A 72089-nucleotide genomic window follows, 5' to 3' on the forward strand; every position below is an offset into this window, starting at 1 on the left:
CATGGTGCAGGATCTCTAGAATTCTGTGGTATTTCAGGGGGAGGTAAACTATGTCAGCATTAGCAAAAGTAAAAGTCATGCATTCCCCAGTTTTTGGAAAATCAAAAAATCTTGTTCTAAAAGCTGTACATTGTGAAGGAATTTATATTTGCCCCTTTGGGAATTAAATAATAATAGGATTGCATAGTAGATATATAGCAATTGCAATAGCAAGTACATTTCTATACCGCTTATCAGTGCACTTAAGCACTTCCTAAGTGGTTTACAAAGTGTAAGCTAATTGTCCCGAACAATCTGGATACTCATTTTAGCGACCTCCTCGGAAGGATGCAAGCCTGACTCGAGCTTGAGCCCTTTCACTGGTATTGAACTTGAAACCTTGTGATTTGTGAATGAGTGGCTGCAGTACAGGCATTTGGCCACTGCGCCACCATTTGTAGAGGATTTGTAGACATACTGCAGATATGCCAAAAGAAGTTTGAATGTAGAGGTCATAACTCTCATTCTTTGTTATTCCAATATAATAATGAAGTCAGTTGAACTGTAAAGCATGCATCCATCTGTCCCATACCCAAACAGCACATTTTCTTTCTCCAGAAATGCTGTCCTTAAGCCAGCAACATGATTCTGCCTATGACAGCACAGACCTTGAGGGAGAATGCAGCTCCAATGATCTCCAGCCTAACAATCTACTAAAAGCCAATTTGACAGCAAGCAGGCCCAGGAGTATGAAGCTACACCTACAACAACCACTAGACCAGACTTGCTCTGTCTCTTCACTGACCCGTTTTAAACTATCTGTAAGCAAACTGGACAGAAGGTTCTCGGAACCAGACATGTTCTCTTCGAAGGGGTCTCAGGAAAGCTCTTCTGTGAGGAACCAGAAGCTAACTAAAAGTGAGGAGAACGTCATTCAACAAGAGGAACTGGGATTGAAGTGTCGAAGTCTGAGAATGCACATGATGGAAGAACCTTCTCTTTCAGGTCTTTATAGAACCAAAAAGCCACCAAACCTAACAATGAAAGCTAGATTGCAGTCAGAATTGTCAAGTGGTTCCTTACCCAGAACATCCTCCAGTAGTTCACTAGACAGCATCACCTCAATCTCAGACAGTTCTGTCTTCACCAGCTCACCACTAGCATCACCTTCACTGTGGAAGGATAATGTCTTGATAAGGCCACAGTCATTTTCTACTAAGATTTCAGAAGAAAGTGACACATACACCAGAGAGCTGAAGAAACATTCATTGTCATTTTCAGCAGCAACTCGCAAGAAAATGGTGACTAAAACACAAAGTTGTAGTCTGAGTGGCTTTCAAAGGGACAGTTTCAAGAAGGAGTCCAAGAAAGAGAGGCATCTTTCTTGCCGAATAGTCCAAGCAACCTATGTTGATAAATGCAAGCCAGTGGTGCCTCTGGGGTGTGAACTGAGGCATCGTTTCATGTCAGCAGAGGAGGTGTTTCAACTTGTGGATCAAAGAAATCCTGGAAAGCCCCCATCCTATGAAGAAGCAACCAAACACTGTGCAGCTGCTAGGCTTCCTTCATACAGTAGCTTACGAGTTCAAGATATGAAAACCATGATAATGTCTCCAGACTCTGAGCCTCAATGTTCAAGGCTTGACAGAGAGGTTACAAGCAAAGTATATAAGGACTTTTTAAGTGACAGGCTTTCTGTGAGCAATAATCCTAAAGACAATCTGCCAGGTGTTGATGTTGTTATTGGAATACATCCTCGGGCAAATTTACCCCTTACTCCACAGGTCTATCGTCTCAGGACCATGTCTGGTTCTTATCAAAAAAGCAAACAAGAATATCTGATGCGACGGTGCAGTCAGCCAGCATTTGATAACATCCAGGGTGCAAAGGAATCCTATGTTTAAGTTTATCTGTCCCCTTTTAACAGAAATGTACATGGTGTACAGATGATGTGAAAGCAAGTCTTTGACTGTCCCTAATATAAGCTGATTTGTGTTTTTAAAATGCTATTTTCTGATGTAATACAGAATCTGCATTGCTCATTTACAAATCTGTAGATTTTGTACATAATGTATATAATTATGTTTATGATTTTCTGTGAATTTTAAAAAGACACTTTTTAAAACTAAGCAAAAAGACTAGACAGATTCTCTATTCTGTTCTTCTAGCCATCCTATAAGATGTGATTTATTGCTTTTCACTTGAAAATCTAGAGAGGACTGTCATACCCATAGAAAGCAGTATCTCTACTGCAGTACTACAGATAAGCTGAAGATATGGAGATACAGTACCATATAACTCACGTTTCCCCAACATGTTGACCTTAGGGATGTGTTGAACTGCAAACCTCATCATCCGTAGCAGGCATAGCTATACTGATGGAAGATGGTGGAAATAGTAATCCATGGCGGGTTACAGACCGCTGAAAAGCGGCGCTCTGCCGCCGCCACCGGTTGCTGCGTCTGGGAACCGCAGCAGCTAAACCGTGCGGTTCCTGGATGCAGCAAAGAAGCGCTAAAATGGTGCTTCTTCTTGCACCCCGGATGGGATGCCGCGAGGCGCTACTTGCGCACTCACGGCATCACATCCAAGGTGCGGCGTGCGGACGCTAAGTGTCCAGCACATAAAGATGGCGGCGCCCGTGTGTATAGGGCGCTGCCATCTTTACGCCCTCATCACATGCTAGGGGTAAGGCTGGTGTGGACGCTAGGTCCTCGGCCAACCCCTAGCACGTGACGGAGTGCCGGAAGGGCCCGTCTGTAACGGGCCCCAAGATACCTGGAAAATGATGAACTGGGGAAAGATGCTTTAGCTCATCTCAGTCCTACAACAAGCAAACTGTTTTTTTAAACTTATCTGATTATCCTGCTTTGTTTGGTTCTGCATTATTCAAGAATCACTGTTTCCACCATTTCCTTTTCAGAAGCTGTTTCCAGCTGAAATAAATCTCAGTCTAACAAAACAGTTTCAGTTGAAAAAATATGGGATCTGTGTTTTTTTTATTTATGTTCCTGCAAAATATGTTAGCACATTAGTTAACATCAACTTTTGGATTAGTGAACTTTTTACTGAACAAATACTTGTTTTGGGGCAGCAGGTGGTAGAATGAAGACAGAAGATTTGTTTTTCTGGATCACATTAGAAGAGAAGGTTGGCTGTATTGTATCGGACTGTGACCAGACAGTTACATAAATCCAATTGATATAATTGTTCTACTTTAGTTGAAACTAACAATAGGATTCAGGCCTTGGATGTTATAGTCTAGCATTTTTGTATCTAAGGTGGGGGTGTGAATCCTGTAGACCTCCAGATGTTGCTAAACTGCAAATCCCGCCCGCCGTCATAGCCAATGATGGTGAATACTGGAAATTGCAATCCTACAACATTTGATGAAGTGCACAATTTCCACTCAGATAACATAAGTCTGTTGCTGCTCTAAAGTGGATACAGTCATGTTGCTGCAGTCAGATAATGGCAGGGACCGTGTTTTCTGTAACCTGACTTTGTAAAGGTTTTGTGTGAATGTGATGAACCATAGTTCTACAAAGTGATCATACTACTCATACTGTTCATTACTGTAGGAACCATAGTTCTACAAAGTGAACTTGGAGCATCTTCTGAACATGTAAGGTGATGAAAAATGCACCATCGTTATTCTACAAGCCTCTATGATTAGCCTTTACTCTATGCCTCACAGTATTTTAATATAGTGAATATAGCATGTGCAAGAAAGTGTAGGAGGGGTTAAGTTCAAAAGTAATCTCACCAGAATAAAGTACCACTTCTGTATTTTTTTTAAAAAAAAGTTGTTTCCATTGAAGTGGCTCCTTTTTTTAGAAATATTCAACAGTCTACAAAAGGCATAACGAAATGGAATTATGTGATCCGTTCTAAATGCACTTTCCTCATTGAAATTAATGACACTTACCAAGTTCTTTATATATTAAAGATGCTGGCTATGATAGTCTGGTTATTGTAAACTGAATGTATGACCTCATAACTGGTGGAGAACTGTTTCCCCACTGGCTGGGATCTTTCATTTTCAGACATAACTACAATAAAGGAACGCCAGCTTTGTAGTTACACCTGATGATACCATCCACCAAAAACTACCATTATAGCCTGGCAACCCCTCAACCAAATGGGGCCCTGTAGATTGGGCTAATGGGAAATGAGATCTGCAGCACTCTTCTGGTTTCACGATACACTGAAAGAAGCAGTTGCAGCAAAGGCCCAAGGCATCTTTCCAGTTGTCGCTTCTTGATGCAGCCCATGACTGGGAGAGTACTGCAGACATCATTTCTCAGTGCCAAATTCTGCAACATGTTGGGAACCCCTTGGCTGAGACACTGCCAAGGTAAAACAGTAGATTTTAGGGGAAGACATCAAGTATAACTACAGTGCTGGACTTCTATCATTGTAGTTCCATCTGACAATGTGTTATCCTGACTAATATCAAGAAAAGTTACTTTTGTAGACTTCAGCTCCCAGAATCTCCCAGCCATTGTGGGAGTCTCCATGGTATTTGCGAAATTCCAGAAACTTTTTTTTAAAAACTTTTCCAAGCTTTTTAAAAAATAAGACATTAAAAAAGAACAATCTCAGAAAAATAACTTGTTCTTTAATGATTTCTTAAAGTTATGCATACAGTATGTGCCAAGACCACCTTGGAAAATATTCAGTACCATTTTATTCATTCATTCAACCAACCAGTCAACCTGTACAGTCAAGAGCAATACTGTGGTCCTCCTCTATTGCCTTGCATCTTCAGCATATCTTTTGCAGAACATTTAAAATCTGTTTACAATAAGTGTAACTGTGACAAAACAGAACCATTTCACACATTGAATTAGATAGGGACAAACTCATGTTTCATAATACACATTTTTATCCAATATGGAACTATAGTCAGTTGTAATTCTCCAATAAAAATTCTGATATTTGCAAAAATGTTGCCTTAAGGTATGTAATTTTTACATATACATTTAAAGCCTCTTACAAGTAGACCTACACATGTAACATGTAGCTTGACCTTTGTGAGAAGCATAGGGTTACAAGGCTATAAAGTTTTTCTAGCTAAAACCTCATTTAGTTTCTTCTCAGCCAACTCAGACATGACACTATGCTGTAGAAATTCACTTCCTCTTATTTTACTATATTTTCATCCTGCCATGCACTATAAAACAGCACTCAAAGGCTCTAGCATTAAAAGCACATTAAAGGCAAATTAGACAATAAACCTAGTCAAACCATTACAATAATCAAAGCCATTAAAATAATAATAATCATCAGTAAACATTATGATTAAACCTGCACTTACAGCATAAATTCTACAGTATAATGCCACCATTACACATAATGTTTACTGATTATTGTGATTGTTGTAATGGTTTTGACTGTGGTTTTGATTCTGACACCCCAGAAGCTCAGTTACTCTGTACTGGTTGTTCTCAGCCCAGTGTTCTCTGGACACATCAAACAATTTAGGATAACTAGCTAGTGATAATGGGATCTATAGTCCACAACATCCTTATTACACTGGTTTGGGAAGGTAGATTCTGCATGCTACAGATTCAGAATAGACAGGATCAGCATCTCTACTTTAGTTCATGCAGTTCTGTAATCTAATCTACAAAAACTGTGCCTCTGAAAACAAAATAAACATGAAACAGAGAATCACAATGGAGTGAGATTCCTGATGGATATGCACACTGCATATTTTCAGATGTGCAGATGCTTTTCAAATGTTGCATGCAGACAGCCCCTGGTGCTAATATGGGGACATACCTTTTGCTATTCATGTGCCAAATTAATTCTCTGCTCCACAAAGTGACTAAAAGGGTCATGCTGCTGCAGGAGTGCCATCCACCCCAGCAGAGAGAAAGGACTGCTAGCAAGACAGAACACCTGCCATCAACAGTCACCCTGGTGCAGCAGCAAGTTCTTCAAGTGGTGTCCCATTGGTGGTATTCCACAAATGTGACAGGAACAGCTTTAAAGAGGCTGTAGATCCATAGGAACCTATGTCCCATCTTCAATTGTTTGTGTGCGTGTGTGTGTGTGTGTGTGTGTGTGTGTGTACTTGCACATGCAGCTTCAGATTCACCATACTACTAGTGGAAAACATCACAGACTTGGAACAATTACTAAGGAAGGTCAAGGAAGAAAGTGTAAAGGCAAGCTTGCTGTTGAACATAAAGAAAACAAAAATAATGATGACAGAGGATCTACATAAATTCAGCCTAGACAATGAATATGTTGTTGTGTGACTCCAAGTCATTTCTGGGGCGAAGCAGACTGGCAGCTTGGAGCAGCATCTGGCTGCTCCAGCCCAATCAGCCCCCAACTGGCCAGGAACTGCAGTGACCGGAGCGCCCATTCTGAAAGCGGGCTGCCTTTGTGGTCCCAAATGAGCTGCCAGCAGGAGCAGTTTTTTACCACTCCTTTTGCTGGTAGTTTCAGGCTGCCTTAGGCAGTCTTGGAGCAGCTTCCAGCTAATCTGAGGGCATGCGTCATCTGCACGCCATTCCTCCAAAGTGGCAGAAGCTGCACTTTTTGGCCTATTTGCTTTGGGCCTCTGACTTTGCAACCCTATCTATCTATCTATCTATCTATCTATCTATCTATCTATCTATCTATTTTATTTTTATTCCGCCTTTCTCCCAGAGTGGGACCCAAGGCGGCTAACATACTTAAACACAACAATTAAAACTGTACAATTAAAATTTTAAAATATAAAAATTACAAATATAACATTTAAAAAATACAAAGTTAAAATTAACACTCCAAGACCAACCCTCTCATCGCCCAATAAAACCAAGCCTGCCAGATATTAAAAAGCCTGTTTATGATTTGCCTATACGAAAGAGAACAACTGTACAAATTCATATAAATGCATTTTGTAGTTTGTATTTTAAAGACTAATAAAAATTCTATTAAAAAAGGCCTGTTTAAACAAAAAAAAAAGCCTAGTCTCCAGTGGAAGGGAGTTCCGCAGGGTGGGAACAAACCTACCACAGAGTTTTCTTGGCAAGATTTGTTTGGGGCTGTTACCTTTGCTGCCTCCTGGGGCTGAAAGAATGTGATATACCCCCAAACTATTCTAGATCAGAAGCTGAATTAGTGGTCTACCAGGTTGGTATAAATAACTGTGAGTTCTTGTGATACCTTAGCTTTTGCTGGCTCTTGCTGGTTGTTGTCCTCTTTGCATCTATAGTGAGCCATTGCAATTGGCTGGAGTTTGGTTCCAGGACCCCCTTATGGATACCAAAATCCATCCAAAATCCAAATCCCATTAAATACAATGGAATAGTAAAATGGTGCCCTTATACAAAATGGCAAAATCAAGATTTGCTTTTTGGAATTTATGTATATCTATTATATTGTTATAGATTATAGATTATTTTAAAACCAGAATTTTAACCAGAAATCAGCAGGGATACCAGGAGCTCAATTGGAAAGGAAACATTTTTATTTTTAGCTGCAGCTGTTGTCCCCAGAAGGAAATATATCCAAATTTTATAGTATTTTGAACAAAGAAAACTACAAATCACATTTTCATTGGTTACACTGAATTAAACATTTACACCCCTGTATATTCATTGGATGTTCAAATATTACACCTAACAACCCATCCATCAAACCATTATCTATATGTTTTGTTTCACTGTCCTCAAACTGCTTATGCAGTACTTCCTTTTATTTGGGTTTGAATCTTAAGTTAGGAGCCATTTCCAAATTGGTTACATTCCAAAACAGAACATTTGACATGACCTAGAATTTCAGCCTTTGCTCTTAGTGCATGTCAGCACTATAATCTTCAGTTCCTGAGCATTAGTAAAATTCTGAATTTTAACCAATCTACTACAATATGTTTTCAAATGTTATATGCAGACAGCCCCGGTTGAATCTGTGGATAAAAAATCCATGAATACAAAGGCCGACTATACTTGTTTCATTCTTTGGTTGTGGGTCCCCTTGTAGCAATTTACTGACTCTGTACAAGGGCCCTTCCAAAGGGGTTTTTGTTAACAAAAAACAAGAGCCTGAGGTGTGGTTTACTGAGATGCCCCTATGGTTTGAAGAACAACTGTTCTCCTCTTCTTTTTTAAAATAAGAATCATAAAGCTACAGTGTAAAAGTGCAATTTCACTGATGCACCATGGGACAGTAATTCTTTAAACAAATAAAGAAACACATCTTCATGTGCCTATTGATGGCTGTATTTTATTCTTTAAAAGAGTTTAATGATTATCTTGTTTTGTCATGATCCCAACATGGTTCAGCCTTTATGATTACTGAATGCTTTCTTTAGGGGCTATACTAGAAGTAAACATACCGCATATATTCGTCTATAACTCTAAAAATTTATGCACTATAGTAATGTGATAGCAGCTCTTTCAGATTTCCACATGTGGTGAAGAGAGGAGTTTATTTCTCTCTGGAGCCAAGCAGAAACAATCCTGGGTGACTGATTGATGCTGCTGTTTGTTTAAGAGTCCCTCTCCCACCCACGCATCTGACTGAAATGAAAGCTGAAACAATGAAGCAAAAAGCCTCAATGAGAGCCTCTCTTGCCATATGCACACATACACACACTGAAGGAGCCTCCAAGTTTTACTCTTGACTTATCCATGCTTCATGGCAAAATCCATAATTTTGGCCCCAAAACCTGACCTCAACTTATACATGAGGTTGACTTATAGTTGAATATATCCAGTAAAAATCAATAATAAATTAAATTTCAAAATGTAGAAAGGACAACCCATAGTTTTAGTGTCATACATATAAAATCCTATTGGTTCACAGTAATTCTATTTAATATTAAAACATCTACATACCATTCAGTCTGGAGCAGGCTGGTGAAAGTATATAGAGATGCACAGCATGCCCACTATAGTGTGGGTCAAGGGAGTGTGACTGGACTATTTCATGTCAGAGTGAATTATGTGTAAGTAACTGAAGGAGACAGAAGTCAGTGCCTGACTTTTCAGCCATACAATGAAAGGCCAGAGAGAGAGAGAGAGCAGCTCCAGCTTCATATGACTTAAAAACAAGTTTGGTCTCAGCTTTCTGGATTTCTCTGAATTTTTTGTCACCATCAGTGTTTATCTTTCACACTACCTCAGAAGCCACAGGCTTTTCTCTGTCAGCAGCTTAACAAGTTACTTTTGAGACTATAGTTCCTATAATGTCCTGTCAAGAATTCTGGGAACTGTAGTCAAAAAGTAAAATTTCCAAAACAAGAAAGCAAGCTTGCTTGTTTTGGAAACCCGGTAGGTATCCAGTTCCAATTTCACATACAAGCTTCCAGTTTCATGAACGCATGGACTTGCTCTTTGCTTGACTGACTCTGTCTTCCTGCCAACAGTGACTGCCCTCTAGGCTAGTGATTGTGCTAGTGATATGTTCTAATCTGCCCATCAGTCTCAACACTTTCTTCTGTGCTTTCAAGACAGAAAATTATGGTTACAATTATATGTTTTCTGATTCATATCTTCAGTTCTGCATGGGTACAATCTGTTCTAGACCATGATTTTTTCTTCCAGAGGCAAATGAAAATGACCTGTTTCCAACATACAGTTGTTGTCCTCTACTTTCTCACAAGCAGTTGCTGAGATACCATCTGAAAGGAATGAGTGTGTGGATAAAGCCAGAAAAGAAAAGAAAAAATCCTGCACACAAAATGGTACTTCCATTCCATACTTAAAACTGATGATGTGAAAGAGACAGAGAAATGTGCAACCTCATTTTTTTCTTTATATTTGGAGACTATTACCTTGGATGGGTGGCTTTATCCTCTGCTGAACTTTGTTCCTATCTTCTGGCTTTCTCCGACCTGCTGCTTTCGCCTTTCATCTAGACTTGTTAATCCTGACATATGGCCTTAACATAAGAAAACCCCTGTTATCTCAGACCAAAAGCTTAAAGTCCATCACTCTGTTCATACAGTGGCCACTTAAGTGCCTGTGGAAAGTCCACCAGCAAAACATGAATGCAGTTGCTTTGTTCACATGTATAAACGCATCACTTGAATTTTTTTTTAGATATTTATTTATTACAGTATTGAGACCTGGTTTCTGCAACTCCCATATAATCATATGCAAATGTGCACAGCCTGAATTGTGAGCTTTGGGCTAGTGCTTGCACAAGCCGCATACATGGACATAACTGGAGGTTTGTTGTTGTGTGCCTTCAAGTTGTTTCCAACTTATGGCAACCCTAAGGTGAACCTATTATGGGGTTTTCTTGGCAAGATTTGTTCAGAGGAGATTTGCCATTGTCTGCCCCTGAGACTGAGGTTAAGAGGGTGTGACTTGCCTAATGGGTTTCCTGGCTGAACTGAGAATTGAACTCTAGTCTCCAGAGTCATAATCCAATGCTCAAATCACTATACTACACTGGCTCCCAACTGTAAGTTACACCCACATTACACCCTCATATATACAGTGCTTTTTCAGATTTTGCTGAAGGAGGTATCTACTTCCTCCTTCTGCAAGGCTCTAACTCTGTCACAGAAAAACAGCTTGAGGGACTACTGGATACAGCTATTTCCCAGCCACTGACTGACTGCAGGGATATACCTGGGCTCCTTATGACTGCTCTTGGGTGATTTTACACTGGGAGTAACACCTGCTCTTTCTCCCTTTCTCAGGAGCAGCCTAAATATGGCCAGTCACACCTCACCACCAAGCAGTGGCCTGTAAGATGGGGCTAGACCAAGCAGTGTGTTGGCTTTTGTTGTGTACTAAAAGAAGCAGCCAGGCTGGGGAGCAGCCCCCCATAAGTACAATGGCACAGATTTACACTCCACAGGCACAATGTACAGCCTCAGCCACTGATTCGTGACTCCTTTCTACTCTATTTCTGCATTAAACACTGATTTTTTTTTAAAAAAACATAATAATAATCTGAACAACAAAACATTTAAATAGGTATTAATCAATGTAGCACCAAATTTCTAAAATTGTTTTCTCCCCAAATATATATATTTTTTAAAAATAATTTTATCATAAAATAAACATTTGAAATACAATGTGTGAGAACATTTAGAGAACTGTGGAGTTCTCAGAATAACTACATTCTGATCCAAATGCTAGTTTGGGTGATTCAATCAGTTTGTATCAGGGAGCATGAATCATATTTTTAGTCCCAACAAAAGTAGATCCATTGAATCTATAGTATTTATGTTGACTGACCATTCTATAGTTGATTCAGCGGATCTGCAGGATTAAGACAAAAACTTGCACACTGTATTCTTGCAACATCCTTACCTATCACCAGTATTCCCCACACACACCATATATGTCTCAGTTTGGCAGAGAGAGTCCCAATTAATCCTATCATCCCAATTTTTAAAATGTCCCAGTGTCAGTCTCCTCCTCCCACCTCCCTCCTTGATTCTGGCTTCCTTCAGTTGCTACAAACTGAATTTAAACTATAATATTAAGTTACACTCGGTTAACTCAGCAGGTTAGAAAGAAGCAGATGGGGACGTAGCCAGGATTTTGGAAAGGGGGGATCCAGACTAAGTGCCACCATTATAATGGGGCTTAGGTGTGGCAGCACAGCGGCACGCACCATTCATTGTATCTAACAGAAGCGGGGATCCCTGAAGCAGACAGGATGGCATCTTACCCTTTCCAATAGATTCAGGTGGAAGCAAACAGTTGCAACCTCTCCTTGCTTATATGTACTTCCTCACTGATAACTTTTGCTATCTTCCCCAAATTCTGATCTTACATGGCCACACGTGTCCTGGTTTTCATCTGTAAAATGTTGAGGGGCATGTAGTCAACCATTTGGCTATGGGCAGCCCATTAGGAGGTCATAAATGCAACTGCATCCCCCCTATTTCAGACAAAGCAAGGTGCGGGTGGCGATACACAGAGATGCTCACAAGGATTGCAGTGACATCTTGTGGTAGAATTCTCAGACATTGCCTTAACAGAAACTGTGATATCTGTGACTATTTCCATCTGCATTTTATTCCATACTGTATGTAGTTGGGAGCAAAAGATTAAAATTGGCACATTCTTATTTTTCTGTCAATTAAGCACAGCCAATTAAAGAATCAAAGCAGTTTTTTTTAAAAAATAGTTTGGGAAAGGAATCTCTACAGAAATGAATATTTTTAAAAGAGACTTCTCTTGTAAACAGTGGACATTTATTGTGAAGAATGCATGCCCACATGTTGCTAGACTACAACTTCCATCATTTCCACACAAACTAAAAGTTTATCTAAGTAAAATAATCTTTGTTTTCCTGTCCTGTGAGCAATTCAGATTTTGCTATTGTACTTTAGCTCTTTGTGCCAGTTCTGCTGAACAGATCTAGAAAATTGATTGACTGGTTGGTTGGTTGGTTGGTTGGTTGGTTGGTTGGTTGGTTGGTTGATCACTCCCAGGAGCTCTCAGTACTGGTGAGGGCTGATGGGAGTTGAAATCCAACAATCTTCATCCCTGATAATCCTAATTAAATTTCTGAAGCTGGGGATGGGGAAGATCATTATGAAATTAATGATTTGGTTTCCTGATGCTCATGATGTTTGCATTTTCTGGCCAGAGTTATGCTCTGAAGTTCTTATAAAAAGAAGGGTACCTGCAGTCTCTTGTATCCTTCAAACATCTAGACTGACCTCTGAAATGTGGGAGGAAGAAGACTTTGTAGGGAAAGGGGAAAATTCATGGGAATTTTGCCTCCTTGCTTCCACTGGTGTGATCCTCCAGTGTTCATGAATGGAACCAGAAAAGAATTTGATGTAATGGTTTGAATGTTTGACTACAACTCTGGAGACCAGGTTTCAAATCCCCATTTGGCCATGGAAATCTACTGGGTAATCTTAGGCAAGTCACACTCTCAGGAGGAGGCAAAGGCAAACCCCTCTGAAGAAATCTTGCCAAGGAAACCCTGTGACAGGGTTGCCATAGCATTGCCATAAGTCAGAAACAGCTTGAAGGCAAACAACAACAACAACAACAACATGAGGCAGCTGCCTCAGGCACCAGCTTTTGGTCTTAGGAAATGGGAGCTATTTGTTATTTACTTTGCAACTGGTATATTTTTGCTGTCAGGGACAGGGAGGGGCACTTTTAGATTTTCTGCATCAGCAGCCCAAATAACTTGGCTGGCTATAGTTAAAACATAATATCTTTCCATGGTTGAGTGATACCATTTGCCACTTTGCCTGAGGCATCAAAATAGCTTGGGCCTGCCTGATATGAAGGCCACCAATTGGTTTGTCTGCCTTAGGCACCAAATGTCTTTTGCTGTCTCTGACCACTATGTTCTGGCATCAATTAAAGCATGTTTGAAAAAGGAACCCTCACCAGCTCTGTCTAAAACTTAGAAAAGAAGCTTGAGACTTAAGAATACGGTCAGAGTTCCATTGGAGCAGGAGAACTGCTCAACCCATGTTCAGTTTATCCTGGCAACAAAGTGGAGTTCCGCAGCAAATAGCAACTGTTGGCAGGGAGGATTGTTCTTCAATGCCACAAAGACTTTGCTATGTCAATTGGAACCCAAAGATCCAACATGACCTCAGTGATTCTCAATCAAGAAGCTCCCACTGCCCCTTCTACAACATATTCCTATAACAGTCGACCTAGAGTTGTGCCTGACAGGAAACGGTATCGGAAATCCAAAATAGACAATGAGCGGTGAGTCATGATTCCAAACTGTAGCAGTCCTGGCCCCAGCCCTTCAGTCCAAGTACAACCTGACAAGGCTTGGTCAGGCACTCACCTCTCTGCATCTTTTGATCTCTCTCTCTCACACACACACACCACAGTTCTATATTTTGGTCTGGTTTCATTTTTCATTTGTGTCCCTTGCATTCACATGAACATTAAATGTGTCTCCCTGCTGGGGTGCATGCTTCAAAGTTACTTCATTTCTTCATATATTACAGTAAAAGGAGACGTGATGAGGCAACACTGTGCACCTTTTATATTCAAGTTCTCAATACAGGCTTATTGGCCTGAATCCTCTTGCTAGTCATAACTAGAATAGACCCAATGAGTCAAAAGGATTTAGTTACATGTTGGTCATCAGTCAACAATTGGTTCAACAGGTTTAGTCTTGGTAGGAGTAACCAATCAGATTTCAAACCATTGTCCCAATTTTTAGCAGAATGTTACCCTGTGAATAGTTGGCTATTTTACATGAGGTGATAAATAGTAGAAAGCAATATTGCATTTCATTGCCTAATCTCTTATTCACTGTGTGCATTATAAACGTGTCCTCTTTGATATAATGAAAACACATAACACCACTTTTCTTGTCATTGGCAGGACTAATTGTTTGTTTGTTTGTTTGTTTGTTTGTTTCAAGGATCTCCTCCAATTAGATGGGTTACAAGTATATACAAGACTAAGGATTCCAAAGGTCTACACATAGTTATAAGTCATACTATCAAATTTTTCAAAGCTTCCCTTTCTTACTCCATTGAGTTACTGTGCTTGTTAAAATAGATTTCTAATTTGTATGGAAAATGTTCAGATGTGGCAATGGTTAACTAAGGTTTAAAATGGTTCCTGTTGCAGGCCAGAAAGCCTAGGCCTGGAAGAACAAGTCTTCAAGGACATGTGCTGAGACATAATATAAACAAATGTATTATTGTTATGCTTCTGTGTAGCATGGTGACTTCATGGGAAAGAGGTGTGTCCACTTGGTGGGAAGGTTGATCTTGTGAGAGAACAAAGACTGATGTCACATTCAAGCTTCTAGCATGGACTCTGAAAGAGTATAGATGTATAGTAGCTTGCTGTAAAGTGTAAATAGCAACAAAGTCAATAAACCCTCATTTGAGTGAAAATCTGTGTGGAAGTTACTTTGATAATGAGTAGCTGAGAAGACTGCATCTGTTCCAGTTGGTACCAGTCCAGAACCACCGGCAGCACGAGACATCAACAATCCCAAAGATCTTTTTCTCTAACAGTGCTGACTTGTGGACAGTGCAGCCCGTTTACCCTTAAGCAAAACAACAGCTGAGACTAATAGTACACAACAGCAGAGTTCCAACAGTAGACAGATACAGTACTGACCATAAAAGCCAAACTAGTGCAAAACTATTGATTCGAAACCCACTCCTTTACAAACTATTGTTATTGTGTGGCTTCAAGTAATTTCCAACTAATGGCAACCCTAAAGTGGCCTTTTCATTGGGTTTTCTTGGCAAGATTTGTTTGGAGGAGGTTTGCCATTGCCTTTCCATGATAGTATGTGACTTGTCCAAGGTTACCATGTAGGTCCCTGTTCTGCAGAGTCATAGTCCAGCACTCAAACCACTAAACCACACTGGCTCAGTACACACAAATGATCTGTGGTTATTTTTCTCTTCTGCACAATAGCCTTGGCTCAGCTTCTAAGATGCCCAGTCACTTCTCCAGATATTCCAGAGGAAAATCTAAATGATTTTTAAACAAAAAGCTTGGAATATTTACTGTTTTTGATAATATTCAAAGTCCCCCAGCCCACATGGCATGTGGCCATACTGGCTGGCATATTCTGGCAATTGTCTCTGTTAGCATACCAGACATACCCAGCACTGTATATGGGACTTCCATACTTTCTTATCTGGAGTTGGGTGTGTTCTTAAGAGGTCATGATGACCTGTGGAATACTAGGAGATCTTCCCATGGGAAGGACATGTAGATCCAAAGACATGTGAAGGACCCAGGTAATAGCAAGGTAAAAGCTGAATGGGTTTGCTGGTTGCTCTGTCCTCTCCCCAGGCTCTCTGCATATCTGCTCACATTGGAAACAAAGGCAAAGGCAAGAAAGCCAACACTTGCTACCTACCTCTGCTGTGTTCCCAGCCAGTCTCCCTATCCATCTATTTTTTGGTTGTCCTAAATCCAATCACTATTTTTGCTGCTCCGAAATTAAAGCAATCAGTCATTCCAGAATCCCATTATCAATTGTCTGGGAAGACAACTAGGTCTTTGTAACACTGTAAGATAGCATGTAGCACCCCTGGAGGCCAGGATCTCAGATATAAGTATCAGTCCCAAACCTAGCCTTCTTGCACACAGTTGCACACAGCTGGCACCCAGGTTGCATTCACAGTCTGCCCTTAACTATGTAAGTACCTAGAGCCTTTCACTGTGTCTGCCTCAGACACCGTCTAAGCCACATTCCACTTTCTGTGGTTTCCAATTCAGGGAGGTAATTATTCCATACCTCTATTTTGGTTAGCTCTGGATAACTTTGTTGTTTGAATTACTATCTTGTGTTTGATTGCAATCTTGCATATTTATAAATAAAAATATTTTTATTCACCAAACTTGGAGTCCTCCAGCAGTTAGTACTGGCAAAAATAGATGAAAACAATCCTCAGGTTACCCAGTTTGTCACAAATCTCCTTGAGCTAAGCAATTCTCCCAATATTTAGAGAAGATACTGGCACAGTTGGTGGGGACTTCCAGTTTCCCTCCCCACATACACACACACCTTTTTGGTAATATCATCCAAAAAGATAAATTTGTCATCCCATGCTCTGTTAAAAATGCTGGTTCCCAAAGGTTTTCTCTCCATCTTGCAAAGCTTGGGAAAGTTCCTTTTTTGGACAACTACTTCATTTGCCAACTGTTAAGACCTTGCTTTGAGGAAAGAATTATCAGCCAACCTTTTACCTTGGAAGGAGCCTAGTTGTTAACAAAGTCTAAATCTTATTGGTAGTCTCAATGGTAGTCTCAACTAGAGGTGAATCAATTGTTGAATGGTAAATTAGTGTTTGTGTGTAAATCCCATTGGTTCAATGAGTCCAGTGTAACTGGCATTAGCAACTGGATTCAGGATAATTAATGTAACCATCTTTTATATTCCCAGTGAGTGAAGGGTGATGAAATATCATAACTGCAAAGGAGGTCAAGACACCGCAATGTAGGGTATTCGATAAAAATGTAATATAGTACCAAAAAAAAGCTAAATACACAAATAAAAATCTAAATTAATTGCATATTGTTTATTTACAGTTATGTTACATATACTGTATTTTATTATGTACTCAACCATATTGTTCTGATGATCTTACCTTCATTAAAATGCCTTGTTGGCTTACAGTATACTTATAGAACTCTGATCACAACAAAGATTTAAAATTGTACTTTACTAGCAATGAATCCTTGGCTGAATTCAACAACCCAGATTCTCCTTTTGTTTCCAAACCTCCATCAAAAGAAAAAAAGAAAGAAAGAAAACCACCATATGGTCAGCAACAGTCTTCTCCACAGCCCTTTGCAGCAGGCTGGGCAGTAATAAATCTGCTGAGCTAGAGAGACTGGATGACACAAGGACATATTTTATGGCTCAAAATAGAGGACATTTTGCAATTCCTCCCAGACCCCCAGACATAAGGCTGAAAGGTAGGATTTGTCAAAGAAAAAGTGGATGTCTGGTGTGGAGTGAGTACAACCATTACGAAATATCTTGACTAGAGGTGTCTGAGAGCAGTTCATTCTCTAAGAGACAAGTGCAATAGTGATTGTAGGCAGGAAGGACACCCCTGCTGTGAAAATTTTCCTCTGGAGAGAGGAGGAAACCAAGGATCAGCCATATCAGCCCCAATGTAAATCCTGCTCTGGTAAACAGACTGCCAGAAGTGGCGATCAATACAGGTTTGGAGTGGGGTATGTGTAGATGGAACAGCATGTCCAGCTATCAAAAGTCAAGCCATTTTTCAAACAGACTTTAAGATTGTCTAAGTCCTATACCTTACAATTTTATTTTAATGAAATTTGGACTAACTGCAAGAAGCTAGCTCAGCAGGGATGAAATAAAGTGCCCAGTAAATCCCCTAAATCTATAAATAAGATTGAGTATGCTGGAGAAGGGAGAGAATGACTGAAATATGTCAGAACTTAAGTGAAATATATTTAAAATCAACAAGGTAAAACATGTTTATTCAAGAATTATATCTGGGCTATATTTTAAATTGGAAGAAGAATTGAAAGCTAACTGAAGTGAAATAAATGAGAGAAAATTTACTAATTGTGGGAAAATTTGTCTGTGAGAAAACTGTTGGGGATGTTCATAGACTAAACAAACTTGTTTATGAACTGAGTGAAACTGGAATATTGCTGCCTCCATCTATTGGTTATTTGGGGGGGAGGGAAAAGGGGGGATTGGAGGAATGGAGGAAAATCCAATCATTTAGGTAACTTGGCTGGAGATATATGCTAAGATGGAACAGTTGAGAACTGGGATTAATCAAAGAATTGAATGTTATTGCAAAATTCAGACATTTTGCACAGAAATACTAGGTGTGAATTTTGCTCAGAACGAGTCCTTAGTGCAAAGATTCTCATCGGTCCAGGTTTCTCCTTGATAGGGTTTCCCTGTACACAGAAAACATGTTTTTCCACAATTTTTTCAAATATTTTCCCCACAATTTTTCAAATATTTGTCATCCTCTGCATTACAGCAGAGATACTTTACAACAATATTTTGTTGCTGGAACTTTCCACTCATGCACCCCAGGTAATGTGAGAAGTGCAACAGAGGGTACAGAAGATCCAAGGGAGTGGAAGATGCGGTAATTTTTCCTGTCAAACAGAATCTCCCATGCTTGGAACCTGCAAGGCCTGGCTCCATTACACCACTGATGTTTATCATGCAGAAGATCTCAGCTTCAGTTTTTGACATCTTCAAAACAAAAGATTAGTTATGGAACAAATTTTTCCCTGACATCTTGGAGTGACGAAGCCAAAAAAGATAATGTCTTGACAATGGATGGGGAAAGTAAAACCCGCAAACTGTACCTGTTCTTCCAGACCCATTTTGGTGGCTTCCAAGGCCCCCATAGGGCTTCCCATGTTCTTTTCTTTATATTTGTAAGAGCTGTTTTCTCTACCATACAGCCTGATAATAGTCTAGGCATTCAGTCATGATGTTTTGTTCTTTGTTGGGTCTCTCCAATAAAACATGATTAACAGCATTTTAAATTCCACTGATCTGTTTCCCTTAATCTTATGTATTCTAGTGAAGAAGGCTCTGTTCGCTATGGAAACCTCATGTATGACCGGAGAGTGGTTCGAGGCAACACATACGCTATTCCTATGCCACCTTGGGTAAGTCTTTCCCCCCCTTAAATTTATGTATCTTTCTCAAACAGAAAGACAAGAAAATAACTTCTGGCAATGTATATGTGTACCTTCAGATAAATAGTGTGGGGGATACTTGAAATATGCTTCCATGTATTAAAAAAAAATTCTCATAAACGTACTAGTGGAAACAGAAATGTCCTTTTGCCTTACATAGCATCAAATATAATGTCTTCCAAGCAATTTAATTGTGTGTATTCAAATAATCTATCACTCATTTCCTGCATGGCAGGGGGTTGGACTGGATGGCCTTTGTGGTCTCTTGCAACTCAACGATTCTATGATTCTCTGATTCATGATGATGGAGGCAATAGCCCACAGGATGGAGATCTAGTTATGTACTTAGTAAATCTATCTAGTTTCCTGTATTCAGTGATGCATTTGTTGCTGTTACAGGCCTTCAAATCAATTCTAGCTTATGGCAGACCTCTCATAGGGTTTTCTTAAAAGCAGATTTCCTTCTTCCACAGGTGAGAGAGTGTGACTTAAAAGATTGTATATACAGTGCTGTGTAAATTTACAGCGCTATATAAAGAAAGCTTAATAATAATAATAACAACAACAACATCCAGTGGGTTTCTTTGGCTGAGCATGGATTTAAACCCTGGTCTCCTAGAGTTCTAGCTGAACACTGAAACCACTACATCCTTTTTTTAAAGTATATGGGGCTATGCAGACAGCCCCTAAGGGACGGTGTGATGCCACCTCTTTCCTAGCCAGATCGGGACCATGGCAACCGCATGCCACTGCCCTGCAGCTATATGGTGCTCCTTCGGCACTGTGTCGTCCAGACACAGCACCAGAGGAGCACCGTGACGCTATGCACTGTGTGAAATGGCGTGCGGCATCACAACACCGTGGGGAGAATAGTCGGGGTGTGCATCATTTGGACACAACGCCCAACTCCACCCCCAGGCAGGCCTTAATGGCCGGTCTGAAGAACCCCATAGTGTACTTTTTTAAAAAGAGCTCAGTTGCAACCCTCTGATTATTTTTTTAAATGTTTTTTATTCATTTCCATACAATTAAAAAAACAAATAAACATCACATCACAGACATTTTTGACATAACCATTAACAAACCTCTCTTATTCCCACATTCAACTCACCACCCTTTTTGCATTAAACAATATTTTACACAACATAAAACAATATCCTTCCTGATTTATTTAGTTCTTCTATTATTAAAGAAATATCAATCTTACTTCAAATATGTTAAATATTTAGTGATTCCATATTTATGACCTTATTTAACTTTAGGTTCTGTGATTACATTCTTGTTTCTTTATACTTTCACTCTAGGCTTATTACAAAGTTCAGTCCCCATTCTCTTTTAAAATAGAGTATCAAGGGTTCCCATTCCTTCCTATATCTATCTAAGGAATTATCTTTAAGCAGATGAGTCAGTTTATCAATCTCCATGTAGACATACAATTTCAATAACCAGGTCTTTATATTTGGGCATTTTTTATTTTTCCAATTAGCTGCGTAAACTTTTCTAGCTGCTGTGGTCATACAAAATAACAATTTACCAAATTTTCAATCTAGATTCTTGTTAGTAACCATATTCAATAAGTACAGTTTTGGATCAGGGTATTCTTGGAGATTAAAGATGAATCAAACTGCAAAATTATTTTGCACATTTACACACCCACCAGATATGATAAAAGGTGCCTTTTTCCTTCTCACAAATCCAACATAATTTTTTTGTGATTTTGTTCATTTTCACTATTTTATAAGGAGAGAGGTAATAGTGTTATTGTATCTTATAAAAGTTTTTTTTAAAGTTGTAATTCAAAGTATACTTGATTCTTTTGGAGCAGGTCTTTTCTCATTGTTCTAAATTTATGCTTTGTCCAATATCTTGGACCCACTTTACCATACATGTTTTTAGTACTTCATCTTCCATTTCTAAATTCAAAAGCAATTTATAAAACTTTAAGATTTGATGATTGCTCTCTGATTTTAGTATTTTCTCAAAATCTGAATCTTGTTCCTCAATCCCATGTAGTTTCATATCCAAACTAAATCTTTCTTTCATTTGACGATATGCAAATCAATTGTAATTATAATCCTCTAGTATCAGGTGTTCTTGTATTTTCATTCTCATTTTATAATTATCAGTTTTTGTTAAATCTGTATATGTTATCGATCTGTTCTTACATACTTCTTCTCTTTTAAAAAAAGCTTCATTAATTGATGCCCACATTGGAATAGTTTTACACCAATTTATTTTTATCTTTGTCCACATCCTTAATAAGGATCAGCTAATAAAATGTTTGAGAAATTGCACTAAAATATAAATAAATAAAAATAAACACAGACTGAAATGCCTGCTTGGAAGGGCATAGGGTGGGGAGGTGATGGGCCTATGGAGGCAGGCATGCAGAAGACAAAGGCTGGGACAAAAGCAGCACCATGGTTACTTGGAAGAGATGTGAAATAATGGCTATCCCCAACCCAGTAGGATTGTATTTGTGGTGCCTTATGAGCCTGGTAAGATAAAGTCCCCAGATAATCTGCTTCAATTTACTCTTTACAGCCAAATCCCATAATTTCATATGCCATTCTCATTGTTTGCAAATGTAGTTTTCATTCAGTTAATGCAACAGGGTGTGGAAGAAGAGGAGATGGCAGACTCTTGTTTTTCCCAGTAGGTGCAAGTAAAAGCAAACTGCTGAAGCCTCTCCTGGCTTGTGTGTACTTCCTGTTTAATAACTTTTGCCATCTTAATCATACTCTAATGATGCTTGGCCACACATGTCCCAGTTTTCTTCTGTCAAATGCTGGGAAATATGAGATATTGTATGGAAGCATGGAAGACCAAGGATGAGGATAAGAGGTGCTGCCTGAATTATTCTGGTGTCATATGAATTACCATAGTCGTCGTCGTCTTCTTCTTCTTCTTCTTCATAATACACTTAAGTATTTTTGTCTAGTGGGAATATTTTAATAATAATAATTTGTTTTATTTATATACCGCTATTCCAAAGATCATAGCGGTGAACAGCAAGTAAGCTAATTAGCAAGTAAGCTAATTTGCCCCCAACAGTCTGGGTACTCATTTTAGCGACCTCGGAAGGATGCAAGCCTGAGTCGAGCTTGGGCCCTTTTGCTGGTCTTGAACTCGCAACCTTGTGGTCTTGAGTGAATGGCTGCAGTACAGGCATTTAACCACTGCGCCACCAGGGCTCCTTAAAACTGTTTAGAGAGCCCCTAAGACTTATAAAGTAGGACATATGTGTTCCAAAAAAACCCAACATAGTGTTTCATATCTTTACATATAGGTTGGAACAGCACTTTAAAATAACACAAGATTTTTTTCTCCCACTTTCCAGAGTCCTGAACCAGATCCTGCTGAGATTCAGAGGCGACGAGAAGCCTACAGGAAAATGCTTGCTAGAAGGCGAGCAAAAGAAGAGAGTGAGATACATGCTCCAGAGGTTGATGACAGTGGAAAGAAAGTTGTTGTGCAAACAGGTAGAACACCCATAACTTCTTTGATGGTTTTATGTCAAAATAAATTAATTAATAAATATCTGTCGCATGGTCAATGCAGATTAAACAGAGAGATTTCTATAGCTAAGAGACAATGTAAACATGATGACATGTCAAGAAGAACAAATAAAAAGGATAGTACATGGACAGAAAATTGTGGCTTAGATTTTACTTTTTCAGATAAAATATGATTTTTAAATTATAAGGACAGAATCCTATTGGAGACTTAGGGATGCATAAGCACTATACTTACGGAACTATATAGCGAATCCTGTCCCAATCTCCGCAGTTCTCATTTACCAAGAAGCAGTTGCTGCAGTCAAGAGGGGTTGGTTCACCTGTTGTTTGGGTAGCAGCTAACTGATGTTCCCACCCACTTCCATGAGTGATCTCTGGTGCAACAGACAGAAACAGTATTACTGTCGTAATTCGCCTTTGTGCTGCAAGGAGGGTGGGACCATCAGCCAGCTGCTTCCCAATCTACAAGGAAGCTGATCCCCATTGATCGCACTGGCAGCTACCCATTAAGTGGATATTAGGGCACTTGCATGGTTCCTATGAATCCTCTAAACTAGAGACTACATCGGGATCGTGAATATGAAACAGTCATGAGTATGCAACTCTTATAATTGCCTAACAAGATTCCAGCCATCACTTTTAATTTTTTTCAATATTTTAAATGAAATAGATCAGGATTCATGTTTATTTTTCCACTGACAGACTATTTCAATCAGTCAAACAGGAAGGACATCCCTGAGCCACTCACCTCCAGACCCCTAGATGCCCTCAGAATCTGTGATCCCTCTGGGCACAGTTTTTCAGGTAGATACAGAGAGCTGCAGTGGATGGAGGATAGGAAATAGGGGAAGGGAAGGAAGTCCCATTATAGTACTAGCAGTCCATTATCACAATGTTGGATTCAGGCCATAGGTAAATTATCTCATTATCCTTCCCCTTTCAACAGCTCCAGGTCAGTTTGTGATGTTTTTGAAGAGTTCACCTTTCAGATTGAAATTATTAAACATAGTTACCAAGAAATAAAGTCCTACTGACTGAACTCAGTCTGTACTCTGGTATGTGATTGAAGTCAAGCTAGTTAATTTATATAAACCTATTTAAGAGCTCCTTAAGGTTTTCAGTGTTTGAGATGCAGTGATAAAGAAATAAAGCTCACTGGTGCTGGAGTACCTTGTTTTTAATAAATATGAGTTTAGCTGAAGTACCCCAAAGCAGGTATCCTTTTCTTTAGCCACCATCTTGGGGGAGAGAGGCAGGCAAGCTCCAACTGCCTATCTGAAAGAAGAAAAAGCCCTCCTTCTGACCACCATCTTGAGGGGGAGAGAGGCCTGTTATGTTTTGTTTTTGGGTTTTTTGTTTTTGTTTTTTTGACTTTGTATTGTACTTCCTGTTGTACACCGCTTTGATCTAATTTGGAAAAGCGGTATATAAATAAACATTATTATTATTATTATTATTATTATTATTATTATTATTATTATTTAGTGTTTCTCCTACACCTTAAGTTAGGGAATTATAGTATTCTAGTAGTGTGCCATAGGCCAATTCTATACATATATATTGATTTAGAATTAAGTCATACAGGTTGAGTCTCTCTTATCCAAAATGCTTGGAATCAGAAATATTTTGGATTTTTTTAAAAATTTCAGAATACTTATATTTGCTTATACATACACAATTAGATTCTTGGATATGGGACCCAAGTTTTAAAAATTAATAATTTATTTTTCATATATACCTTATACATATAGCCTGAAGGTGATTTTATACAATATTTTTAATAATTTTGTGCATAAAACAATAATTTTGTATATGCTGAACCATCAGAAAGCAAAGGTGTCACTATTGCAGCCAATATTCATATTGGAATATTTCAGATTTCAGAATTCTGAATAAGGGATATGCAACATGAACTTCATTCAGTGGGGCCTAATCCACTGTACAAATGCAGCTTTACCAAGTTTAAAGCCTTTAAAGTATTGTATCTTCTTGTGATCTGGAGGTGAAGAAAGTGTGGGCTGTCAACCATATGTACCCCCCCCCTCAAAACACACACACATTTCTTGGCCACCCAAGCCCTCAATTATGCAAAGTCCCTGTATCTTTTCCCCAAAAAAAAAATTCAGGTGAAAAATCATTCCCTTCCAAAAAGCAAAACCTCCTACAGGCCTCCAGGAGTAGCAGGATAGCCAGAAGACCACCTCCAAACCCCTTAAATAATCCACTGGTTGAAAAATCAGCCAGTTGCTTGTCATATTGCTGCAAATTGGCCTCTGCTGGAGTTGCACACCCCATTGCAATCTTTCAACCAACCAGCTCTCTTTTGCTTTTAGGAGCGAGGCTAGGCAAACAATGTTTTATGTTGTGAGAATATGCAGGGATTCACATGTTAATTTAGTTTCTTCTCCACATGCTCCTCTTTTAAAAGAACAAAAGAAAAGAAGAACTGATAAAAGAAACTGTAGGCAGATGTGCCATTACATCAGCTATGTCTGTTGTTGTTTCAGTAGTCAATGGCTACATTTCATATATCAAGTATTTCAGCAACTATAGTAATAACAGTTGCTCTGGAGATAGGGTTTGTGCTTCACAGTTCTTGTTTCATTGTATCCACCATCCATCCTTGGCTTGGTGCCCTCCAGAAAGGCTAGCCTATTCCTCCCATTGATTTCAGCCATGCCATGTCTGGAGGACATTAGATTGAAGAAGGTTGTACACTATGGGCACTGTCTTGTGTGCCAATGAAGGAAGGTGGAGTAAATTGGTGAAATAAATAATTAAAAAAAGAATGGGTTCAGTTGTTTTTGTTGTTATTGTTGTGTACCTTTAAGTTAATGCCATCTTATGGCATCTCTTCAAAGGATCTGCCTGGCAAGATCTATTCAAGGAGACTTGCCTCTTCCTTCCTTTCGATATGGTTTACGGCACTTGATATTCCCTGGTGAAATATCTTCCAAATACTAATCAGGCTTCACCTTGCTTAAGTTCCAGGATCAGACAAGATCTGGGGCCCATTCATACTAAACAGCTATAGTGCTATATTCCACTTTAACTGATCCATTGGCAGCGCATAGTCCTTAGAGCCACTAGAGTGCTTCAGCTGAGAATTCTAAGTCCACTCCTAAACTGCAAATCCCAGGATTCCACAGGATGGAATCATGACAGATAACATGGAATAATAGCAGTAAAACTGTGTGTTGTGACTGGGCCCCTGCTGTCATATTTCATTAAATGTTCTATGGAAGACATGTTGAGTAATGGAGGATAACCCAACCCCACTAAAACCATTCCTCATTGTGTTATTATTTCAGAATTATACCTGGAAGAAATTGCAGAACGCATTATAGAAATGGACACAGAGTGTCAAACAGATGCTTTTCTGGCCAGATCAGCCAGCCCACTTTTCATCCCAGAGAAGACTGGAGCTGATGTATCTACACAAATTGAAGAAGGAGAGGTATTAAAGATATCAAAGGCTACAGTTTCCCTCTTTGCCATTAACATAGGATAGGGCCATTCCTATCATTAGGCAAAATGATGCAGTCACATCAGGCAGCAGATGTTGGAGGACAACATGGCAAGTTCTGATTCTGCCTGCCACCTTAGGTGCAGTGAAGACAAATCAGGTATATAAGATTCATCAGGCATTCCAATCAGCTTCTGAACATGGAATGAGCAAAAGGCATCATCTTGTTTACTTCATTCATAAATGGATTGAGCCCTCTGAGGGAGGGCCATCCTATCTGATTCCAACCCCACTGCTTTCCCATAGTAGATTTTGTTGCTAGCACTGGGTTTCTTTCTCACCAGACTTTGCTTCATGTTCAAGAAACAAATGAATAATTTATTTTATATTTTATATTTGAAAGATGTCTATGGAAGGAGCATTACACTGTTAAAAATATAAAATAATCATAGAACAAAAAGTCCCTAAAACTGCAAGGATAAAACTAACACCATAAAATATGAAAGCAGAGCAACAGAAGCTTGCTACAAAAAACCCCTATAAAATAATAATCAATATAACATTGATTATCTTTAGTGATGGCATTTACCTACACTTCTACATGCTTCCAAACATTGTTCCAGCTACCCTCATAACAAGATTGTAACCTGGGTACAGAACTTGTAAGTAATATGTTACAATTAACTGTGTTAACTGGGATGATAATGTTTCCAGGGGTGTTTCTAACAGTTCTGAAGCTACTAGTAAAAATGTTACTTTGAGTGTAACAAATAATTGTATTAATTATTCCTAAACCTTTGCCTTTAGAAATGTTGTTTGTTGTTTTTTTTTAAAAATAAAATTAGAAAGTAACCATGAGGTAACTTGCTGGTAAAGAATAACATTACATGACAAGCTTTTAATAATGTGTAGGGCCAACAAGTTCCTTTTGAAAATAATATCTCAAGCTCTGACTTTGTAAGTATTATAATCCCAATTTCACCAGCAAAACGCTTCCCATCCCCTGTTCCAAAATGGAAAAGAGTGCTGCTTTTCTTCAGACAACAAGATATTGATTGGAAAGAGTGAACAGCGTTTTTTTCTCTCTCTCTTCAGCTCTTTGATTTTGACATTGAAGTCAAACCAGTACTTGAAGTTTTGGTTGGGAAAACCATAGAGCAAGCTTTGATAGAAGTCATAGAAGAGGAGGAACTGGCCACTCTTCATGCCCACCAATATTACTATCATGAATTGCGCAATGCAGAGATAGCAGAACTGCATCGCCTCGAAGAACAAGAGAAAAGACGAAAGGAAGAAAAGGTATGTCCGTACAATGAATGCTGCTGATGGCCAAATATGATGCAGTTGCTTGTTTATTTATGTGGGTGATAATTTAAATTTCTAATTTCTTGTCTACAGGGCTCAACCTTGATTTTAAAAAGTTAATTATAATAATTGCAGAACCATTATTTGCTATGTCCAGATAGAGGGAAAATCTGGAGTTTCCTACTATCTGACCAAGTCTCAGTAGGCCTCATGCTCATGTGTTCAACCTTCCACTTACATCTTTAGTAAACCAGAAAAAGTAACTGGAAGTATTCACTTCTGATTTTCAAGAAAGAGATTACAACAAAATCCAAAACCATTGAGTCATTATTTCAGAATTATACCTGGAAAAAAGAGTGATACCTTTACTGGCCAGCCAAAATGCACAAAATACTGTATATGTTGCAGGCTTTCAAAGCTCTACTTGCTCTTTCATCAGGAAAAAGATTTTTTAAAAATCATTTGTAGTTGTTGTATGCTTCCAAGTCATTTTTGACCATGGCAACCCTAAGGTGACTTTATCATAGGGTTTTCATGACATGTTTCTTCAGAGAGGGTTTGCCAATGCCATCATCTGAGGCTGAGAGACTGTGACTTAGCCAAGGTCACCCAGTGGGCTTTTACGCTTGAGCTGGGATTTGAACTGGTGGAGTCCAGAAGGAAATTGATCACACACCAAAACAGGACTTCTTGTTAATCATAGCCCACTGGAATGCAGAAACAGGAAAAAGAGCAGAATTAAAGATTGTAAGAAATTTTGGCCTAGGAGTAAGGCTGAATTTTGCAAGACCAACAGTTTGTTTTTCGCAGACACCTTCTTCAAGCAACTCAAGAAGGGATTGTATACATGAACATCATCTGATGGAACATATAAAAATCAGACTACAAAACTGGAAGCAGAAGATGGATGCTCTATTGTCTCTGTAAAGACATGACCAGGAGCAGAAGGTGCCGAGGACAATTAACAACCAGTGTCAAAATTTAGAATAAAGCTAAAAAAGAACACTAAATCAACAATCATGCTTAAATACACCCTGAAGAACATCCTCGTAGAATTTAAAATAATGTGAAAAATAGATTTGCACTTAAACCTCATTGACTGGGAGACAGAAGAACTCTGGACTGAAGACAGAGGCACTGTCAGAGAGGAATGCAAAAAACACTGTCTGCAGCCAAAAAGAAAGGGAAACTTCAATGGATGATAGATGAGACTCTTCAAGCAGTTAAGGACAGATGAAAAGAGTTCAGAAATAGAGTCAGAACCCTGACTGCAAATATTCAACAACTTGTGTGCAGAGACAAAGAGACTTACTATAGTAATCAATGCAGAAAATAAGACATGACTCACAAGAAAAGACAGTGATGCTTGGTAAGGTAGAAGGCAGTAGGAAAGAGGAAGACTACATTCCAGATGGATAGACTCAATTAAGGAAGCCACTGCCATAAGTCAGCAAGACCTGAGCAGGGCTGTTGAGGATAGGGTGACTTAGGACTGAAACAGATGGGCCAAAAAAACTGCAGCAGGGCTGTGCTGGCACCATTCCCCCCAGGGCCATGGAGACAGCATGCATGTGGCCCCAATCCAGGCCGCCACTGCAGTTTTGAACTGGGCCAGCAAAAGGAGCAGTATTTTACCGCTCCTTTTTGGCCCGGCTCTTTTCCGATGACATGGGCCCAGTGCAGTTTCTTGTCACATTCAGGGCGTGCATTATCTAAACGCTATGCCCCAAATGTGGCAGGAAACTGCGCCATTTAACCCATCTGTTTTGAGCCTTAGAGGTCTCTCATTTATAAGGTCGCCATAAGTCGAAGTCAACAATAACAGTTTAATAACAATAAGACACTGCCTGTCTGTGGTTTTAAGCTCCTCCCCCCATCTCAAACAAGTGGATTGTAACATTTAAGCTATATCTAGTTCATCCATTTTGAGAATGCAGAGCTGCACTTTAACAAAGGTGACAACAGGGAAAGCATGGGTGGAAGGACAGAAAGAGGAATTATTAGAGGTGATGATATATCTCTCTCCTTGTCATCCAGTAACAATTGTTACTCACCACAGGTAACCAAGCTACCACTCCATGACAATTGTCCCCTGTCACACTCACTACAAGAAGATACAGCTTTGGCATTAGCAGGGGTAGGATTCTTGACAAAACATGGCAGAGTCAGATATAAAGTCATTGGCCAGCCATAGTTTCTAAAAAATAGTTTTTGCTTAATCAAAGAAAATAAAAAATTGGTTTGAAGATGCCATCACTGAAGATACCATGTTCTCAGAAGCTTTCATTTTTGGTAGGTATATATTTTTCAAACTATTTGATCACGCACCCAAATATTGTAGTTTCTTTACATAACACTTAAATTAATAATGCAATCTGTTGTTATAACTAATTTTATTATTAGTGTTACATTACTATTGCTTTCTCTTGAGTCAGAATAACATTTTGACCAGACAAGTTGGGAAGCCCTGTTTTTAAGTCTTCCTGTCTATTTTGTGGGAAATGGGAAAATGTCTATCTTACTCAATAGATAACTTTCATTATTATTTAAAGAAACGTCGTATGCAGCAGCGGCTGGATGAGCAAGAAAAGGAGTCAAAAGTCTCTGAGAGAATCGCAGCTCGAGCATTTGCTCAGCAGTACTTGAGAAACCTCATTCCCTCAGTCTTAACTAGCCTTCAGAATAAGGGATTCTTCTACAATGATATACAAAAAGGTATGGAATACACTATTGGCCATAAACATTTAAGTTAGATTAAGTATAAGTAATCATCCTAAACCAAGGGTTGGCAACTGTGGGAGGCTGGGGGCTGCAATGGAGTCTATGGAAGGTTGCACCCACTGTACCTCTCTGTTTAATAATTATTAAAAGCTGTGAAATCCTGAAACAGGAAGCCTCAACATTTATCGGATCTACTGCATAGTCGAAACCTAAAGGAACCCTGAGATTCCACTTTAACTTCCATGGTTCCATCCTATGGAATCCTGGGTTTTGTCATTTGGTGCAGCACTTGCGTTCCCTCACTGAGAACTCTGACTATCCCTCCCTAAATTGCCAGGTCCAGGATTCCATAGGATGTTGCCATTGCAATTAAAATGGAATGGTAGTGATACAAATTGTGCAGTGTAAAAGGGCTCAGATATCTGTTGGATGATCCAGATGAGGTACAGGAACTAAAAAAATGCTGGGTGGAATGATGTGCAACCTGTTCCTTTTCCATGATTACTAGGATAAGCAGTCACTTCAATAGGATTTACTTCATTGGTGCTTACGACTCTTTATTACTTATTAACATTCCTACAGTCCTGACAGGATATTTTATTGGAAATGGGACTCACTTTTCCATATAGTGTTACAACATGAATAAAAATATCATGCTTGTTTTGCTTTCTTGTATCATTACAGAGATTGAGGAAGATTTCCTTCCATACCTAATGCAGAATGTAGAACAGAGAATTGACAAGCGGCTTCTTGGAAGAATAATGACAGACTGTAAGTTAGTAGGGATGAGATAGCAAAGAGTGTCATATTTTCTTTTTGAGATTATTCCTTTTTTAAGCCTACCTCCAACAAGAGTTTGGAAAAGTTACTTTTTTAGACTACAGTCTCCACAATCCCCCAAACACCATAGTGACTGGTCGTGCCTGCTGGGAGATTCTGAGAGTTGTAATCCACAGAAGTAACTTTCTTAAGCTTTGACTTTAACATACAAAGTTGTTGATAAGCACCATTCCTTTTAAGTGCATTCAGAATCAATCACATAATAATTCCTGTGCTATCATTTAGCTGCACCTCTTGTGTAGAGATTGGTTGAATATTTTTAAAGAATGAGCAACTTCAATGGAACAATCTTTTTTAAAATGAGGAAGTTTGTGCTTTATTCTGATGAAATTAGTTTTGAACTAAATCGTCATCCCTTCTTGCCAATTCAGTCTTCTAGATTACTCTAAAACACAGAGGGAGGAGTGTTGAGAGAGGCTTTTACAGTGACAACAGTGTATTTTTCTAGTTACCTTACAAGTTCAGAAGATGGTGGAAAATATGGACCAAACTGTCTTTATATAGTTCATTTCTGCAGCCTCCTCAAAGCTCTGGCTGTTAAGGAGTTCAAGGAGCAAAAGATACTGGTGGCTTTGAAGAGTTAGTAGAGATTTATTGCTTTTCTCACCTATATTCTTGCACATATAAATATCACCTTCATTCAACTGTCATTCTTGTGGCATTTATTTTGTTGCCCAAGCCCATTCTATCAATTAAAAGTCCCTAGTGTGCTTAAAGATGAGGCAGATTATGTGCCAAAATGTAATCAATGCAATTTGCCTTGCTGGGTGTATTTTAAAAGAGACTAACACAAAGTACTAACTTTTTCAGGCTTAATAAATGAGGTTGTTGGAAACAGGTTTTACAGCTTCGCCAGAACTAGATTGCATGGTCAACAGTCACAGAAAGGGAAAACCTCGCGACAGAAACAATATTCTGGGTCTAACAGATACGGTCGCAGAGGAGTCTCTGATGATAGATAAACCAGGGTGTCTCAAGAACAATCCTCACCCAGAGAATCAGGTAATGTGCAAAACAGTTTTCCCTCTCAAAAATATGTGTTTTCAGTAACATATTACCATAGATCCACTGAAAGCATTAAATTAAATTGTTGAAGCTGCAATCCTAACGTGCTTGCCTGAAAGTAAATGTAAAACTGGTGTCATAACCTTTGCAGAACAATGAGGCTGCTTACTTTTCTTTGGACTTGTGCCTTTGCAAATGAGTTCTTCAAATCTTGCAGCATAAAATCAAAATGTGCATGGAAGTGGATGCTGTTGAAAATAGACTCCTCTAGATGAGGTATGCATGTAGACAGGCTCTTGTATTTATTTATTGATGTAGGGCTTCTATGCATAGGTTAAAAGGCTTGGCTTCTTCCTAGCCTCATGATGTCTAGTTCAGATGATGCAGGCCAAAACCCCATGGGCAGGATCAGGCCCAATCCTGCCTGTCCAGACACAGATCCAGAAGATCTGACCTGACCCCTGAGTAACATCCACCTGTCCCTGCGTCGACCCAGGGATCAACCCAAGTGAGCACCAGGGCCAGGAAAGCACAAGCATGCACACGCACACACACGCCCGGGGTGGACAACAGATGTGAAGCGTCAGGCTTCAGGCATGAAAGAAAAGAATAAGGCTATCAGCTGAACCACCATTTAATTTTCTGTCATGCCTCTTTGTCTTGCAAATTGTTTGGCTCACAGTAAAGGTTAAGGATTTGCAATGACATTTCTTTCAGGCCTTCCTATTTCTCACTGGCTCCCAGATCTGACTGAATTCAGTGGGTCCCACAGTTTCTGGCTCAAAGGTTTGCTATCTGAAACAGAACCCAAATGTTGCCTCCTTTTCATCCCAACCCCTGCTAGGGCCATTCCAACCACTGCTAGGCATGTTGTTTTTGTTCTTGTTGTAAATATCTTGTTCATGATACAAATATTTATTTATATCATGATATATTTATTTATATTATGCCTTCCCCCCCAGATTGTGACTCAAAGCTGTTTACAATTTAAAAATATTGTTAAAATCCACAAAATACAAAAGTACAAAATACAAAAATTAAAAAAACAATTACTGTGTATACTCCTGTATACACCTGGAAATTTTAGTCAAAAAACTGAACCAAAAAAACTGAGTTGACTCATCCACAGGTCAATGTAAGTACTATATATATATATATATAAAACCTTCCCTGGTGTAAGGCAAGAGTATAGCTTTTCCTGAACGTATTGATCCCTTCCCCTCTAGATGTACCTGTGAGGGTACTATATTTCTCCAGTTTTGTCTTGAAGCAAGAGCTGATCAGTGTCTTGGATTTTTATTAAGCATGCTAATGGTCCATGGTCAGCTGATAGTCTTTACGGCAAGAATGGGTAGCTGAACATCCTACCATACCACTAGCAAAAAAAAAAAAACTGTGCGTGCTTTCTTTCTTTCTTTCTTTAAGGAAATTCTGTTGTTGGGCTTTTTTTCCCCTGCCAACAATGAAGTGGCAAATTTGGTCATAGAAGCACAAAAACTGTTAGGGCCACATATAGGCCATGGACATGCATTGTCTACCCCTGGTTTGTCACAGGGGTGTCACTAAAGGGATGCAATGGTGCAGGATGCAGCTCCCTGGGGGAGTGACACCACTGCTCCTCAAATATATGCATTTTGGTAGAAATAAGCTGTGGCATTCACCTGTGTCCCTTTAAAATGCTGGAGTTCAGTGGAAGAAATGGTGTCAGTAGGAGGAGAAAGGATATACAGTCCTCCCTCTGTTCTCACCGACTTGGGATCTGTGTCCCTGGACTATCCGTGGGTGGCAAATGAAGGAGGTTAAAATGGGGGGGCACCTCCATTCAAGCCAATAGGGCTTGAATATCCACAATTTTCCGTTTTCGCAGGGGGGTCCAGAACGGACCATCTGAGAAAATGGAGGGAGGACTTATAAGCAAAAAGGCATTCACAAACAGCTGCATAATTTTTGCTTCTAGTGGCATCATTGACATCTAGTGGTAAAACACCTTAAACATCTGTGTATTTTAAAGAACACACTTTTTTAAAAAAAATTATTTATTTTATTTTATTTTTATTTATTATCCTTTTAAAATGTTTACATCTTACCAAATTTTCTTACCAAAAACAAAGTACACGTAAATCCATTTAGGTTGTGTATATGATATTGTAATTTAAAAGCATACTTTTAGTTTTCTTAGTTGTTTATGTCACAAGTGTTGCTGCTACATTCAGTAAACTTCAATTTATGAGTAACATTGGTACAAAAAATATTACTAAGGATTCTGGATGGAGTGGTATGGGGGTAATAGCATGAACTACTGCATTAGGTGACAACAACCATAGTGATGCCACCAGTTTGTCAGATCCCATGGCAGCTGCACCCCTCTATTGCGCTATCACCAAAATTCCATGGCAGGCAGCAACGAGGATCACAGGAGGAGGGGATATTTCCAGCACGCTACAAATGGTCTCTTTTCCCACCAAAACAAGAAGATTGAGGAGTGGGCTACTTGTTGTAGAGTAGAGCTGCATTCCCTAGAGGCTTGGGACAAATGTAATTTTACTTTAAAACAAGAATTCTTCTTTTAGTAGGAAATGTAGTTTGTTCTAGTGGTGCGCTGCTGCTGACATTCAGCCCTGCCTGCCAAATTTGGGTCTAATCTGCACTGCAGAAATAATGCAGTTTGACATTATTTTAACTGCCATGGCTGTGGAATTCTAGGATTTGTAATTCTGTGAGCTATTTCGTCTTCTGTGCCAGAGAGCTTCAGTGCCACAACAAAGTACAAATCCCAGGATTCCATAACACTGAGCCATGGCAGTTAAAGCAGTGTCGAACTGCATTATTTCTGCAGTGCTGATTAGACCTGTAGAAGGTGTGGCAGGGAGCAGTTGCAAAAATAGTCTGTCCACCCCCTCTTTAATATGGAAGTCATGGGCTCCCCTAGAGGGGCAAATGTGTCAGGAGGTTGCTGGCATCTGTGACTGCAGTTGGGGGGGGGGGGGTGTTAAGCAGTCAAACAATATTTCTGTTGTCCCAGACTTTTCACTGGCAATTTCTGGCACCACCTACATCATTTTATTCCCATCCCTGAACAGGTTTCTTTTTAACTCCAAAACATTAGGATAAAAAGTATTCTTCACTCCCCCCCCCCCCAATACTTTTTCAAAAGTTATAGTGCATCAGTGACTCAATGAAATTCCACTTCTACACTACAGCACTAAGAAATTTTAAAAAAAATTAGAGAGAAGAAAAATTGTCCTTTATAGAATGGGATCACCTCAGTACAATGCAAAATCCAAGGCACTATATTGCAAGAAGCTGCACTTCTTTAGGAAAAACCTGCAAGTTACAATTCATTAAAATAAACTTTAATTACTCCACACAGGTTCAATATGTTTTACCACTAGATGTCAGTGATGCCACTAGAAGCAAAAATTATGCAGCTGCTTGTGAATGCCTTTTTGCTTGTGTACATCCCTTCTGGCTGGCTGACTTACCCCCTTTCTTCAAGAATAGCAGAGTCTTATGAATATCTATTTGGGGTGGCTGGAAACCCCAGTGACAATGAGACAGGGAATCTGCTCCAGGTTTTAATCAAAATATTTAAGGAAGCTTTCAATTGTTCAATTAAATTTCATATTAAAATCTGCAATGGGTTCACCATCCTACCAACTTCTGAGCCGCCAGACTCTAGTGCATAGATGCATGACCCATTGAATGCAATGGTGTGTATCATATTACAAATTTATCTAATAGTAAGTTATGTTCAAATGTCCTTCCAGCTAAGTGGTGATGCTCAGGATTGCACTTTTAGCTTTAGTTATATTCCACATTACACTTACTTACATTACATTTTAGGGGATGTATGTTTCTTTCAAAATAATTCTAAGCAACTTTTATAATCAAAACAAATCAGATTCCATCCTGGAGTGTAATTTTTGTTGTACTTATTCCCCAAAATCCTGTATCTGGCCTTCCCGTTTGGTGTTTCAAACCACTCTGTCCTTTCTTTGTCCTACAGTTAATTCTAAGGACTGTTTTAGAGGGTCATTAAAAGTTCTCTGGATTGTTTTAAATGCTTTTACTGGTTGTGCATTGCTCAAGGGCCCTTGTAGACTGGGAAGTGATATAAATTCTCAACTGCACACACCCCCTTAGCAGAACGAGGCAGCTTATTCAGCAGCTGATTTTGAACACTGTGAAAGGACAGCAAATTGTTTATTCCTTGCTTTCTAGTGGATCTGCATGTTCCCACTATTGTGTTTGTTACTACTATATTTGTAGTCACAGGGAAGAGGAGAGGTACTTGTGGGATTGCATGCCTCACTGAGGAATTAACATGTTGGCTTTATCAACTATGTACTTTGACTGGATGGCCACTTATGTCAGCAAAATCTCTTGGGCTTGCCCTGGTGGACTGGTAGTAGGACTTCCTATCAATCCAGTAAAAAGGCAAAAGAAAAGCTGTTGTTCTTTACGCAGAATTGGTTTTTTTTCCCATTCAGGTAGAGGTCCAGATAACCCTCTATACTATCTCAAAAGAGTAATAGGTAAACCTTCATCTTGTAGCAGTCAGAGTTGAATGGTGAATCATATGCTTCGCGTGTCAAAGAGTTCTTAGGAACAATCCCAAGCATTTCCAATTATAAATCCTTAAGCAACCAGCCTAGGAAAGATTCTCACCTGAAATCCTGGCAAACTAGTAGCACTCAAGTTAGCCAGTAACAGGCATCACAAAACTAGTGGCTTTACTCAGGACAAGTGAAGTGGAACATTTCTTCACCACAGTGTTTTAAGGTAGCATTCATCTTGTTCAGAGACACAGGACCACAATGTGTCAAAACCAATAGTGGCTGATGAGTCAGCTTTATCAACAAATGTACAATGGAAAACTGAATCACACTAATAAATCTCATTAGGTGTGGTTATAAGATATGAATAAATGAATTTTTCCAGTTCACTACAGCTTCTTAAAACTAGAGGTCTTGTCCAATTAAAATAGGGCAGAGCTGAATTGTGGAAGATACAAATCAAATATCTATATTATGAAGTGTTTCCAAGTATTTCTATCTGGTAAAAATTGACGTACTTGATCACAAAATCACCAGGGTCGGTATGTTATCCAACCAAACTAAAACAAAAATCATAGAAAGGGTTTTGCACTTAATCTGTCAACTGCATCAGGTAACACACACACACACACACACACACACCCCAGATAAATTATTTGAATGTCTTCATTTAGAATATGTACTTACCAGCTAATGTTAATTTGATATTTAGACAGACTGACATCTTTAGCATTTTCATGTAAGTTTGGGATCAATCAGCAAACTTTGACTTTTTAAAAATCAAATTTGCATGTAAAAAAGTGTTAAGGTTATAGGTACTGCCAGTCAACTGGAGGCAGCTAGATGATTGCTTTCTCTATCCTGGAGACATCAGTGTTGCTAAAATACTCTACATCCCCATGCTGAATATGGGGTTTCATATTTCTATATTTTGATAACTAGAGTCAGGCATATTTTGAAGAGGTCATGGTGACCTTTGGAATATAGTGGGTCCTTGTTATCCACTGGGGTTTGGTTCCAGGACCCCTCATGAATATCTAAATCCATGGATGCTCAAGTCCCATTAAATACAATGGCATAGCAAAATGGTGTCCCTTATATAAAATAGAAAATCAAGGTTTGCTATTTGGAATATATATATATATATATTCAAGCCATGGATAAAAAATTCATGGATAAGGAAGGCTGACTGTACTAGAAAGTTTCATATGGGAAAGGCACACTGACCCAAATATGTGGAGGACCTAGGCAGCACTAAATAAAGATTAAATGGGTTTGCTAATCACTCCATCCTTCTCCAGGCTTTTCACATATCCTCTCACAACAGGGATTGAGTAAGTCCCAATTCAAAGCAGGTAAAGACCATATTTCCTTCTCATCCTGGGCCTATTCTTCTTTCTTATCCAGAGGTTGTCTCAAATCTCATCAATTTTTTGTTACTCCAAAGTTAAAACCATCAGATGCTCCAGAATCCCATTGTTGATTCCCTGGGGAAACCATCGGGTCTTTGTTACACTGCTGCAGCATAGTACCAAGAACCCCTTGGGGCTAGGAAATCAGATATAAATATCAGCCCCAACTCTAGCCTTGCGTGTGCACTGTGTCTCTCTCAGATGTGATGTGAGCCCCCCTACATCTTCCACAGAGCCCCCTCTTCAGGATCGATCATTATCACCCTAACTCCCAATGTCTCACTATTCAAACTTTCACGCCTTTCTGTCTGTTAGCTCTGTATGGTTTTTAAGGTTGCATTGGTTTTGTGTGTTTGCAAGGACCTTTGCATATTTCTAAATTGCATATTTCTAAATAAAACTATTTTAGTCATCAAAACTGCCATTAATAGTTTTATACATATGTGTAAAAGATCTGTTAAACTTACTCAACCTTTTGCAGGCCTCCTGGTGAGTGAATAAATTCCCCCCAAATATTAAGGAGACACTGTCACTGTTGGAGGGGACCCCAAGTCCCATCCCCACTTTTTTGGGTAACAGTGGCCTGTTGCAGACTGCCAAAATAAAGCTGCTTTGGGTCTCTTTGGAGGTATGCTGTTTAAATGATGCATGCATCCTGAGAATCCGGAAGCTGCACCAAAACTGCACTCCAGTGCTTAGGAATGGAGTGTGGCTTTGGTGCAACCTCCGGACTCGTAGGATGCATGAATCGTTTAAACAGCATACCTCCAAAGAGACCCAAAGCAGCTTTATTTTGGCAGTCTGTAACAGGCCAGTGTGACTTTAGTTTGACAATTACACATTCTCTAACAATGTATGATTAATGTAGAAACAGAATTCATGGCAAATTTTGGTTTTTCTCATTTCTGTGATAAATGCACAGAATCTCTGTGCTAAATGCACTTGGTGGATTTTACAGAATGCATTCACTTTACTGTCTCAGTTATCTATTGCTATGCCAACAGTTCAAGTAGAACATTGCCACTTAGAAGAAAGCCACTGCATTCCACTGGAGCAAATCAGCTTAATAATTAACTGCAAATGAAAACAGCCCCACCTTATCAAAGCCAGTCACCTATTCTGCCTGCTTTCAGCCAAACAATCCGTAATTGTCAGTTAAGCTCTAACTCTAACACAAGGGGTCTCAAAAGGAAATAGTATGGAAAAAATAGTTAATACATATTCTCAGTAATCTGAATTAGTAATCTCACATCTTCCACCATCCCTCATGACTGGGTTATCCTGGCTAGGGCTGATGGAGGTTGCATTCTCACAAATACAGTGGTACCCCGGGTTACGAAATTAATTCGTTCCGCGGTTAATTTCGTAACCCGAAATACCTTCGTAAGCCGAATTCCCATAGGCGCTAATGGAAAAATAGCTCTCTGCTGCCCTCCGGTGGCGGAAAATAGCGCCGCGGTTTTTTCGTAACCCGAAGAAACCTTCGTAAGCCGAAGCAATAAATCCCTATGGGATTTTTTCGTATCCCGAAAAATTCGTAACCCGGCGCATTCGTATCCCGGGGTACCACTGTATCTGGAAGGCTCCAGTCAAAGACAGAGGTGGGCAACTGTGGAAGCAGCAAAGACCATTTTTCATCCACACACCCATCCCAGGGTCTATACCACTGCTCCAGATGTAACCACAAGTGGTATCACATCACTTCCAGATTGATTTTCATTGGAGGGAAGGGATGAAACACCTGTACAACTCTGCTTACACAACTATAACCTGAATGCAATAGCTGCACTACATCCAAAGAAAGTATAACCACACCTGTAAGAAAACATAGATGTGTTTATAACACCAATAGGATTTTGGCCACAATGTTATTAAGAATGTTGGTTTTCAATTTTAAAAGGGAGAGGGGGGGCACTTTGCTATGGAATCCTGGGATTTGTAGTTTTGTTATGGCACCAGAGCTCTCTGACAGAGAAGGCTAAATATTTCACAAAACTACAAATCCTAGAATCCTATAGCATTGAGCCATGCCCATTACAGTGGTGACAATCTGCATTATGTCTGCAATGACTGAGTCCAAACTCTCTCTGGAAGCCAAGATGATCAAATTGGGGCTGTCATACTTTGGCCATATCAAGAGAAGACATGACACATTAGAAAAGACAATATTGCTATGAAAGGTAGAAGGCAGTAGAAAGAGATGAAGATGCTAAATGGATAGACTCAATTAGAGAAGAAAAGGCCTGAATATACAGGACCTGAGCAGAGCAATGGAGGATAGTGTGGCTTGGCGATGTCTCAATCACAGGGTTGCCATGAGTTGAGGTTGACTTGAGGGCAGTTAACAACACGAAGATGTAGCCAAGATAAAATTTTGAGTCCTTCAGGACTCTTAGCCAACCTGGACATTACAGAACTTGAGATGAGAGGGAAAACAGAGAGATCCCAAAATCATTCTGGTGAGATAGTAAAGCCACAAAATCTGAAATCCCAAGCCAAGATCCTCTTTGAAAAGTGACAGAGTATAAACCTCTGCCAGTATATTTCCACTGGGCTTCTGTTCCACCAGCTGCACAGTGCAGCTTGGCAGTTCCGGTGTTCAGTTCCATGGACAAGCAATGGCCAGCAAGGCAAAGAGATCCTGATTACCATCCAGTTGCACTTGTACACCTGGGGAAAAGGGACAGCCATATGCACAGACATCCAGCAAATGCCTTGCAAGTATGCCAGAGTACCAGCAGTCTGTTTTCCCCAGCTGTGTCACTGCAACTAGATGGTGCTTAGGAGCCTCCTGACTGGTCAGAAGGATGCACTCTGCTACTGCAAAACTAAGGTTGCATGTTGGAGGGAGATTGTTGTGCAAGGAGGTACTGGATACTTCCTTCTACAACAATTGAAAAGTATGTGCACTGTCATAACAGGAGGTTATGCCATTGTACGTAACCAAAAGGACTCTTGTCGGAGAGTGTTGACTTGAAGAATCAACTTGAAGTCTGTGGTATGAGTTTTCACCTTAGAGAATTAGGAGATAGTCAATTGTTTGTATTTCCCTAGACTTGGGGTAGGCAACTGTCCTCCAGGAGAAGTTCTTACACCCCTGTAAGAAAGTCAGGCGGGTTACAAACCGCCAAAAAATACGTATTCAATACGTATTAGGGTTAGGAAGGGGCGGTGCTTCCGCACCCCCCTAACCCTAATACGTAGTCAATGCGTACAAGATGGCGGCGCCCTTTCTACATGGGCGCCGCCATCTTTGCGTATCGGACGCACAGCGTCCAGACGCGTCGCGCCGCTGCTGACGTAGCGAGCGCGCCCCTGGCGCCTCGCTACGTCGCAAACGCGACGCAAAAAGAAGCTCCATTTTGGAGCTTCTTTTTTCGGTCCGCGCGGGAGTTGGGCCGTCTGAAGGCTCCGGCTCCCCCGCGGACCTTCTGGCGGCGGCGCCAGACCGCTGCAAAGCGGCGGTCTGTACCCCGCCTCAGTCTTGGCCCCCAGATGCCCTCTAATGGAGTATGGGGATCATTTTGCCACATTTTCAGCCCTTTGCACCTTTTTAGGCCTAGCAGAAATCTTTTTTTTTTTCTTTACAATAAGTGACCTAAGGGCCACTAAAACAGCCCTGGGGGCCTCATGCAGCATGTGGACTATGTTTTGCCCACTCTTGGTCTAGAGGTCTAAGACTGCTAGTCACTCAGTCTATCTATTGACTTTAGTCAAACAATATGGCTCCTGTGCCACCTTGGAGCAGAAGCACCAACCAACATGTCCTTCTCCCTCCTCATTTTAAATTTAGGTGGGACACAAAGCAAGTGGGGGAAGGAAGGAAGAGGTCACTAATCCTCTTAATAATGAATTATCACTGATCACCCAATAGCAGTACTAATATGTTTAACAACCTCTCAAACATATTAATTTGTTTAATAACAAAAGCTGGGATCCATATCAAATGACAGTTATTTCATAAAACCTTGTAATATCTGGGATGATGGGGCCAAAGTCAATACATTTGTGAAATTGTTTTCAATAATAATGTTATAAATATGTGTTTCACTGAAATTTCTTTTTAAAAATGGATTATACCATACCTTGGTGTAATTTGCTTTCAATGATTTGTTCTCATCTGTGCAATTGTGTGAATTTGGATTTTCAATAATTACTAGACAGAGGGTTTGTTAAAGAATGACAGAGATCCAGGTTTTCACAATGTCTTTCAAGTCAGTCCTTGTAGTATGAGACTGACAGAACTAAATGCCTTATTTAGAATGAGATCTCTCCGGTCCAAATCTTATACACATTCTTAAGTCTTCAAGTGAAGGAAACTATATACAGCTGTTCATTTATCTATTTCTAAATTTCCACAGGGAATTGAATATATACAAAAAGGCTTACATCTGGGAATATCTACTGAAAACTGAATTTCTTCCGGTGCAAATTGTTCCTACAGCAAGTAATAAACTGAACACTCCACATTTTCAAATGTTTGCAACCACTGGGATTTTATTAACTATTAACCTGATTTTGTTGTAATATTAGTTAAAAATATTTCCCTCTTTGTTAAATATAATTTTAAAAATGTAATTAATATGATAAAACATATAAGAGATATGTTACATATAACTATTCATCATTACACAGCTTTTATCATAGCTATATTATAATGATGTTTTATCTGTTAAAAATGTTAATTTTGTTGCCATTTTATTAGTAAGAGTTTCTTTAATTCCCTAGGGAATTTAAAGAAAAAAAGATAGGTGTATACATCCTATAATAAACAACCAAATACATTAATATAAGTATCAGTGCTACTCTTATTGGTCTGTTGTTTATACTGTATAATAAGAATGTAAATGTATTAAAGACAATGAAATATTCTACCTTTTAACACTATTGTCTTATTTAGTAATATCCTCACAGTTGTTTCTGGGCTATAATAAATTACTTTCAAATAAGTAGAACCCTTCTATTATTTGTCTTCTATTGATTTATTGAATTTATGAATGTGAATATTTGTAGAACATTGAAGGACAGATTCTATCTCCACTCTGTACTGAACTTTCCTCAGTGAGAAAGAGGGGGAAATATGAAGTCTTTTTTCTCTCTCAAGATAAAATTATTCTTGAGAGAAATGTTATAAAAAACATGTGTCTGCTTCCAGGTTCTTCCTCTTCCTCCTCCTCCTCCTCCTCTTATGTTCAGTATTTCCAAACTCCTTCCAACCAGTAACCAATGATGGGAACATACAGAGCAAACTGACATAATGCTACCTGTAACTTATTAGCTATTACCAGCAAGAGATGAGAGACAGTGAGGGGGCATCTAGACTGAATGAAAAGCCAGATTTTGTTCCTGCCCCCCCCCCCCCCCAAATTCATAGAGGGTTAAAATAAACCAAATGTGGGAGCTCGTATAAAAAGGCTCTGCTCATACCAGGAACTGACAGAAAATATTCTGGGCTAAACAAAACATGTATGGATCTCCCAAATAAAATTGGAAAGAACAGGAACAAAACTTGGGGGGGGGGTGTCTTTTTAATCAGGCTGGATATACTCAAAGTTTGGCATCACTTACGTGTTCTATTTGACATTTAATCAGGAACCTAAAGGCAGCCCTTTGCTGTGTCAAGTCAAATACTAGCCAGACATGGTATGGTAACTGCTATGTATTTTTCTTTGAAAACTGTAGACCATTTCTGTTTCCCAGAAGGTCACTTATTTGATACTGGGACATTTCCGCTGCATTTGTATTTACAAATCTAATGTAAGTCTATAATCATATCTTTATTTTTTTTAGATTAGTTTGGTAAAAACAAATACAATGTGACGATAGTTCTAGGACATAAGCTTGATTAAAAAACAACAACCCTGTTATAGTTTTCCAATCTGGTTTTATGGAGAGCAATTGCTTTATGGTATTCTAATCAATCTAGTTGGTGAGGAATGCAGTGGTAAAAGGGTTTAAACCATTGTTTCCATTCTTCTCAATATAATTTACTCACTAATTCACTTCTTTCAAATACAGTTTTGGGACTTACCCAAAATAGTATAATGCATTTCTTCATAGATATAGTATCACCAAAAAAAAAATCATGTGTTTTTTTAATTACTTGTGTTTTTATCCCTGAAATACCTTACACAAACATTCAAACCTTAACATGCAGTAAGGTTCAAGCCCACCGTCTAAAACAAACTATTACAAGGAAAGATGACAATCAATCTTCACCCCAGCACCAACTGATGTCAGCATCAACAGCAGTACAATCTAGACAACAAAAGCCTTCTGGAAAATCTTGGATCTTGTTCCCCATATCTTAAGACCTTATAAGCAACTGCAAACAACTCTCTTTAAGTTCCACACGGAGGGTGCTGCCTCACAGAGGTCATTTTGTTAACCATCTCTGGTGAACTTCTGATGGTGGGAAAACTCACAATCTAGATGTTTCCAAACATTATTTAAATGGAGTGGTGATTGCTCCTGAGGACATTACTACATGAGTCCCACTCTCACAGCAATTGTGCCAGTTTTTTTAAAAATATACCAAACATACCATTTCAGAGCAGCCATCACCACACGTCTTCTCAATTGTGACTGGGGCTGCTCTTCCCATCATGTTCTCTTCCTGACTCTCCCTTATCTCCACCTCCCTGCCCTATGCCCTACCATGTCTTTCTATTATTATTTTTTATTTTCATTTTTCATGCAATTCTAGAGCTTTGCTACTGTGAATTATGTTTTTTAAAAAACAGAATAAATTAAATAAAGGAAATCAAGCTGCTTCGGAATAGTAAGGTGGAAGTGTATTACGTATTATGCACAGTGTAATAAAAAAAAATTTAAATTTAAAAAAAAAAGTAAGGTGGCAGTGGGCCAGAAGTGAGGAGGGGACATTGACAGAATGTGAACGCCAATCTCACAACTACCCCAGCAGGAGCATTTCACCCCTGGGGACTTGTGTGACTGGGAAATCATTGACAGGTTTCCTCCATCAATTAAAAGGGATATAGCAACTATAGGTTATGGACACAGCTATGAATCAGTGGTGGCAGTGTGCAATAAATATTACCGATGCCACTTTTCCCTGGTCTAATGGCAGTTTAAAAGCCATGTGTAGTAATCTCCTGAATTTCCACTTCAAATTGGAATAGTATAATGCAGAAACAATGGTTTTTCAGGACACTGGCATTTCCTCCCCTTGCTTATGTGTTTGACTTCTTTATGCCATCCTGAAGGCACCAGATCCCATCTGATCTTAGAAGCTAAGCAAGGTCAGATCTGGTTAGTATATGGATAGTGTATGGATGGGGAATCATGTAAGAGTATCAGATGCTGTAGGCTATAGTTCAGAGGAAGGCAATGGTAAGCCACCTCTGAGTATTCCTTGCTTAAGAAAACTCTGTGGGATTCACGAGGTTGCCCTTAGTCAGCAAGTGGCTTGAAGGCATGCACACACATGCACATTAAAAAGCTATAGCTCAGTGGTAGAGGATTTACTTTGCACTCCAATGTCCTAAATTCAATCCTTGGCTTCTTTAGGTAGAGCTGACAAAGAATCCTACCTGAAAGCCTAGAGAACTACTGCCAATCATTGTCTTCATTACTGGTCTAGATGAATCACACGGTCTCAGTCAGAGCAGTTCATCCCACTGTCCTCTCTCATTCACCAAATTTTATGGGGACCTGAAGTGCTTTGGTCTTCCTCCCTCATTTTTCCAGTGCATCTTCCTCCACTTTTCTTACCTGTTCAAGAGAAAAGGAGGGATCAATTGCAAAGAGCCCTCCATCTAGAAATAGCCTCAGTAAAAGCTTTGTGTCAAGATTCCCCCTAAGCCTGGGAATGTTACTTTTGGACTGCAACTCCCAGAAGTTCTAAGAACACATGGGTCAATCAATCAGGATTCTGGGAGCAATTGTTCAAAAATTGCCTTCCCATGCTCTGCATTTTTGCTAACTAGGCAATTTGTGGGCTGGGGAAGGAGTAGTCAGGCAAACAGTGCTGGAGAAAGGGTTGTTTTTTTTTTTTTTTTTGTGTTTTGTTTTTTAAAGGTATTTTCCAGTGTCACAGCCCGCACCCACCTCCCAGGCTGCCACTTGCCAAATTTGAAAAAGGTAGACAATTGATCACATATTCCCACTGCTTTACCCAGATTCAATCTAAGCAAGAGTGAAGGAAAGACTTCTGTTCCATACTTGGCACAGCAAGATTCTCAAAACATTAATCTCCTGAATTTGCTACTGGGCAGGATACACATTTCAATAAAAGAAAGGGGAAATGCCACATAGGTAGAGGGTGTGTTTCTGTATTTAGAATGGTATGAGAACAGTGCATCCTTGTGAAACTGTAACTCGTATAACACTGCCAATATAATTGTTTGTCTGGGATCATCAAAAGAAGTGGCAGCTGTATAGAGCAAATTTACCTTCATGGATGGATTGGTTGATGTCTGGAAATTATTATATGATGTGTTATGTGAATCTGCTCCAGGTTTATCCTGAATTTTAAGGATGCTGCTTGTGGAACAGAACATACTTTTGGGCTTAGGGTTCCACAACTTGGATATTCCTTTCAAGTTGGACTAAATCTAGCATGGATTTGTTACCCCTCACTGACTGTATTGTCTTTTTTTCCTGAACAGATTTTCTCTGGCAAGAAAAAAGATGGAAGAAACAATGGGAAAACACAAGAGGGTTGAAAATCGAAGACAATATTGTCTGGATCTCCCATAAATTTCTGTATATCAGGCAGAACAGCTGTGCAGTAAAAGTTGCATCAAGAAGCATCCTAGCTGGGTGGGGACAGAGAGAACAGATACAGGTTGAGTCCCCCTTATCCAGAATTCTGAAATGCTCCAAAATCCAAAACTTTTTATGGGTGGCTGAGATAGTGACACCTTTGCTTTCTGTACGCAAACGTTCTGTATGTTCAATGTACGCAAACTTTGTTTCATGAACAAATTATTAATAATAATATGTATTATGTGTATAACAGTGTTTGATGCAGTCATGCTGGGCACATGACCACCAGAATAGTCCTTGGATAACGCTGGATCTTTGGGTTAGTAACAGAGATGAGCACCACCCACTACAGTCAGTTATGACTAGACATTTATGTCAAGGACTACCTTTACCTTTTATGTGTATAAGGTATATACATAACATAAATGAATGTTGTATTTAGACTTGAGTCCGATCTTCAAAATATCTCATTAAGTATATGCAAAATCCAAAAAAAAAATCCAAAATCCCAAACATGCCGTGTCCTAAGCATTTTAGATAAGGGAGACTCAACCTGTATATTTGATTTTGTGAGGAAAGTGTTAGGAGAAATTTCTATATGAAACTTTCATTCCACCACCACCCTGCCTCATTCACTGAATTTTACAGGGGCTTCGCATAGCATCATCTTCCATTCATAATCCTCCCTGCTCCCCACTTCCCCATTTTTTTTTCTTACCATGCAAAAACACAGGAATAAGTGGCACAATGACTTCTTTTCACCAACTTGAACAACTCCCAATCTGGAAAGAATGTAAAATGAGAACAAAAATGGGGAAAAAAATCCACAGGGCAAGATCACATGTTTGCTGATCATGATGATTATGGCAACATCAAGGGGTTACATGCATTTCTGAATTATCACACTTCTCCCATCATTCCAAAACTTTTCCAATGCCTTCCAAAGAAATCAGCTGTGGGTCATCAAATGCTGAGGAATCAAATAGTGTGCCTGCATTGTATGAATCAGGCCTTAGTTTTTTTAGGGGTTTTTAAATTTGGGGGGGGGGGGATGGATAGCATTAAATTATTACAAATTTTATGTTTGCCAATATTGTTTTATAGTTATAATTTTGTTGTTGTTTTTAATCTTTTTTCCCCCAAACTTTTTGTGAGCCACCTAAAGTAGTATCTATACAGTGGAAAGATGAGACATTGATTTTTCTGAAGTAAGCATGAGTTTCTTATTTATAAACTGACCTGACAATAATTCACTCTGTTAACTTAAAACCAACAATTGGCTGGAGTTTGATAAAGTACGTGGATGTTTACTAATCCTGCAATTTTTAAGGCTACCAACTATTCAGAAATCACCTTAGTTGACTACTTTAGAAATGGGGTGTTTCAAAGAAGTCAAAGAGGTGTGGGCAACTCTGACCTTCCAGGTGATGCTAGACTGCATTTCCCATCATCTCTTGCCAGTCAGAGATACTGGGAGTTGCCCAGCATCTGAAGGGTAATAATGACCTAAAGAACCAGCCTACTGTAGTTGTTTGAGTGTTGAACTAGAATTTTGGAGACAAGGGTTTTGGAGACCAGGGTTCAAATCCCTGCTTGGCCACAGAAACCCACCGCATGACCTTGGGCAAGACAACTTTTAGCTGCAAAGAAAAGCAATGCCCCCCCCCCCAAAAAAAACCACACACACACAACCCTATGGTAGCTTTGCTTTAGGGTTGCCATAAGTCTGAAATGACCTGAAGGCAAAAAACAACAACAAATCATTGCCACCCTGGTAGAAACACACTACTGTGAGGGGGGGAAAACCATAGCTACAGTATTTACTGATCAGAAAAGGTGGGGAGGGACCCCAACGTCATCTGAAAATGATCGCACTTTTGTGGGATTTTCCCAGATTTAAATCCTTTTTCTGCATGGGATTTGGCTGATTCTCTCCTGTGTGATAAAGCCCATAGGGTTTTGTTTTTTTTTTGGCAAGTTTCTTCAGAGGGGGTTTGGCATTGCCGTCCCATGAGACTGAGAGTGTGTGGCTTGCCCAAGGTCACCCAGTGGGCTCCCATGGCTGAGTGGGCACTTGAACCCTGGCCTCCCAGTGTCCTCAGGGTGACCAGGCATCCTCCTTTTCCAAGACATATCCAACATTTCAACCTTCTGTCCAAGAGGAATTCCAAAAGGTCCTCCATTTTGAGCATGACTAGCACAAATTGACATTTCTGTGAGTGCTTTTAGCTTTAACTGGGTCATGCCCTCCATTTTTCTTGAATGCCCTCCATTTTGCAGTGCCTTGTCCTCCTTTGCGGTTATGACATCTGGCCACTCTGAATATCCAACATTCAAACCCATGATTGCCCATACACACACACACACACACACACACACATATATATATATATACACCATATATACTGGACTATTAATCAACCTCATGTATAAGTCGAGGGCAGGTTTTGGGACAAAAATTATGAATTTTGATATGACCCATGAATGTTGAGGGCAAAATTTCGGGACATGTAACAAAGGATGTAAAGGATGATGAAAAGGAAAATGATGCCAAAGAACTTACAAAATTCTGGCAGACATAACTGTTTGTGCTCATCCTAAAGGCTGGATGGATGAGAGAGAAGAGGGGATCCATCCATGCTTCTTTCCAGGATGGACTAAGCTCTTGCCTTTTACCACTCTATTGGGAGAAAGGAAATGGTATATATATAGATATAGATATATAGATGATATATAGATATGTATATGTGGTGTGTATATGTTTGTGTGTGTGTGTATGTATGTGTGTGTGTGTATATATATATATATATATATATTCTCTGAATAGAGTGGTAAAAATCAAGAGCTTAGCCCAGCATGTATGTGTGTGTGTGTGTGTGTGTGTGTGTGTTAAAGTACAGTACTTACATTAACCTGCGGATAAGTCAACCCAGGTTTTTTGGGGTCAATTTTTTGACTAAAATTTCTAGGCTAGTACATGAATATATATAGCATACATATTCAACTAGCTAGAAACAGTATAAAACAATGTGTATGTGTGTGTGTACACACAACAAACATATAAACATGAACATATGTTGTTTGATGTTGTGTGCCTTCAAGTTGTTTCCAACTTATGGCAACCCTAAGGCAAACCTATCATGGGGTTTTCTTGGCAAGTTTCTTCAGAGGGGGTTTAGCCATCACCATCCTCTGACATAAATGACATGTGTGTGGGTGTATATATATATATATATATATATATACACACACACACACACACACACACACCAAACAATACACACATATGTGTGCTATTTTATCCTGTTTTTAGCTAGCTTATTTTAATAGTTCATAAACTTTTACTGTAAAATTATTTAAATGAACTGTATCCATGAACTTTCCTGGGTCCCTTTCTGGGAGGCAGCTGGCACAGGCGTGAAATTATGTAAGCTTCAAAACACACTGCAGAAATCATCCAGTTTGAAACCGCTTTAACTGGTAGGGAATCTTGGGAAGTGTAGTCTATTGTGGCCCCAGAGCTCTCTGACAAGAGAAAGCTAATTGTCTCACAAACATTACAGCCCCCAGGTTTCCCTAGCACTGAACCAGGGCAGTTAAAGTGGTCTCAAACTGGATTATTTTCTGCAGTGTGGATGCAGCAAAGCCAACAAGGGACAAACCCTGACCTGCAAGACTCCAGAGAGGAGTAACTGTGAGAGAGGGCTGGCACCCTGAAGAGGGCAAAGCCCAGCGCCTGAAGGGCAAAGGCTGCCCTCCCTGGCTCCGCTGCTCTCTCCTTTGCTTCCTGGGGCTCAGCGCTGGCTATTTATAAGGCGCTATTTTAACCTCTCCCTCTCATTGGCTGCCCGGCCTTTGTGACGACACAATCGCACCCAGAGCAAAGTTCCACCTGGAGAGCGAAACCAGGCGGGGAGCCAGGCTCAAGGAGATGCTCCGCTGACAACGCCAGCCCAGCCCTCCTCCTCCTCTTGGCCACGCAGCACTAGCATCAGCACCTGCAGCGCCCTTTCCGGGGATGCCAGGCCCCTTTGGCCTCGCCTGGCTGGCACTTTGCGCCTCTGCCCCAGAGCCACAGCTTCCAAGGAAGCGAGGGACAGGCAGGGCTTCAAAGCAACAGCCCCGCTAGTCTGGAAAATCAGCATGGAAAGAGGTCTTGCAGCACCTTTGGGACTGACTGAAAGAAAGGAGTTGGCAACAGCAGGAGCTTTCCTAGATTTCAGCCTACTTCCTTAGATGTTTTTCCCCCTCAGGAAGTGGGCTGAAGTCTAGGGGAGCTCATGCAGCTGCCAACTTTTTTCTTTCATCTCAAAGGTGCTGCAAGACCTCTTTCCATACTTGCTTCGTGGGGGGCAGAGAGCAAAATCACCTTCCTTCCTTCCTTCCTTTATCCATCCTTCCACCTTTTCTTTCTTCCCTCCTTCCTTCATTGCTGGACAATGAAGAAGAATGGAGGGATGCGACCAAAGAAAACTTCAAAACACTCATAGAAATATAAATTCATGCTTCGTTGTCATGCTGAAAATTTTGGGAGGACATTTGGAATTCCTCCCAGACAGAAGGCTGAAATGTAGGACATGGCCTGGAAAAGGAGGACATATCTGGTCACCCTGGTCATCACCACCTCAGGGAATGACATAGGAATCAGAGGGCCCAACCTTGTTCTCACTGAGGATGAGGATAAGCTAAAACAGCACAGTTGCCAAAATTGGAACATGCAGTTGGTGTTGTGTGTGTTGCGTGCCTTCAAGTCGTGTCTGACTTATGGCAGGCCTAAGGCAAATCTATCATGGGGTTTTCTCAGCAAAATTTGTTCAGAGGAGGTTTACCATTGCCTTCCCCTGAGGCTGAGAGTATGTGACTTGCTCAAGTGGGTTTCATGCTGGGAGTCGAACCCTAGTCTCCAGAGTCAGAGTCCAGCATTCAAACCACTGTACCACTCTGGCTCTCTGCAAGTGGTTTTATACTGGAAAACTCCCTGATACTTGTAGATGCACATGTTCTCAGTCATATCCCTGACACATGGGATGTAAGTTAAAATATACATCGAGTGATATATAAGTTGTTTGTATATTGTAATATATAATACAGTAAATGTAAGTGAAGTCATTTTACTAATGGTCAGCGTAGTTGGATCCTGCTTGCTCTCACTGCTGCCAAAAGACTTGTACTCCCAAGAATGGAAAGATAAACATTCTCCATTTATTGTTCAGTGCTCAGAAGAGCTCACTGCTTTAGTTGCGTATGAACAACAACAGGAAAATGTGAATTTGGCTGGCTTATATAAATATAAATATATAAAAAAGATAGAAATTTGTTCACATTCATAGCCTAGGTATTCCCTCTTTCCCCTTCTTTTTTTAACACAAGTTACTAATTCCTAGATTCTTGGGTATTCCCGAATCCAAAATTCAAATCAGTAAAACCTGGTGAACTGTAAAACAATTATATAGGCATTTCTAGGTCCTCTAGCATGATTCTATGATCTATTTTTGACAGATGTTGACCATAGAGTTGTGCTGGAGGAGCTAGAGATTCCTAGAGAGGTGGTGTCTCAGGTAGTATTTTCTTATTTGTGTTTTTTCCACTTTCACGAGGATCCTGTGCCCCTAACCCCAGCAAATGTGAAAGGCCCATTATATATATCACAGACACTTGCACATAGTATGATCCTGATACTAATCTAGTCAGAATTTCAGTGATTTAGATCCAAAACATACTGCAGAAATTATCCAGTTTCAAACCGCTTTAACTTCCCTGGCTCCATGCTAGGCAATTCTGGGAACTGTAGTTTTGTGCAGCATTTAGCCTCCTCTGTCAGAGACATCTGGTGCCACAATAAACTACATATTTTGGACCTTACTTTTAGGTATATAACCTAGAACAACAATGTGACCTGGGTTAAAGGTTTATTTTTGCTGGCAAAAACACAGGGAGGAGAATGGAACAACAGCAGCAACATCACACAAAAAGACTCCTTGCACACCAGTGCTAAACCACCTCCTTTCCCCAGCCATATTGGAACTTCAAACAGTCCTTCTGAAGTAATGCATGGCCTGCTTCATTCTTGCGCATGTTTACAGAAGTAAGTCCTGTTATTTTCAAAGGGAGTTGACTCCCATGTTCCGCTGTCAGTGAAACAAGTCTGTTGTTTTTGTATATATTCAATTCCCTGGCCACAAGATGTTGCCATGGATGTTAAAGGAGAATCATTCTACAGGCTGAGTCTCACTTAACTGGATCCAAAATATTCCAAAACCCAAAACTTTTTTTCATGGGTGGCTGAGGTAGTGAAGCCTTTGCTTTCTGATGGTTCAGTGTACACAAACTTTTCATCATGCACAAAATTATTAAAAATATTATATGAAATTTCTGAAAGGCTATGTCTATAAGATGAACCGATATATGAAACATATATTAATTTTGTGTTTAGACTTGGGCCCCATCTCAAAGATATCCCATAATGTACCTGTGTGCAAATACAGGTATCCCAAAATCCAAAAGATTTCTAGTCCCAAGCATTTTGGATAAGGAGACTGAACCTGTACTATAACTGGGTCATGCGAAGAGGCTCTCATAACCTCATAATAGCTTGGCATCTGGCTGCTGGAAGTTAATGTTTCACACCATCATCAAAGACTATGTGCTGCATTCGTTTTATTCAAAATGCTCCACTTTCTTATTTCCTCAGGGCACAGTCAAGCTGAAGACAGTGGAAAGAAGCAGACTTTGCATCATGCACAAGATTATTAAAAATATTGTATGAGTACAGATTATTAGTGCCTCTTCTGCAAAAAGGAAAAGCCAAACCCTGGAATAGAAATTGCATTTACAATGAAGAAATAATCCAGTTTGACACTACTATAACTACCGTGGTTCAGTGCTATGGAATTCTGGGATTTGTCATTTTGTGAGCTATTTTGCCTTCTCTGTCAGAGAACTCTGGTGCCACAACAAACTACAAACCCCAGAATTCCATACGATGGAGTCATGACAGTTAAAGCAGCATTAAACTGCATTAATTCTGCAGTGTGGTAAAAGCTTGAGGAGGCCCTAGAAGTATACTTCAGATCCAATGATTAGTTACAACTTTCACCTTTGTTCCTCCGTTTGTCTTAACATATTTGCTCCTCTCAGTTCTTTACTACCTAGCTGCCTAAAGGTATTCAAACAAGGTTGCCAAGTGGCAAGAAAAATACCAGCTTGGCCTATGTGCATTTCTTTTAACAAGAGCATTTTGCTATACAGAAGTCTGCCAATGAAGTGTTTATGAGTGACACCATGCTTAAACAGACATCTGTTAAAGAGGCACTTAGAGGGACTGTTCCAAAGACTAGAAATTCTATGTTCAAGACAACATAGCCAACAGAATTATATAAGGATCCAAAATCCTTTAAAATACAAGACACACAGAAAGAGATAGCAGAAATAGGAACAGTGGATGCAAGCTACAGAAAGAGAGATTCCACCTAAACATTAGGAAGAACCTCCTGACAATAAGAGCAGTTTGGCAGTGGAGTATGCAGCCTCCGAATGTGGTGGAGTCTCCTTTGGAGGTTTTCAGAGGCTTGATGGCCACCTGTCAGAAATGCTTGTATTATTAATTCCTGCATGTCAAGGGGTTGTACTGAATGGCCCTTGTGGTCTCTTCTGACTCTATGTGAGAAGTGACTGAATAAATTGATGAGATAGTTTAATAAAATGTTTAGACAGGCGTTGCTAACCAACACTGTGCAGAACTTTTTGTTTACCTTTTTTATCATGAATCATAGCTCATTCCTCCACAACTGTACATCTCATTCTGGGTGTGTCTTAAGGAGGCAGTGGATTAACCATCTGTTTTAGATTACATCATTGCTTTCTGTTGTCAGGTGAGGAGGAACCTTCAACCTGCCTCTTCCTCTGTCTTCCTGCCCTCTCCCTGTACGGCAATGTGATTCTAAAAACCCTAGTTGATTAGATAAGGAGCTGCAGTGCATATAGAATTACCTGCCCCCGCATCCCTTCAAGTACAGGACATGCTGGAGCTGGGCCGTTCATAAATTTGTTGCCGCAATTAAAGCTGACAGCTTTTTACCTCTTCCTGTTCCATTAGCTGCAGCCTGACACACTAAAAATATGCAGGAAGGGTTTCATCTCAATCAGGAAGAAATTAAGCGGCTTATATTACTGCACGTCAGGCTGATTAAAAAGTTACTTTTTTGCACTCTATCTCATATGTAGAATCCCCTAACAAGCCTGACCAAAGGCCACTCTGGCTGGAGGAGCCTGACAACTGCAATGTTAAAAGGTAACTTTTTTTCAAGCAGCATCTAAAAGTCATGAGAATATTTCCCTCTTTTCATGCCCCTCTTGCTCAAACACCCAGACTTGCACTGGTGTTGTGTAAACTCTCCTAATGAAATTCAGGGTGACTGGAGTCTCATTGACAAAGCAGTAAGTGAGCTTAGTTGTGGAGATGGAAAGCCACTTTGTACCCCTTTCTCTCTTTAAAAAAAACTTCTGCTATGTGCTCAAATGCACATTCTGCAAGTTAAAATAAAGCCAAAATGAGTTCACATGACATGGTCTTGCATTAAACGTAGCAGGCTATCCTTGTTTTCTCCATTTTTAGGATGACCAGGTTTCCTGATATACCCCCATATTTTTATTTGCCCCAGCTGTAGTACCTCTATTCCAGGGATGGCCATTCTTCAAAACCCAGAAGGCCAGGCTAACTGATTTGGGGATCCTCCATTGTTTTTTGATTTTGCCTGTTTAGGGGAAACAGTCAAATAGCATGCAGCTCCACAAAGGTTTGGTGTTGGGTTTTTTTGGGCGGGGGGATTCGTTTTTGCCAAAATGGTTTTTTTAATTGAAAAATTGCAAGGAGGGGCACCAGAATTTTTGTGTTTCAATGAGGTACAAAGGGCCCCACTGAGCCTCACCAACTGGTTGTGCAGAACCTGAAAGCCACACAATGCCCACTCCTTCTTAAAGTTCATCACATTCAGCAAAATATCTTGAAGAGGCCATCTAGATTGATAAAAAATTGCAAAAGGAAGGGTTAAATCTGCCTTCCCCAGTATTGTGGCATTATTGGTGTCAACTCCAACTTATCCAGCAACCCTATTGCTGGGTTTTCTTGGCAAGATTTATTCAGAGGTGATCTGCCAATGCCATCCTCTAAAGCTGAGCAGGTGGGAGCTGGCTATGGTCACTAAGTGGTTTCCATGGATAAAAAGAGGTCTGAACCCGTATCTCCCAAAGTCCCACTTCATCGTTCAAGGCACAACACTATACTGGTTTTTCTAATGCTGTGATCTCAGTCCGATTCTAACTTATGAAGACTGAAGGAGAACTTAAGGATTTATTACACAGACTGATGTACAGTTCCCTGCAGATCTCCAAAGTATTGATCTATAGTAGGATTTCTCACAGACCTAAGAAATTAGGCAAAAAAGGTTTTGCATGCCAAACTCCTCTCAAGCCTCACACCCATTTTCAGTGCAACATAAAAGAAGTCTAAAGTGACACAATAAAGTATTTTTCTTTGGAGACTGGGAGTTTTTCAGAGCTGCCATCTGTCATGCTCTACTTCAGGGTTTGTGAGTAATTACCTATTTTTCTTTTAATATCCAAACTAAGTTCTACTACCTACATTTCCCCCAACTCCTTGTCTACTTCTTTTCATTCCTGAATAAATCCAATAATTTTAGTTAGAGTGGGATTTCGTGGATCCTCTTGATAGCTTTGGTTCATAATAGTGAAATGTTCTCCGTCATTATTTCCTGCTCACTTTTCAGATGGATTTCCAGCTGCTTATCCTCAGCTTCCCTCTCTTCTTCCCATAGGGGTATAATGTGTTATAGTAAAGGAACTGCAAAGGAGAAAATGATAAAGGAATTAAGAGCAGTCTGCACATTCAGAATAATATTCTGTGCCCCAAACCATTCTACATTTCACAGATGAAAGTCAGGACACATGTGGCCAAGCAACATACGGTCAAAATGGCACAAGTTATTAATGAGGAAGAACATTTAACAATCTATGAGAGGACACAGCAGTTTGCTTTTGCCTGAGCCTGCTGGGATGGCCAAGACTCTGCCTTTTCTCTTCCCTGTTGAGTTAACTGAGGACATTATCACATTGCATTTAAAGTGACTTATCCCTGATGGGATGTCAGGTTTAATTTTAAAAGTGAGTGTTATCACACACAGTCATGACCAGGCGAGTGCAACCTGTTTGCAGCCCAGATCTGGCAAGCTCTCATTTTTGAAAAGCTGCTGGATAAGCGTGGCTGGGATCCAGGCTGCATATGAGTTGCACTCACCTGGCCATGGCTGTATGCGATAACACCCGGTTTTAAAATTAAATGTGACTGTATCCCGTTGGGCATAAGTCACTTTAAATACAATGCAATAATCTTCTGAGTACAAATTATTTTTGCACTTTGAATTCTGTCTGCAGTGACTGAAGTAAGCTGTGGATGAAAGTAAAGTGGGAAGAGAAAGAAATTGGGTCATTTTAAAAGCATCTGAAGAAGTGGGATGACACAGGATTAATTGGGGCTGTCCTTGCAAAATCAGGATTACTGGAGAGTATGGCGTCCACATTGTCTTTATACACACATTCTCAAGGAACAAATGTGGCTTCTCAAATCTTGGCCTTTTATGGTTAATTTGTTCCAAAGTCTTTACAACTTTTGGGAAGTCTAGTGTTGACACACAGCTAGAACATGTTCAGGGAAATGGGTCACATTGGCTTCTGTGCTCTTTCCCAGGTTCAGGAAAGAGGTGGACAAAACTGTACATTGCAACTCCTCTGTTTCGGTTGTACCGCCCTTGCTTGCACCAGGTCTAAATTTAGCAACCCTACAGTATCACACAACAAACAGGATCTCTTTGTGGTGGGTGAATTTTTGGACTTGTGTCTCTCATCTAATACTTGGTGTGCAAAGGTTAATTATCTCCAAAAAGGAACTCTCATTGAGAAACAAATGAGGAACTGCCAAAGTCAGAATAAAATGTGCATCTCTAGATCATATTATTCATAACAATCTATTAGAGTTCCCTGGTTTGCCAAAAGGTAATCCTGTAAAATGCTGAGTGGGAGATGATGAAAAGATATCATCTGGCCATCATTTTGTGTATTACCACATTTCCCTTTTCTTTTGCTATCCTTCAAATCCATGAAATAGTTTGAAGTGGGAACTAAAATTAAGTGGAAATCTGTAAAATTCTTTCTAATTTTGACATCTCCCTTGCTGCCACTCTGAAGATTTGCTAACATTGCCTTTGGTCTAGTAAATTTATTTTGCAGTATTTTATTTTTAAACATTTTCTTTTTCTTTCTTCTGAAGAGCTGAATAAGTAAGATAAGTTTGCTAAATCTATGAAGTGTTTTGAATAGTTTAGAATAGTTTAGAATACTTTAGGACAATTCAATTTTTCCCCCCCTGTGGCACTGTTCTCCTCTCTCCCCAAATCACATTGTATGGCTTATGATTATTTTAAATTGCCTTTTTGTACACAATGTGGTACACAGCTTGTCTGAACTGTGTATTAAATATCTCTCCAAATCCCCAGAAAGATGTGTTATGTACATGTGAATTTCCACTATGATACAACCAACCTATTAAAAACTACCTGACTCCCAAGTCAAGCAATGAAGAACAGCATGCATGACCTACCTAAGAATGTAAGGTTTTTTTCTTCCTTAACATGGTTATAGTGCTTTACATTGCATAACTTAATCCAGTTCCTCACTGAAGTAATTACTCATACAAAGTATTCTCTGTATTATTATCATGGGTGATTCCCCCCCCCCTAATTACTCTTATTGCAAAATGCAACTCTTCCTTGGAGTCTGGGCTTCAGAAGTTTGCAGTTATTTATAATGTGTCAAGAGGTCATTGCCTAGTATCAATGTTAAATGCATTTAAAACAATAGCCATTGATTCTATTTTAATCTAAGCTTTTCTGTGGTTAAAGATTTCTCTTTTTTCAAAGCCAATAAATTATGTTTAACTAAGGCAGATATGGAAGCAAATGCATTCTTCCTAATGGCGTTCTCCTTTGTGCAACATCACACCTGTTCCACTTTACATACTTGCTTAATTATTTTTTTCTCCAAGCATATACAATGCAAATCCACAGACAACAGGACTGCACTGCTACCTTTAATAAAACCATCCCTCTGGCAGTGGTGAAAAATGAAAAGGCAACCTCGAGATGGTAAGAGGTTGCTGATATTTGTGTTCATCCTGTCTTTGCCATACCCAATAGCAAAACATTAAACAATCCCATAGAAAGAAACCCTACCCCATAATAGGGCAGAGAGGTAGGGTAGATGTTGGGCCCCTAGGATTGAAAAATTCAATAACTCAATAACTATGGTTTGAAACCATAGTTATGTGTACACCTCTTCAAACTGCAGTGTGGGCTCACACTGAGACCACCTCCAACACAGAGGAACCTCTCTTAATGAGTGGCAGTGGAACTTTTCTGGCAATGACAGCATGAACACAAATATCAGCAGCCTCTTCCCATCTCGAGGTTGCCTTTTCATTTTTTTTTATCACCACTCCAGAGAGATTTTAGCACAGCAAGAGTTCCCAGGGGTCTCTTGCTCCCATTTTGGTTTCCCTATAATGCCCCTAGCCCCAATTATAAATTTAAAACGGCAGAGGAGGATGCAGATACCTCCTGACGTACCATCACCAGTGGGAGTAACAAAAAGGTGAAAGATAACTCTGGTGTAGGTGGCTGCTGCTTATTCTTCTTTTTCTGTCACTAGATTATTATTTTTTAATTAATCCTCTGGGCTATGGAAGAGAACCAGAAAAAAGAAACTAAGGCAACTGTCATCAATGGCCCCTTCCCGGAATGCCAAGTCCCTGTCATCTGGCCAAGATTACTTGGTCCTCACCCTGGCACATGTGACTGAATGCTCCTCTGTATCAGGAGCACTTAACATTTGGCCTCCCAGATGTTTTAGACTTGAAGTTCCAGAAGCCCCAGGCAGCACAGCTAATAAAGGATTCTGTGAGCTGATGTTCATATTATCTAGAGGGCCAAAGGTAGATCCAGTGCTCTATAGAACCAATTATCAGTATGTAGAAACCTAGATTTCAGAACTCTTCTTCATTGCATACTAATTTTCTGTGTGCAGGGACTTCCTCTTCCACCACTCCACGTTTTGAAATAGTAGAGCCTAGCTGCAGGTTTGCTACTTCAGTGAGAATAAACCACATGCTGATATTAAAATGCATAGTACAGTCATCCCTCCATATTTGCGGATTTGATATTTGTGGATTTGATTTTTCACGGATTTGATTAATATGTTTTCTCTAGAAATATCTAGGTCCTCTAGCGCAACTCTATGGTCAACCTTAATTAAAAGTTAAAGAGAGACTGCTCTACTAGGCCTTTGTAGCTCCTCCAGGGCAGTTCTATGGTCAGTGTCTGTTGGACATCAACCACAGAGTTGCACTGGAGGACCCAGAGATACCTAGAGAGGTGTCCTCTCAGTAAAAATAGGGTGTTTTTGTTATTTGTGGTTTTTCCATATTCACAGGGGTCTTGTTCCCCTAAACCTAGCGACTACGGAGGGACAACTGTATTTCAAAGTTCAGAGGTGTAACAATATAAGCAAACATTTCCACCTCCCTTTTTACAGCAGGACTCCAATAAGCCAGCTAGTTCCAAATACAGACTTTCAAAATATTCCAGGACTAGAACATGCCAGGAAATCACATTTTACTCCTATTTATTTCCATGACAGACTTAGGCATGTGATAAACTTCATGAGGTTACTATCTCAATCCATTAGTCTCCAAATCCTCACCTAGGCTCGAAGGATGGGACACAAAATTACTATGTAGTTTATGAATGGAGTAAATTACACTTCCTTTCCCCAAAGGATCTTTGAGACTACAAAAATAATAATTATGTCAGAAGGAAATTCCTCTCTTTTTATAGAGCTGGCTGAAAGAAGTGAGGTTTTGGTTTTACATGGAGCTTTAGCAGTTTCTTGTTTCTTGCTGCTCTGATAGCCTTGGCGGAAGTGTGGGGTATAAATAAATAAGTATTATTATTATTATATTATTTATAATTTTATGATGATTTGTTGCATTAAAATCCCATTCTTCCTCACATGTGCTCAAGCAATATACTCTAACTTTCGCATTTTACCTTCACAACAACACTGTGAGGTAGATTAAGTTGAGAGTGGCAACTCACCCAAAGTTACCCATTGAGTGTTGCTGATTGTGGATTTATTTGGTTTTTCAGAAGTATTTCTGAATTATTTCCCAGCTCACAAGAGCTCCTGAGGAAATGAACAAATAAAAAAAATGAAATTTCACTCCATGTCTACCAGACTGACAATATATATGCTGTATACTACACCAGCTTTTTCTAATGAACAAGAGCAATCCAACTTAACTAACACAAAAACTAATTCATTAATTTTTTTTTTGAAAGTTATTTCCATGGGAAAAAAATCCTTCCATTGCTCAGAGTGGCTTAAAACTTCCAAGAAATTTTAAAAAAGGAAATGAGAACAATATAAAAATGTACTACCCAAAAAATAAGGGATTCTATCACATAGGACACCACTTACCCAGCAATACAAAAGCCTGCTAGAACAGAAAGGTATTCAAAAGACAGTGGAAGCAAAAGGCCAATTGAAGCTCATAAAGCAAGATGTAGCCTGGTCAATCATGCCTCTGCTACAGAACAATAGCTTCCAGAGTCCCTGGCTAGTATAGTCAACTACCTCTCGACTAGATCTTGGACTAAGACAAACTGGTACTAGAGGAGGTGTTTACTTAGATATCCTGGACATTAATCCACTGAAAACTTGGAAGCTAATCATGAACACTTTGAAGCTTTGCTGCCATTCTCTTGCAGTAACCTAACATGGGGTAAACAAAGGATGTGTCGCTATTGCCAGGTCTTAAATTCTCACAGATGAGCACTTTCGTTGCTTTTAGGAGTCTGTGTTAAGACTTTGTTTGTTTGCTTGTTTGTTTGTTTAGATTCATCTCTAGCCTTTCTCCCAATAAGGCATCTTAGAATGTAAGTTAAAACAAAATTATGTGATTCAAAAAAATTAAAAAGCACTAAATAAATCCAGTGAAAAGATTAATATAAAACAATTAAAAACACATCAAATACTTATTACGTATTCAAAACAACAGACCAATTGTACATCCTTCTTCATAACAAGTTAAAATGCCAAAGGCCTGCTTGAACAAGGTCTTTGCCTGCCGACAAGGAGAGCAAAGAAGGGATCAAATGAGGTTGCTGGGGACTGGGAGTTCCATAACCTAAGAGCAGCTACCAAGATGGCTCTCCCCCATGTTCTCACCAGGTAAGTCCATGAGGTTGGTGGGGTGCAGAGAACCATTAGCAAGGCTAAGATCATCACCAGTTCTACTTCCCCAGCAGAAATTAATACAGCATTTTTGTCTATGTACAAAATGGCCTTGGCTACTGGGGGGGGGGGGGGCGGGAATGATGAACCAGATGGACCTTTGATCTGAGGATACACTTATACTACTGGTTCCCAAACTTTGGCCCTCCAGATATTTTGGACATCAGCATCATTGTTACTGTGTAAATGTACCTTGATGTACTCCAGCTTTGTTCTTCTTAAGCTCTTATACCCCTTGGTTGTTCTTTAATGAAATATAACCTAGGAACAGTCAGGTTAAGCTCCTGCCTTCTTATTTCTGCCTAAAAGAAAACTCCTTGGGGTGGAGAGACCCAAAACAATAGCAATAAGCAACAAATGACACCAACACCAACCCCCCTCCCGTATGTGTGTGTGTAGAGGAATAAAAGAATGAAGTATTTCCAGAGTTTCTTTTCTGTTTCTTATAGTGTGGTCAGCTCAATCAAAGCTATTACATTGTGTTATCAACATATACTCACCATGTTGAGGCATGTATTGATCTAAAATTGAACTTGGCAAGGCCCTATTTTCAGGAATGCTTTGCTGTGGATAGAAAACAAAATTAGAGCATAATGAAGCAGTGCTCCGTGTTAGAGCACAATGCCTTGATCAGCTAATCCACTTGAGGAGACCTTAATCCACTACCACACGTGATCTCAAGTAAGCAACAACAGAAACAGACAGGGCACACTCACTAGGGGCTTATGTTCTCTGCAAGGATCCTCTGGCCTCAGCTCTGTTTAAGCACAGCAGAGAGGCATCAGCTCTCAGTTATCTCAGCTCTTACAGCCCCTTTAAAAACTATTCATGTATATCAATAACAATACTACAAATTGAACAGAAGGATTTTAATACCTTTGTTTCTAGTGAATGAGATCAGCGCATGGAAAAGCTACTCATTTGAACTGCCATTCCCAGAATACACATACCCAGTCAGAGTGGCTGCTTGCCAAGCTAGTTGAGGAAGAGTTTGTGGGCAGTTCAAAAATGTAGATTTTCCAAGCTCTGAATGAGATAAAAACATGAGTTGCATGTTTTCCAAAGAACTGTCTGATGGTTTTGAAAGAATTGTTTTAAGGGCACTACATATGCTTGTTAAACTGGGCAGATTTGCAAAGATACATCAAGCTTTCTAATTTCTGTAGCAAAAAAAAAGGACTTTTGTTTGTGTATTTTTCAACCAACAAGTTAGTCAAGTGAAAGATAACATCTAACCTGTTCTGATTTTCCATGACCAATATATCACAATAATTGTGCATGCATGCCAAAGAAACCAGACCTATTATTGTTGCTGTGTGCAATAGTTACTGTGTATCATTTTTCTTTGCTGCCTTTTCCACCCATAGCCCACAGAAATCACTTCCTACTCTTTCCTCTGTGAAGGAAGTCTTAATAATTATTTACAACCTATGCTGAGAACTATCTTTTATTTCCAGCTGTCATCATTCTCACCTGAGGTATTTTTCTGACAATGCTTAGAGCTAAGCTAGTCACAATGGTGATACTTGTTTAATCACATATTTGCCCTGTTCCCATATACAATTCTCTCTCTCTCTCTCTCCTTCTGTGATAATGAGAGAGAGAAAGATTTTAGCAGCAACAAGACTATATGGGAAAGGAGAATTGAACCCTCTATACCACTTTACCTCTGCACATTTCCTCATTCAGACACATCTCAGTCTTGATGTATGGCTGCATGTACAATGCAGAAATAATCCATCTTGACATCACGTTAACTGCTATGGCTCAATGCTATGGGATTTTGGGAATTGTAGTTTGTTGTGGCACCAGAGCTCTCGGACAGAGACAGCTAAATGTCTCCCAAAACTTACCATTCAAGAATTCCATATCCATAGCATTGCCATAGCATAGCCATGGCATTTAAAGTGGCATCAACCTGGATTATTTTTGCAATTCAGATGCAGCCTGTGAGAGGGAGAAGAGGGCTTGGGCAACAGCCACATTAAGATCAGAGCTCAAATAACTGGCTACTTCTTTGACAGTCTGGTACAATAATTAAAGAGTTGGGTTTATTTGTAGGAGACCCAGGTTCAATTACTTGCCCAGCTCACCTTGGGCAAGTCAATAACTCTCTATCTAAAGCACCAAACTGAGGAAGGCTGCGGGTTGAATGAGTGAGTTATGCAGACCTGTTATCTACATAACAGGGGCCACACTTATCTACCACACTTTCAAGCTGCATGTACAACTGATGGTTATAATTGCATATCCCACCAAATAAATGGCTCATCCTTGTAAAATGAATAGCATAAACACAAGGTTGGGCTAAGTATACACACTGGGCCACATGTAGTCCCCAAGACTGATTTTCCAGCTCATGATCTATTCAGACTACCCAGATTGCCATTTCCCTAGTCAAAATAGGCTAAATTTTCTCTCCCACTGAACTGTTCAATATTTTAAAAATACTGTTTTCCAAAATCAGAAGTGAGTTTCTAGCCATTTTGCTTATTTTATTTGATATTTTTGGCAGTGCATACATGCCTGGAAGGTCATGCGTGGACTACCAGATCAATTGAAGTCACCCATTCCTAACATAAATCTTTGCATTTGAATGTATAACTTAGTAAATATCAGATTCTGGGAAAAGTAGGGATACAAAGTGAACGTATTTTTGATTGTACAGAACAAAAGGGTGGTTGTTTTTGTTTTGTTTTAAGTCAGTTTTTAAATCTTATGCTATCAAAAATGTGTTTGGGGATGCCAGCCACCAAATTCAGGTTTAAATGTATGTCTCCAGCAATTTCTACCATAATGGGGGGATAGTGAAAGCTAAAGGAGTTTCATTTTACAGGCCTAATTGCTAAACACTTATGGGAATGAATGCATTCATTCTTAGATAACAAGAGTTTCCAAATGCACAGAGAGTGAAACAATAGAATAACTGTACCTGCCCAGGCACAGTCCATGAAAGACTGGACATTTAAGATTTCATGGTAATGTCTGAAAACGCAGGTAGACAGGTAAGTGGAAAATGTAGTGCAATGAACAGAAAGTAAATTTCCAGAGGGGTCACTATGTCTCTTTCACCACAAACAATAAAAGAGTCTTGTAGCACTTTGATTGTTAATTGTTCAGGAATAGTAATGAACAAAAAGCTTTCTTCTTCTCATGGACCCAAAATTAGGCTGTTGAAAAAAAACACTATGGGGAAATAGATTTTTGTTTACAAGGACATAATTGGTTCTTGCACTGACAACAAATTCCTGCCTGATCACATGCTAAGAGCAAGGATGTAATTCTTCACTATGTTTCTTCCGGAAGGTAGCAATTTTCTTCCTGCTGCAAGAAAGTCTTTGAAAAGTCTTAGAACTACACAATTTTCAAGGGCTATTTGCAATTCAAGACTTATTCTGCACACAAAAATTGCATGTAGTTGTTTTGCACAGGAAACAAAATTTTCTGCAGCACGTATATTAATTGTATTAATATTAATTACAATTCAGAAATATTAATTGCTGCACATAAAATGCTGTTTTTGGAGCATAAAATCCTGTTTTCTATTCAAACCAACCAGTAGGAATTTTACACAGAACAAATCCCAAATTGCAGCAGGTTTTTGTACAAAAAAAATCCAACATTTTTTGTATAGGAATTAATAAGTTTGCATCAAAATATTATTCTCCATGCAGAAATTGCTGTTTCCTGTGCAGCAAGTGATGTTTTCTGAGCAAAATAACCACATGCAAATTTTGTGCAGAATTAGTTCCGAAGTGCAAAGATTCTCATCAGTCCAGTACTCTTCTCATCATTGTTTTGCAACACTTTAAAAACAAACATTTCCTACCACCTTTCCAATATTTTCAAATATTCTTTCTATCCTTAGCTCAGACACCTGATTCCTGAATTCTCAGCATATATCCAATTTCCTGAGCCATCATTTTGTCTACCTGTTGATAATGGACTGCTTCTAATAAAACAAAACAAAACAGGTCCCTTATGCCTGCAACTAGTATCCATGAAATGGATCCATGAATTTTTATGTCATAATAAACATGTTTAAAAACTCTCTCTCTAACGCACACACACTCAAACACACACACTTACTTTTGCTTTTACAGTGAGCACTTCCGTAGCGAGGGAGAAGCAGGGTCACTTCGAATCCAAGGCCATTGACGTGATGAACTAATCACACGTAAAGAACTTAATTGTGGTGATTCCTGAGTCAAAGCGGAGTGAGAGCACTTTGAATTACCACACCAGTACATACCATGCGGATTCAACAATTCGAATTGGCACCCTTGCGCATGTTCAGTGGGGGTCTGAACGCATCGAGACCTTTTACACTTCCAGGGTGAAGAAGGGGGCCACTTCCTGGTTCCACTTTCACGTGAATGCTAGCCTCACGTGAATTGTTCCTGTCATCTCTCCCCCTAACCTCCGATGGCCCCCTCCTTTGCTCCCATTTCTCCCTCCAGCCTCCTGTTTCATTCCCCCAACCCTGTCATCTACATCTAAATCTACCCTCTGTTTCATTCCCCCACCCTGTCATCTACATCTAAATCTACCCTCTGTTTCATTCCCCCAACCCTGTCATCTACATCTAAAACTACCCTTCATTTCATTCCCTCCATCCCTTTCCAGTTTCACATGAGTGCTAGCCTCACATGAATAACAGGGAATGTCCCCTATGCCTACATGCCCTCTGCTTCATCCGAATGTGTCACCTATCTCTAAATGCCCTCTGCTTCATCTGAATGTATCACTGGCAAAATTATTATTATTATATTATTATTTTGCAGTGAAAGAATTTTTAAATAATAATAATAATTCCTTAATAATAATAATAATAATAATAATAATAAAGCATTTCTTTCACTGCAAAATAATCAGTATAGAAGCTGCAGGGCTACTTGGAAGTAAATCCTTTGGATCTGAAGGAGGTTGCATCTGCACTGGGAAATAATCCGGTTTGACTCCATTTAACTGTCCTGGCTCACTGCTATGGAATTCTGGGAACTGTAGTGTTGTGAGACATTGAACTCTCTCTGCCAGAGAGCTCTGGTGCCTCAGCAAATTAATAACTTATTATTATTATTTTAAAAATTAATTATTATTATCATTATTATTTTAAAATAATAATTATTAATATTAATATTATAACTTCATTGCTTTGATAGATGGGATTTGGAGTTTGTTGTGGGGTCCTTGGCTTGAGGCTGTGGAATTCTGGGAGCTGGAGTTGTTGTGGGGTCTTTGGCTTGAGGCTATGGAATTCTGGGAGTTGGAGCCTCTGTCCCAGCCTCCGGTGGCCCCCCTCCTTTGCTCCCATCTCTTCCTCCAGCCTCCTGTTTCATTCCCTTCATCCCTGACATCTACATGTAAATGTACCCTTCCGAGCACCAGAAGCAAATGGGGCAAAATTGCAGCACAGCATCATGGGAAATGTGGGGCCTTGGAGGTTTGGGGGGGGTGCACCAGGACAGAAGCAAAGTTGCATTCCACACCAGACCAATTCAGAGTGAAATCGAAGTGAGCTTGGAAGCAACTTCTGTGAATTCACTTGTTACCGAATTCACCAAAAATGAGGAGTCACTTTGGATTCACTGTGGAAGCGCCACGGAACAACCCCCCCATAGAAAGCAATCACCATGTGATAACACATCACGTTATTGCATGAATTCACATCGTTGGACCTGCAGTCACGTCAGATCAGAGCTGCAAAAGCCCCCGTGTGATAAAGCCCAATGGCTACCATTGACCTGATCTTCTCAGACCCAAATTTTTGCTTAGAGATAGATAACAGCACCTGGTAAATTAACCTAAGTCATTTCTCCTTGTTCTCAGGGATAAACTGAATTTTCATGTATTTCTCAGGAACAGACCTTTAGTTAGGCAGAATAAAATGGCCACGTCAGCAACAAGGTATTTTAGAACAAAAGTGTACATCACAATGTGGCCAGTGTATTCCCTAAACCAGACAACCACTTTTGGTACAAGTGGAAGATGCTATCCTGTTGAAGGGAGATTCAGCTACAGGTCTAGCTTGTTTCCATACATGGAATAGAGGGTGCTATGTTATCCCTTGTACCAGGCAGCAAAATGACTGGGCCTTATTCTGAAACTAAATGTTTCTAGGGAGACCTCACAGCAGCAAATCAGATGATATCCCATGAAAGGCAAACAGTATATTACTCAATAGAGAGTACAGTGCAGGGACCATGGTGTGCATTATATCAAGACACTGAGCACTATCAGAGCATACGTCTTAAACACTGGCACATTTTTAAAAAATATATTTTTGTGGAGATGAGAGAAAGGTTGTTTGGGAAAGAATTTCTGTATGAAAATGTAAATACACACACAATCCTTTGTGCACTTGAATCTGAGCTCACTACATCCGGGCCAAATGTGATAAAGCACTTTGGACATTAAAATTGCAATATGTATTATTCATAGTTCCTGACGGTTTCTCGTTGGTGTTTCCTCTTCTTTGTGGTAAAACCTGTGCTGATTGCCAACTTGGCACCATCAACAAAAGCTCCTTTGCTTTGCAGTTGTATTTAAATGCATCATAAATTTTGAAAGGTACTAGATAAAAGAGGGGTTGTTTTTCTTTGACCCCCTCATCCTGTTGTGCTTACATCCTGCCCATATATCCTTGTCATCTGTAATAACTTCATTGCTTTGATAGATGGGTTTCCATTTTAAGAAGACATCTCATCCTGAAGATCCAACAGCAGTACCAGATATAGGATTCTCTAGGCACAACAGCTTTTTGTTAATTTAAGGCACTACAATAAGCCAAAGGTTGGAAGCAAAGTTAAGTAGGACCACTGTGTACAGGACACTGATAATGAAACATGACATTGCTGGGGTTGTTGTTGTTGTGTACACCTTCAAGTTATTTTATGATGACCCTAAGGCGAACCTATCAAAGCAAAACGGTAAAAGTTTCCCCTTTGACAAGATTGCCAAGAGATACCCAACTGTAGGGGATGGTGCTCATCTCCGTTATTAAGCCAAGGGAGCCAATGTTGTTCGAAGACAACTAATGTGGCCATCATGATGGCACAGAACACTGTTGCCTGTCCACCAAAGTGGTACTTATTTATCTACCTGCACTTGTACATGCTTTCAAATTGCTAGGTTGGCAGAAGCTGGACTAATGACAGGATCTCACTCCGTCGTGCAGCACTTGGACCTCGAACTACCGAACTGCCGATCTTGCAGTTGTCAGAGTCAGCATCTTTAATCGCTGAATTACCACATTCCCCAGCTATTATTTCAGTATCACGGCTACTATTTCAGAATTTCAAAAGTGGACAGTATTCAGTGTTTTCACAAGCAAGGCACATCCACATAAGAGAATGTTGGAGCTGTGTGTAAATCATTATGTGCAATCCAGATGGGTATATTTTATTGTGCATATAGTTACTAGGAAGCCACAACAGTAGTTTCCCAACACATATAATGAAATCCGTGTGTGATTGTCACATAGAGGAATTATTCAGATGCAGGTCTTGACATCCTCTTGCTGAATGGAGGTGTTATTGGTGCAGGAAAAAGCAAATCTGTGAATTGATGTATGATGTCTAGAACAAGTATATACATAGCAGAGGCAAAAGTATTTGGGAAGTATGTTAATATATAGGCTGCATCTGGAGGATCTGTGCAGTGCCTTTCCCCATGGTAGGACACTGGATAAATAAATAATCAGTCAATGTGATCTGTCTGCATTCTTTTTAAAATCTGTTATTTATTGTTCCCCTGTTCCCAAACAGCATGTCCCATCACCCAAAATACTATAGATCCAAGCCAGATGCATCCAAGTGTTGCTCACCTGTATACCATCTACAGAATATAGGAGTGTTCTTTGCATTAAGAAATGCTTTTGCATTAAGAAACACTTGGTTCCTCCTCATCCAAGTGACTCTTTCCTGCACATGCTACTCCCAGTTTTCCATCTTTGGACTGCAGTGAGAGACAAGGCAATTCCCAATTCCCAAGAGAAAGGGAACCTTAAGATAGTCTACCAAAAGCAGCAAATCATTTCTAGAGTTCACTGATTTCCTGCAGGCATATCCCTGCCTTGCAACAACCTCCCAAAGGATCCCTACTTGCAGTTTAAAACCTCAGCATATCTAATAGGTCTGAAAACATGAGTAGCATCTAGTGTGGTTTGTTAGATGATAGGGACCTAAGTGCTATAAATTCTAAAGGCTTTACCACATGAGTTGTTTTCATAGCAATTGCGGGGCCCTGGGGGAAATGGAAACATACTGCATTCAGAGCCCCAATTGCACATCTTTGGAATCACATGACTGGGGTTGCTCTTGCCATTGTACTCTCTCCCTGAGTTCCCTTTAGCCCTGCCGCCTTGCCTAATGCCCTACCCAGCTTGTCTTTTGGTATTTTTATTTTTATTTCTTTTAACTCGTGCAGTTCTGGGTCTCTGCTACAGCAATGTCAGTAAGAAAGTTTTTTAAAAGAAAAGAATTAGGGGGTAAGGTAATCAGGCTGCTTGGTAATAGTGGTGGGTGTGGGACACACAGATGCCAAGTAACTGGCAATTTTGCAAGTGCTCCAGCAGTGATGTTTCACACCTGGGCACTTGCACTATTGACCCCTCATTGGCAAGTTTCCCCCCCCATCAGTGAAAAGGGACACCCTGAATGTGGTTGGTGGATGCAGCAACTACAGGTTGGAGGTGTCACTGTGTGATAAGTACAGTCAGCCCTCCATATCCACGGATTCTTTATCCATGGATTCAAGCATCCACAGCTTGGAAATATTCAAAAAAATATATATGAATTCCAAAACTCAGACCTTGATTTTGTCATTTTCTATATGGGACACCATTTGATTATGTCATTGTACTGAATGGGACTTGAGCATCCATGGATTTTGGTATTCACAGGAGGCCCTGGAACCAAATCCCAACAGATACCAAGGTCCTACTATATCATCAAAGACACTTTTTTCCAGGTGTAATTGTGATTTAAAAGCTGAGTAATCTCCTGAGTCAGACTATGCAAAGCATTTTACAAAGAGCATGTCACAGAGACTTCCCCCCCACCCTTTTCTTTCCAAGGAACTCTGATTTGTATAAAAAGAATGGGAAAGTGAATATAGCACCAAAGGGCCTTTTCAACTTTTTTGTTATTTGTGTATAACCTGGCCTTTTTCTACAGTCTCAGCTCAGACACTAAAGAAGAGAAAGGAGGGACAGGGGTTACATTAATGAATAACCTGTTTCAAGGTATCCAACAAGCAAAAGCGATTGATTTTTTTCCTAAGGTTCAGTCATTGTGTTTCATATGAATTACACAATGGGTTGCTTGATGAAGGCTGCAAATCAATCCTCTACTTACTTAGGTGTAAACCTGACTGAACTAAGTGGAACTTAATTCTACATAGACATCTATAAGAATGCATATTAAATGCAGAAAAGTTGTATTTACCCATAAAGGCAGGCTTAGCACAACTGGACAATCACAGTATTAAAAATCCAGCCAGGGTTCGCAGAGTGAAATCTGGAGAGGTCATTTGTACCTTTAATAGCTGCATAAAAGAAGGAATTTCAGCATGTGTTGCTTGCTAACTAGTTGTGTAACAAGCAACACTTGCTGGAATACCTGCTTCTACACAACCATTAAAGATACAAGGACCCTCTCCAAACTTCTGCTTGGAAACTCCTAGTCCAATGTTAGGTTTCTCAGTAAAATATAAAAGAGAACACACCTCTTGCACTTTTAGTAGTTGTGCAATACAGAGAATTTCAGCAGATACTGTGTGCATGACAAGTTATACTTGCTTGGAAAAAAAATGATTCTGCCTTGCTCTCCCCAACCCCCACCCCCACCCCTAGACACTAGTTCTTATGGGGAATTTTGTACACTCATGATACTTCTAAAGCTCAACCAAAGCACTGGCTTTTCAGCCTAATTTTTTCATGAGTTTCTGGGCTGATTCCAAACTAGGCTTTCATTGTGCTTTCAGATTGTCTCAAACACTGAATTCTGAGATTTCCTTCTTCCATTTGTATTTCCCCA

The 72089-nt window shown here is 39.7% G+C and overlaps 2 protein-coding genes across 2 annotated transcripts in view; both read left to right on the forward strand.

Annotated features, from left to right (window-relative positions):
• LOC121935278 (T cell activation RhoGTPase activating protein) overlaps positions 1-2463 on the forward strand; it is a 28741-nt gene extending 26278 nt beyond the window's left edge. The window contains exon 10 of the mRNA XM_042476678.1: positions 598-2463. Coding sequence (XP_042332612.1) covers positions 598-1883 — 1286 coding nt within the window. The 3' untranslated portion in view covers positions 1884-2463. The remainder of the gene's footprint in view (positions 1-597) is intronic.
• An 11049-nt stretch (positions 2464-13512) lies between these two features.
• RSPH3 (radial spoke head 3) lies at positions 13513-46586 on the forward strand. Its single transcript, XM_042456779.1, has 9 exons — positions 13513-13637; positions 18962-19049; positions 22420-22561; positions 25909-26054; positions 27159-27362; positions 29921-30083; positions 30774-30860; positions 31740-31931; positions 46533-46586. Exons 1-8 carry the CDS (start codon positions 13513-13515, stop codon positions 31889-31891), a joined length of 1107 nt encoding a protein of 368 aa, XP_042312713.1. The 3' UTR covers positions 31892-31931; positions 46533-46586.
• Positions 46587-72089: the final 25503 nt, after the last annotated feature.

The sequence above is a fragment of the Sceloporus undulatus genome, chromosome 1 (genome assembly GCF_019175285.1).
Source record: "Sceloporus undulatus isolate JIND9_A2432 ecotype Alabama chromosome 1, SceUnd_v1.1, whole genome shotgun sequence".
NCBI lineage: Eukaryota > Metazoa > Chordata > Lepidosauria > Squamata > Phrynosomatidae > Sceloporus > Sceloporus undulatus.

Bases quoted from the DNA above. Each gene is read 5' to 3' on its own strand.
- RSPH3 (XM_042456779.1), top strand. From the start codon at position 13,513: ATGACCTCAGTGATTCTCAATCAAGAAGCTCCCACTGCCCCTTCTACA. The intron at 26,055-27,158 runs GTATTAAAGATA...CTCTCTCTTCAG, and splicing joins CACAAATTGAAGAAGGAGAG to CTCTTTGATTTTGACATTGA. The intron at 30,861-31,739 runs GTAAGTTAGTAG...TAACTTTTTCAG, and splicing joins TGGAAGAATAATGACAGACT to GCTTAATAAATGAGGTTGTT.